The 52583-nt window shown below is 37.3% G+C and overlaps 3 protein-coding genes and 1 long non-coding RNA gene across 5 annotated transcripts; all 4 read right to left on the reverse strand.

The window, feature by feature from the left end:
- Nucleotides 1–6467: 6467 nt before the first annotated feature.
- LOC309613806 lies at nucleotides 6468–9265 on the reverse strand. Its single transcript, XR_014235898.1, has 2 exons — nucleotides 8137–9265; nucleotides 6468–7815 (listed from the first exon to the last, which is right to left on the reverse strand). It is a non-coding gene; the product is annotated as an uncharacterized lncRNA (long non-coding RNA).
- A 22322-nt stretch (nucleotides 9266–31587) lies between these two features.
- Nucleotides 31588–38938, reverse strand: MKKS (MKKS centrosomal shuttling protein; the record flags this gene model as incomplete). Of its 2 annotated transcripts, none has more annotated exons than XM_082359091.1 (4): nucleotides 31588–32102; nucleotides 33725–33835; nucleotides 34752–34810; nucleotides 37954–38938. In XM_082359091.1, the coding sequence occupies 4 exons, from the start codon at nucleotides 38936–38938 to the stop codon at nucleotides 31662–31664; spliced, it is 1596 nt and encodes a 531-aa protein (XP_082215217.1). In that variant the 3' UTR covers nucleotides 31588–31661. The 2 variants fall into 2 exon arrangements, with proteins under 2 accessions (XP_082215217.1, XP_082215216.1); XM_082359090.1 differs by having other exon boundaries at nucleotides 34752–34927.
- Nucleotides 38939–38952: 14 nt separating this feature from the next.
- Nucleotides 38953–39319, reverse strand: LOC309612898 (uncharacterized protein; the record flags this gene model as incomplete). Its single annotated transcript, XM_082359254.1, has 1 exon — nucleotides 38953–39319. The coding sequence occupies one exon, from the start codon at nucleotides 39317–39319 to the stop codon at nucleotides 39158–39160; it is 162 nt and encodes a 53-aa protein (XP_082215380.1). The 3' UTR covers nucleotides 38953–39157.
- A 4063-nt stretch (nucleotides 39320–43382) lies between these two features.
- Nucleotides 43383–43592, reverse strand: LOC309612896 (uncharacterized protein; the record flags this gene model as incomplete). The annotated part of the gene is made up of 1 exon (XM_082359253.1): nucleotides 43383–43592. The coding sequence occupies one exon, from the start codon at nucleotides 43590–43592 to the stop codon at nucleotides 43401–43403; it is 192 nt and encodes a 63-aa protein (XP_082215379.1). The 3' UTR covers nucleotides 43383–43400.
- Between the last annotated feature and the right edge of the window lie 8991 nt (nucleotides 43593–52583).

Raw genomic sequence — 52583 nt, forward strand, 5'->3', positions numbered from 1 at the left:
TGTTTTCTGTATTTAGTATGTTTAGAACTTGAACAATGAAGCCCAGATCATCTCTCAGGAAGCTCAATATACTTTTTGTTCCCTCTAGTCAATGTTTCATTTTGCTTTGTTTAATAAATAATTCATTTCTCATTTCTAACTTAATAAAACATAACTCTTCTTCCCAAACAATGGGAAGGCTGAATCAATCATTTTTATGGGCAGAGATTCTGTAAAGGGATACAGAGTATGAAATTGCTATGTGGGGAATTTTATAACATTCTGGGAATCTGAAAAAACAAAAACAAAAGCCAGTGCAAGGTGTATTGCCATAAATCATATAGTCTACTAATAATTTAAATGGAAGATTTTCATTGGAGTCTTATCTCTACAGCTTCTAATCATAAGTTGTTGGGTGGGACACTGGACCTTAGTTTCATCTTCAATAAAATGAGGATAATAATACTTATCCTGGGGCTTCCCTGGTGGTGCAGTGGTTAAGAATCCGCCTGCCAATGCAGGGGACATGGGTTTGAGCCCTGGTCCGGGAAGATCCCACATGCCGTGGGGCAACTAAGCACGTGCACCACAACTGATCCTGCACTCTAGAGCCTGCATGCCACAACTACTGAAGCCCACATGCCTAGAGCCTGTGCTCCACAACAAGAGAAGCCACCACAATGAGAAGACTGCGCACCACAACGAAGAGTAACCCCAGCTTGTCACAACTAGAGAAAGCCTGCGCGCAGCAATGAAGACACCACACAGCCAAAAATAAAATTTAAAAAATAATAATATTTATCCTTTGGGATATTGATAAAATTATGCCAAATGTGACATCACAATCTCCACTGAGTTACCATTATCATAACCAGAGTCCCGGAGAAGAAAGGGAGAAAGTGGCAGCGTACTTATTTTAAGAAATAATGGCTGAGAAATTCCCAAATCTGGGGAGAAATTTGGACATCCAAGTTCATGAAGCACAAAGTTCCCCTCTAAAATTTCAACTGAAAAGATCTTTTCCAAGACATATTATTATAAAACTGTCCAAAGTCAAAGACAAAGAGAGAATTTCAAAAGCAGCAAGAGAAAAAAAATCATCATATACGAGAGAACCATTGTAAGTCTATCAGCAGATTTCTCAGCAGGCAATTTACAGGCCAGGAAACAGTAGGGTGATATATTCAAAATGCTAAAAGAAAAAAACTGCTAACCAAGAACACTTTCCCTGGCAAAGTTGTCCTTCAGAAATGGAGAAGTGGTAAAGACTTTCCCAAACAAACAAAAGCTGAGGAAGTTCATCACTACTAGACCTGCCTTCAAGAAATGCTGAAAGGAACTTTTCAAGCTGAAATAAAGTGATGCTAATTTGTAACATGAAAACATATGAACATATAAAACACACGTATAAAGATACGTATATAGTCAAATCCAGAAAACTCTAATACTGTATTATGGTTGTATGCTATGGACTTAACTCTAGTATAAAGCCTAAAGGACAAAAGTATTAAGTGTAGCTACAAAATTTGTCAATGAATACACAATACAAAAAGAGGTAAATTGTGACATCCAAAACAAAATGTGTGTGTGGAAGGAGTGGTAAATAAAAGGGTAGAATTTTTGTATGCAATTGAAGTTAAGGTGTTATTAGAGTAAAATAGTCTGTTAAATCTATAAGATGCTTTTTATAAGTCTTATTGTGACCACAAAACAAAAACCTACAGTAGATACACAAAAGATAAAGAGAAGGGAATCAAAAAATACCGCTGTGGAAAATCATCAGTTCACAAAGGAAGACATCAAAGGAAGAAAGGAACAAGAAAACTACAAAAGAGCCAGAAAACAATTCAGAAAAATCACATTATAAGTCCTTACCTATTAATTATTTTAAATGTAAAAGGATTAAATTCTCCAATCAGAAGGCATAGAGTGGCTGAATGGATTAAAAAACCAATGCCCAAATATATGCTGCTTACAAGAGACTCTCTTCAGCTTTAAGGACACACATAAGTTTAAGGTGGAGGGATTGAAAGATATTTTCCAAGCAAATGGAAATCAAAAGGGAACAGAGGTAGCTGTACTCATATCAAACAAAATAGACTCAAAAACAGTAACAAGAAACAAAGAAGGTTGTTATATGATGATAAAAGGGTCATTTCATCAAGAGGATACAACAATTGTAAGTAGGCTGGGTTGGCCAAAAAGTTCGTTCAGGTTTTTCATAAGATGTTACAGAAAAACCCGAATGAACTTTTTGGCCAACCCAATATATGCACCCAACATCAGAGGACCTAAATATATTACACAAATAGTAACAGATCTGAAGGGAGAAATAGACAACAACCCATAATATTAGAGGACTTCAATAGCCCACTTTCAACAATGGATAGATTATTCAGACAGAAAATCAGTAAGGAAACATTGGACTTGAACTGTGCTTTAGACCATATGAACCTAACAGACATACACAGAACATTTCATCCAATAGCAGCAGAATACACATTCATCTCAAGTACACATGGGACATTCTCCAGGGCAGATCATGTCACAAAACAAGTCTTAGAAAATTTAAGAAGAGTGAAATCATACCAAGGATCTCTTCTGATCAAAATGGTGTAACACTAGAAATAATAACAGGAGAGCAACTGAAAAATTCACAAATATGTGGAAATTATACAACACACTCCTAAACAAACAATAGGTCAAAGAAGAAATCAAAGAGAAATAAAAAATATCTTGAAACAAATGAAAATGGAAACACAACATACCCAAACTTATGGGATGCAGTAAATGTAGTTCTAAGAGAGAAGTCTATGAATAATCACCTGGAAAATAATGAAATCTGACCCCTATCTTACACCACTCACTCCAGCTGCAAATGGATTAAAGACTTAAATTTAAAACCTGAAACTGTAAAACTATTAGAAGAAAACATATGGGAAAAACTTCTTGACATTGGTTTTGCAATGATATTTTAGATATGACACCAAAAGCACAAGCAATAAAAATAGAAATAAACAAGTGTGACTACATCAAACTAACAGCTGCTTTACAGCAAAAGAAAGAACCAACAACATAAAAAGGCAATCTAAGGAATATTTGCAAATTATCTATCTGATAAGGGGCTAATATTCAAAATATATAAGGAACTCATACAACTCGATAGCAAAAAACATAAATAAATAAGTTAAATAATACAATTAATCCAGTTCAGAGGACCTGAATAGACATGTTTCATACAGACAGACTCTAGACTGGTGGTTGCCAGGGGCTGGGGGATGGGGAAAATGGGGAGATGTTAGACAAAGAGTACAAACTTCTAGTTTTAAGGTGAATAAATACTGGGGATCTAATGCACAGCATAGTGACTATAGTTAACAATAGTGTGTTATATATTTGAAAGTTGCTAAGGGACTAAATCTTAAATATTCTTATCCCCCCCCACACAAGATAAGTATATTAACTTATGGAGGTGTTAACTAACCTTACTGTGGTAATCATTTCACAATATATACATTTATGAAATCATCACCTTGTACATCTTAAACTTATACAATGTATATGTCAATTAAATCTCCATAAAATAGGTACTGCTATTTTGACCTTAGATTACCTCAGTCTGTAATTAATTTAGAAAGAATAAGGAACAGTGGTCTTGAGGTCCTATGCATTGACTCAAGGTAAAAAGATTATTTGGGGAAAACACTAAGACAACTTCGTGATAACCTAACTGTATATTCATACTACAAAAATAATCCGGTTGGTTTATAGGTTCAAAATCCAGCCACTTTTTTGCTATAGTGCATAAAGCTCTATATTTTGCTCAGTGTTATTTCTTGCTACCTCTGAAATCTATTGCAACCTTTTAATTATCTTCAGTGTTGTTGGTTCTGCCTAATTATTCTCTAGAGGCAAACCAAAAAATGCAGACATGAAAATAAAGCTTGGTATCTCAGTGAAAACAGGTTGGTGGTGGGCAGTGAAAATTCCTGAGAAGTAAGTAGGTGGTATTTCTGCATAGCCTATATGCAGAATAAAAATTTCTACAGCCATAAACTTTTCTGTATTGACACCTTTGATTATAACAGTTCTAATAATAGCTTTGTAAAGTTTTACACAAAGAGCAATTAATAGATTTTTATATTTCAGTTTCTGCGGATGCCTTAGTCCAGATTTTAAGAGAGCCCCCCCACCAAAGTTTCTAATTTGAATTCATTAAATACATTCTACATTTTCTATGAAAAGTCCATCAAATAGTACATTCAATCACCAGGATTTAAAAATTCAAGTTAGGGCTTCCCTGGTGGCGCAGCAGTTAAGAATCTGCCTGCCAGTGCAGGGGACACGGGTTTGAGCCCTGGTCTGGGAAGGTCCCACATGCCGCAGAGCAACTAAGTCTGTGTGCCACAACTACTGAGCCTGTGCTCTAGAGCCCACGAGCCACAACTACTGAGCCCGTGTGCCACAACTACTGAAGACTGTGTGCCTAGAGTTTGTGCTCTGCAACAAGAGAAGCCACCACAATGAGAAGTCCGCACACCACAACGAAGAGTAGTCCCCACTCGCCACAACTAGAGAAAGCCTGCACACAGAAACGAAGACCCAATGCAGCCAAAAATAAATAAATAAATAAATAAAAGAACTAAAAACATGAAAAAAAAAAAAAAACCTCAAGCTTAAAAAAAAAAACCAAAACCAAAAACCAAAAAAACCTCAAGCCAAAAGCCATTTTGTTAATAAGGGTTAATAAGGTCTTTTTGTTTATTTATTCTTTATTCTCTAATCACTTAATACTGAACCCACAACACAGATGCAATGCAAAGAAGGATGCTCAGATTTTTTTTATTATTAATCTCAGGATTGCTTCTATAATGGCAAAAGTGGAAAATAGAGTAAGTAAAAGTTTCTGTCCCCTGCTATTTCTAGAATTCTATTTTGTAGAAAGCATGTGTTTTAGTAAAGTATGGGAAAGTGGTTGCTTTTTCTTCCTTGTGACAAATGAAATTGAATAAATACATACTTTTTTCCATAATACCTTTTGTGCTCAAAAGTTAAGCAGGCGTCTAGAGGGACAAAATGATACTGCTAAATAAAATGCAAATCTTGTAAGAGCATCTGTATTATATGTCTTACTTTAAAGCCGTCCAATGCTTGTCAGATCGATTCTGCAGCCTCATTCATACACACTTAGGCATTTAGAGAATGTCCACTTTAAACATTCTCACACTTTTCAAAAATTTTCAGCACCTTAGCAGAAACTCAGAGGCTGCTGAGTGTGCTAAGGATGGACTTAATACAGACTGATGCTGATGCCCACGTGATGTCCTGGGCCTCAGAGAATCTTTGAGAAGATAGTAGTTTATTAGAGCTACCAAACCAGGGGCAGGAAGGCAGTAAATTGGGGAAGAGATATTCTTGCAGGCTTTAAAAGAACAGTCATTTCTTACCCCTGATGTTACCATACTCAGATGTAATAAAGAAAGATTCATCTTTGCCAGTTTAACCACCAACCCTTAGTCATTAAAGATATGAAAGCATGAGCTCTGTCCAAGACAAAAACCGAAAACGTAAGGAAATTCATTTTATTTCAGTCCCCAAACCATAAAACTCCTAGAAGAAAATATAGGAGGTAAGATCCTTGACAGTGGTCTTGGTAATGATTTTTTTGGATTTGACGCCAAAAGCAAAGATAACAACAAAGCAGAAATAAAATGGGACTACATCAAACTAAAAAGCTTCTGCACAAGCAAAGGAAACCATCAACAAAATGAAAAGGCAACTTACAGAATGGAAGAAAATATTTGCAAATCATATTCTAATAAGGAGTTGACATCCAAAATATATAAAGGACTCATACAACTTAATAGCAAAACAAAACAAAACAAAAAAATCTGATAAAAAAATAGGCAGAGGATCTTTATATATATATATATATATATATATATATATATATATATATATATATATATACGTATATATACTTGAAAGTCACTGAGAGTAGATCTTAAATGTTTGCTACAAAAATGAAACTGTAAGTGATGTGATGTAGGTGTTAGTAACACATTGATGGTAATCATTTTACAATATAAAAGTGTACAAACATTGTAAATCAACTATACTTCAATAAAAATGTAAAATTAAAAAAGTGAAATTAAAATCAAACAAAATTAATCTATGGTCTTAGAAGTTTGGATGCTGGCACCTCTTGAGGTGGGGACCATAGGACAGGCTTCTGTAGTGCTTGCTGGTCATGTTCTATTTCTTGGTCTGCGCACTGACTACAAAGCATGTAAGCTTTGTGATAAGTCATCTATCTGCTCACTTATGATTTGTGCAATTTTCTGTATGTACACTATATATTGATAAAATTTACATTACAAAAAACCCTGAGACTGTCCGAAAAGTGACTTACACTTCTGAAGTGCTTGATTATTCTATTCAGTAAAGTATTTGAGAAAAAGAAATGATTTGCTTTTGAATTTTTAATCTATCTTTGATCTGACACATCTTAGCTTAGATCCATTCTTTAAAAGATGATGCCAAAAGAAAAATCTTCAGAAATGTGTTTAGAAAAAAAAGCAGCATATGTTTCTTAAAGGAGAGCTAGAGCTTCCCAATTTCTATCTTCTTTTCACTAACCTGTTATGTTCCTTGAGCAAAAGCCAGTTAAATAACCAGAGACCCAAGGGCCAAGAAAAACAGTCAAGGAGCAAAGAGGACCAGACAATTTGGGATGCAAATTCAAAAGACCTGAAAAGAGACCCTGAGATTTCTCAAAAGCTACAAGAACAATGGATCTGTCCTGAACCACCCACTGTTAACCACATTGATGTAGATGAATTTTAAAAGGAAGAAATAAAAGCTGTAAACTGCTTGGGGGGATGAATCATCATTGAAAATAATTAGCCCACATACAAGATGCCATTTCTAGGTGCTCACAAGGCTTTTTAATATTCCCCTCATTCCATCTCTCCCTAAAACCCATCTCCCAATCCAAATAAGTCTCTTTTTTATTGCAAGGTCTCCTGACTGGGGATCTGAACCTGGCCCCTGAGGAGCCAGACAATTTTCATTCCACATCCAGCTTGTTTGTGGGAAGAAATCTGTTAGATGAGCTTTTCCAGTGTATATCACTGTTGTTGTTCATTTGTTTCCCTTCAGCTTTCCCAATTAAGTTCACTCTTTTTAAGTTTTTTTATAGCAACTTGCAATCTACAATCTTTTATTCAGTGCCCAAATAGAGAAAGCTCTGAAAACTAAAAGTTTCTTTTAAATTTAATGACAAAACCAGAACGCACATAAAACTGTTTATAATGTCTATTTATCTCTCTTACTGTGAATTTTTATGTTTCATTGCATAGATTTAAATGTGTTTGTTACAGGATGCTGCTTTAGACCTCCCTGGAGATGTAATACAGTATGCCATATATGCTCCGCATTACCTTTCTACACTCCAAAAATTTTCAATTCCAAAGCATATCTGGGATTGTGGAGCTGTAAAGAAGAATTCCTCTCCAAGAGTAGAAATGAACTTGTTCAGTTACTAGAGGGATTTAGGTTAAATTTAAACAATAGTCTTATGGCCAGAAGAGTTGTTAAAAATGGATATTTTCTCCCAAAAGACTATATTAAGTTGGGAGACCAGAACCAATATTTAACTTGGAATTCAAACTTAAATGTTAATTCTGGACTGACTACAGGACTCTGACCCTTACATTTCAGATCTTTTTTCTACTGATAAGATAAGGAAGTGGATATGGGATGCAACTCAACACATTTGGAGGGAGTCACACGATTAGGAAGAAGGGAGAATAAAATATGATTATTATGGCAAACCTTTTTGTTTGTTTGTTTTTGTTTCGTTTTTTAATTTATTAATTTATTTTTGGCTGTGTTGGGTCTTCGTTTCTGTGTGAGGGCTTTCTGTAGTTGCGGCAAGCGGGGGCCACTCTTCATCGCGGTGCGCGGGCCTCTCACTATCGCGGCCTCTCGTTGCCGAGCACAGGCTCCAGATGCGCAGGCTCAGTAGTTGTGGCTCATGCGCCTAGTTGCTCCGCAGCATGTGGGATCTTCCCAGACCAAGGCTCGAACCCGTGTCCCCTGCATTGGCAGCCAGATTCTCAACCACTGCACCACCAGGGAAGCCCTATGGCAAACTTTTGATGTGCCCATTTTAATGTGTCTGAAGCAGGGGATAAAAACTCAGTTCTGCAAATGCATTTAGTAGATTTCCCAATTGAGAGGGTTTTTTAGAATGATGGTCTTGGTAGAGCCTACTTGCCTCCCACTTAAAAGGCTCCTTTGTGTGATAATAAAGAGATTATGAGACTTCCCAAACTGAGAAACCTCTGTGTTTCATTTGCTTGAACTTCCAAAACCGTGAACATCAAGCTTACCTGCACAGGCCATGTTGCATAGAGGAGGTACGGTAATTCAACCAAACTTTATTTTAAAAAAAATTTTTTTTTCAATCAAACTTTAGATGGCTGGTTCTCTACTTGGGGCAGCTTTTAGAAAAAGGTTAATGCCTGCATCTCACCCCCGGAGATTCAGATTTGCCTGGAGGGCTCCTTGGATATCAGAATTTTTAAAGCTACTGGGTGATTTGACTACAAGCCAGAACTGGGAATCCTGCTTAAAAGAAGCCTCTTAACAAATTGGAAGACCTTTATATACCATCTCCCAAGATATTTTTGGGGTATGCCTTTATAATGACTTTGATAAAGCTATTTTAAGGGACACTGTATAGGTTAGTTATCACTGTGTAACAAAACCAGGGCTAAGGACTAGACAGGAGGTAAGAGGGTTTTTGAGGTGGTTATGCTAATTAAGGATTGAAAAGGAACACTGTGGACAGAACAAAAGAATAGAACGAGATTGACATATGCTCACCATTGGTTGAAATAATCCCCACATTTCATTGATAAGGAAAGTCTTGAATCCAGTCCAGTTGTCAATCTGGGCACATGGACCACTCAAAGTCACTGGTTTTTCATCAGCATCAGCTGGTTAGAGACATGATGAAACACAACATTCAGTTTTGGTATATTTTATTTTATTTTTAAATTTTATTTTATTTATTTTTTGCTGCATTGGGTCTTTGTTGCTGCGCACAGGCTTTCTCTAGCTGCAGCGAGCAGGGGCTTCTCTTGTTGTGGAGCATGGGCCTAGGTGCGCGGGTTTCATTAGTTGTGGCACTTGGGCTCAGTAGTTGTGGCTCACGGGCTCTAGAGCACAGGCTCAGTAGTTGTGGTGCATGGGCTTAGTTGCTCCGCGGCATGTGGGATCTTCCCGGACCAGGGCTCGAACCCACGTCCCCTGCATTGGCAGGCGGATTCTTAACCAGGGAAGTCCTGTTTTGGTATATTTTAAAACTAAAACTCTAAAAGAGTGTGGCTCAGGCTTTAATGTGCACACAAATCACTTCAGCATCTTGTTGAGATGCAGATTCTAATTCCCTAGGTCTGAGAAGAGTTTGAGATACCGGCAGTGGCCAGGAGATTGGTTTTCAAGGCCAGAGTATTTCAAACTTCATTGTGCATTGGAATCACGTGGAGGGCTTGTTAAACGCAACCCCACCCTCAGATCCTGATTTTGTAAGTCTAGTGTGGACCTGAAATCCTGCACATTCCTCCCAGGTGATGCTGCTGATGCAGGGCCACACTTTAAGTTTTAAAAATCAATTAAATAAAACAAACATGTTATTCTTTTGAATTTGTTGTTAACATCTGAATATTTTCAAATTGAAGTAAGCATCTAGATATAATGTTGAATAAAAATCTCCTTGTGAGCTTTATGTGCTAAATTTCTATCACTCAGTTGAAATTTGTATTTATTATTGAAAGAATAAAATGCTATTATAATTAACCATTGTGGTGTTAATTTTATTTAAAATATTAATGATTAAAAACTTTCCAATAGTTAAATCATTAAAGAAAAAAATCAGCTTAATAGGAATATTAAGCAAGAATGCCTCTGCTAGATAACTTTAGGAAGAACACATTATCCTTCTTGAGCCAACAAATGTTTGTACAATTTTAAATAAGAATGGAAAGCAGAATAATAGAGACTATATATAAATCATATTTGTAGTCTTTGCATAATTATTAGGTTATTATCATTCATGGCATTAAACAAAATACCCTACAAAACCTATATTTATTTTTATTTTGCTATTTAATTCCATTTAGGCTTCGAGTTTTTAAAGAAAACAACCTGCCATAGAACTTCATTGTAAGTTGACAATATTTGGCTTCAGTCTATTATTTATTTTAACACTAGGCCATTTGGCATTCAGCCAAATTGAGGGTTTAGTACACTTCCAACATGAATCTTAGGAGCTGAATCAAGGGAGCTCCCAAGATCCTGGATCAGACACTGTCCAGAGAGCTTCTATTCCTGATGAACTGGATCATCTCACATCTCCCCACCCAGCTCCTCTTGCTGAGAACCTTGTGGAAAGTCAAAGCCAGTCCATTGATCTCCCTTCTTTCAAAGATTAGGTGAGGTTAGGGTTGGAAGATTATATTCAGGATGCCCAGTTAAATTTGAATTTCTGATAAATTATTTTTTAGTGGAAGGATGTCCAATGCAATGTTTGAGACATTCTTGTATTGTTTTTTGCTATGTCTCACATCATTAGGTAAGGTCCCAGCTGCAAGAAACTTGTCCTAAGAGAATGTCTCTGAAACTCATTATTTCTTCCCTTTTAACATCAAATGGGAGCCATCTAGAGGTGAATGATAGTTTCCTTAAATTTATGTGGTAGGGCATAAAAATTATCTGGGAAAGGCTCCATTTTCTAGTGGAAATGTTACTAGCCGTTAAAACATTACTTTAAATCTGAGGAAACCTTAGTTCCAATCCCAGTCCTACTATGGATGGGGTGTGAGATTCTGAGCTAATCATTTATCTTATTTCATAGCTCTATGATACAAATGCTTGTAAAATACACCAATAAAAAATGACATCAGGGGAGAAAAAATGCTGCCAATTAAACTACGATGCAATGTGAAAACACCACTGATTATAAGACACATCTTTGTTTCAGAAGTATTAAAATGTGGGGGAAAATGAGTATCTTAGAATTGATAAAATATGATATTTTGACTTGCCTCATTTATATAATAAGAATAATTATCATTTTTCCTACTGAATAAAGATCAGACCGAGAAATTAATAATCAGCTCTTGTTTCTCAATCTAGTTTTGAACTGCTCAGCAGGGAACTTTAGCTTCCAAGGTATTGATAGAATGTTTTCCAATGACTGCTCCTTTCAAAGTAGCATAAGAGGAGGTTTAAATTTGTTATAGTCTTTTTAGGACAAATACTGTATAAGTCCATTCATATAAATTATCTAAAGTAGTCAAAATCATAGAAACAGAAAGTACAACGGTGAGCTGGTGGAGGGAGGTGGGGTAATTACTATTTACTGGGTATAGAGTTTCAGTGTCACAAGATGAAAAAGTTTTAGAGATCTATTGCTCAGAAATGTGAATATCTTTAACACTACTTAACCACTTACAAATTGTTAAGACGGTAAATTTAATGTGTATGTTTTAGTACAATGAAAAAATTCTTATAGTCTTTTTAAAAAGGTTCTTTCCTGTGTAGGTCAAAACTAAGTCAGTTTTTGATCCCCTAGGTGAAGAATTATCTTTATGATTATAACGCATCAGAATCCAATGTCGTTTAAACAGAAAGTATCTGGATCCATGAGTCTGTATCACCTATGCACTCATCCATCCTTTGATCCATTCATCCATCCACTCATCTAATAATCCACCTGACATTTATTGAATTTCTGTCCTATGACAGGTACTGGGATAACCTATAAAGGAAACAGATATGGAAAATGTCCTTGTGTTCAAGGAAAGGCCCGAAAATGTACTGTAATGCCCTACTTATTAAGAGATACTCATACTTTTTGCATCTCAAATCTCTGGAAAATAGTTCATGTCTTCTTTCACATGGAATTCTCATCCTTTCTCCTTACTGCCTATTTAAATCCCACCCATTTCTTCAAAGGCATCTCAAATCCTCCTATTCTATGAAGTCTTTCCTGGCTATTACAAATCTCGGCTTTTCTCAGACTCCTAAGTTGATTAAAGTACTTGACTTGGCTGCTAATTGGGCATTGCATGAGTAAAATATATAGTGTGTTAGATAGTTATACGAGCTAAGAAGAAAAATCAAGTGGGAGGGGGGGATATGAATATCTGGGGAGGAGTTGGGCTGAAATATTAAATAAAATGGCCAGTGAAAGTCTTACACAAAAGCAGAATTCTGAGTAGTGACCTGAATGAAGTGAGGGGTGAGCCATGTGGGTATTTGGGAGAATGTCACTCCAAGCAAAGAGAATAATTAGTGCAACAGCCCTGAGGTGGGAGTGTGCCTAGTATGTTGGAGGAACAAGAAGGAGACCATTGTGGTTGCAATGAAGTCGACAAGGGGATGAGATTGGGAAATGAAGTCAGAGAGGACATGGAAACAGGTCATGAAGGGCCTGTAGGTTTGCTAAGAACTTTGGCTTTTACTGTGACTGGGATGGGGTGTCATTGGAGGACATGAGATGAGAAGTGACACGATTTAACTTATTTATTTTTTCTTAACTTATTTTTAAGAGAATCTCTTTACCCTCTGAGTTGAGAATAGAATGTGAAGGTGGGGGGGAAGGGTAGATGCAAGGAGACCAATTAGGAGGCTATTGTAATAATTTAATCAAGAAATAATTATGGTAGGACCCAGCGGTGGCAGCGAGGTAGAGAAAAGTAGTTGAATTTGGAATATAGTTAGAAAGAGCTGTTAGGATTTGCTGATGGATCAGATCTGGGATGTGAAAGAAAGAGAATAAAGGATCACACTTGGGCCACTAGAAGGGTGAAGCTGCCATTAACTGAGATTGGGAAGATTGTGGGAGGTGCAGGATTTGGGGACAATATTGTGAACTCAGTTTTGTACATGTTAAACTTGAGAAGAGGATTAGACTTGTAAATGAAGAGGTTGACTGGGAAATTGAATGTAGAAACCTGAGGTTCAGAGGAGACATCCAGTTTGGACTATATAGATGGTATTTAAAGTCATGCTACTGGATGAAAACAACTAAGGAGAGAATGTAAGTAGAAAAGAGAAAAGATCCAAGGGCTGAGCTCTGGAGATGTTGCTGTAATTATCTCCATCAGAGCAGAACACTCTGACCTATCAGACAGGAGTGCTGCCCAAGCCTTCATGATCCTAAAATCTTAAGACAGGATAGGAAATCCTCTGGAGTGGAAATTACAAAGGTTCACTGGGTATCTTTGGCATTAAGGAGAAAATGGAAAAGAGTGGACTTTGGAGATAAAAATAGAGAGCTCTGTGAGCATTCTGTGATACCTGTAAGCTATCTACAGCATGTGGAGTAGGCACCACATACATTAAATTCCCCTTTAAGATAAGTGAGAATAAGACAAATATAAAAAACAATTTGGTAACTGAAGAAGAATCAATGTCACAAAGTGTGACTGTCTGACACCAATTCTGTGACACCAACTGGGTGTCCAACAATTAAATTCTGATACTAACTACCCAGCATTAGTGCAGACCCCGCAGACTAGTCCTCTACAAGACTGACCCCGCTTCAGACACTAGCCACAATTGGGGTCCCTGGGACATCTGCACTTCTAAATAGTTGGTTACAAATTCAGGAGTCCCATGAACCTCTCAGGTTTTATAATTTGCTAGAATAATTTGCAGAACTCAGGAAAGTACTATACTTAATAATTACAGTTTTCTATTAAGAGTACAGATCTTACAAATGGAGAGAGGCATAGGGCAAGCTCGGTAGATAAGGCAGAACTTATTGCCGTCTCCTCATGGAATTCAGGCATGTCACCCTCCCAGCACATCAATGTATTCACTCACCAACTGGGAAGCTCCAGTGAACCTCTGTGCAATAGTTAATTTTATGTGTCAACTTGACTGGGCCACTAGCTGCCTAGAAATTTGGATAAACGTTATTTCTGGGTATGTGTGTGTGAGGTGTTTCTGAATGAGATTAACATTTGAATCAGTAGACTGAGTAAAGCAGATTATCCTGCACCAGTGGGGTGGGCCTCACCTAATCCACTGAAGGCCTGAAAAAGCCTGCATATGAAAGAATTCCTTTTCTCTGCCTGACTGTCTTTGAGCTGGAGCATTGGTCTTCTCCTTCCCTTGGACTAAGGTTTGGACTGGAACTATATTATTGACTCTCCCGGGTCCCCAGCTTGCCAACTGCAGATCTTGGACTTCTCAGCCTCCATAATAATGTGAGCCAATTCCTCATAGAAAAATCTATGTATATATAGAAATAGGAGATCTCTCTTTGTGTGTCTCTCTCTCTGTCTCTCTCCCTCTCTCACTCTCAGTTGACCCTTGAACAACATGGGTTTGAACTGCACAGTCCACTTATATGTGGATTTTTTCAATAAATACTACAATACTACATGATCTACAGTTGGTTGAATCTGCTGATGCAAAACGGCAGATATGGTGGATTGACTATACAGTTATACGCAGATTTTCTACCGCACAGTGGGTCAGCACCCTTAACTCCCACGTTGTTCAAGGGTCAACTGTATATCCTATTAGTTCTGGAGAACCCAGACTAATAGGCTCAGTGTCCAGAGTTTTTGTAGTTTCTTTACTTGAGCATGATTGATTAAATTACTGGCATGTGATTGAACTCAATCTCCAGCCCCTTCTCCTTCCAGGAGGTTAGGCTGGTGCAAAGTTCCAACATTCAAATCATATGGTTGGTCTTTCTGGCTACCAGCCTCCATCCTAAAGCTAACTAGGGTCTCACTAAAAGTCACCTCATTGGCATAACAAAGACATTCTTATTATAGAAAATTCTAAGGGTTTTTGAGGCTCTGTGTGAGGAACTGGGGACAAAGATGAGATATATTCTCCATTATACCACAGTGTGGACCACTGTATTTTCCAAAATGGTTGCAATACTATCTCCCATCTCACACGCTCTTCTTACTCTCCTCCCAATGGGACATGAAAACTATTTTCCCTCCCTGTGAGGGAAACACATGTGAGGGAGACATGTGAGTAAGGAAGAGTTCAAGAGGACTCTGCCCCTAGCTGCCATCTGCCTGCAACTGCACGAGAGACTCCTAACTGAGAACTATGTATCTGAGCCCAGTGAACCCCCAAACCACAAGAGATAATAATAACAATAACAAATGACTGTTGTTGTTTTACACCACAAGTATGTGGTGGCTGGTTTTGCAGCAATAGGTAATTGATACACAGAGATTTCCCATGAATGAAATTTTGCTGCGTGATATCAGCAATTCGCTATTTTTTTTATCTTGGGAATAAAACCTAGATAAATGTAAGCAACAAAATGAACATGTCAAAGGAGAATTGCAGGCCTGGACTCCATTCCTAATGGAGCTCTCTCATTAGCTCCCTGCAGGACCTTGGACAAGCCCTGACATGTCTTTGGCTTCTGGTTTTTCATCTGTTAAAGCATGGGGCTGATGTGGACAACTAGAGGGTACTGTCCAGCCAAGTTTCACTCAGAAAGCGTGTTGTCAATTCTTTTTTAAATGTTGTGCTTTGGACAATTACCTGTCACTAATGATTTCCCCTCTACCTTTCTGAGGCTGAGGATGATTTAAATCAAGCTCTGTAGTTTCTAAGCCTAAGCTTTCAAAGTTACGAAGCTAAATAAATTTCTGTACTTTTGGCTTTTTATGCTCCTCTACATGTAATTTGACCCCTACACACCTTACACAAAAATCAGTTCCAAATGGATTGTAGATCTAAGTATGAAGAGTAAATTAATAAAGCTCTAAAAAAACCATAGGACATCTTCATGACTTTGGGTAGGCAAATTAAAAAAAAAAAAAAAAGACAACAGAATACAAAATACCATAATGGAAAGGAGTGATTAAATTGGACTATATTAAAATCACAAGCTTCTGTTCATCAAAAGCCACCAAAAAGGGAATTAAAACACAACCCACAGAAAGAACATTTGCAATACATATATCCAACAAAAGACTTTTATCCAGAATATGTAAAGAACTCCTACAAATCAACAAGACAAAAACCAGCAATGTGATAGAAATAGGCAAAAGACTTGAACGGATATCTTACAAAAGAGAATATCTAAAGGGCCAATACACATTTGAAAAGGTGCTCAACTTTATTATTCATTAGTGAAATGCAAATTAAAACCACACACAAATTAAAATCCACCAGAATAGCTAATTAAAAGGCAGAAAATATCAAATGTTGGGTAGGATGTGGAATAACTGGAACTTTCACATGGTTAGTTGTGAGTCGCCCTGGCTTTATCTGCTAATGCTGACTATGAGCATACGTGTTTCAGCAGTTCCACTCCTAGTTATACACCCCAAAGAAATTCATACATATGTTCACCAAATGACATGTACAAGGATGTTCTTAGCAGCACTATTCATAATAGCCCAAACCTGGAAACAACTCAAATGTCCATCAACAGAAGAATGGATAATAAATAAATTGTGATCTATTTAGACAACACAATACAAAAATAGCAACAAAAATGAAATATCTATAAATTCACAAAACAACATGGATGAATCCCACAAACACAATGGTGGGTGAAAGAGGATAGGCATGAATACTGCTTATTGACAGTATGCTGTCCATTGAAGCAAATTTAGAGATAACCACTAAGGTATTTACCTATTACCCATGAAGGGAATCAGAACATGCCAACCCAAAATATGCCGCTATGGCATATTGATTATTTTGAGCTAAAGGCATTTGAGAAACAGGTGCAGGAAGGGCTCTCTGAATTCCCTTTCTACTTAAACACACTTCATAACATTTCCCACGAGAAAGGTTCCCTCCCTTTCTTCACTTTCCTTCCTTCATTTTCCTTCACTTTCTAAGGTTTCCTCCCTTTCCTTCACTTTCTAAGAAAGTGAACTTTCTTATCACCGGAGACAGATTTTTTTTTTTTTTTTAATTTATTTTATTTATTTATGGCTGTGTTGGGTCTTCGTTTCTGTGCGAGGGCTTCTTCTAGTTGCGGCAAGCGGGGGCCACTGTTCATCGCGGTGCGCGGGCCTCCCACCATCGTGGCCTCTCCCGTTGCGGAGCACAGGCTCCAGACGCACAGGCTCAGCAGTTGTGGCTCACGGGCCCAGCTGCTCCGCGGCATGCGGGATCCTCCCAGACCAGGGCACGAACCCGTGTCCCCCGCACCAGCAGGCAGACCCTCAACCACTGCACCACCAGGGAAGCCCTGGAGACAGATTTGATGCCAAAATGGATCTGTATAAGACAACCCTACTAAAATAACCCTTATCTCCCATTAGTTTCCCCCATATATTTCCTTGCTCTCCATCCTGGGATACTCAGGCAAATCACTTATCCTCTGTGCTTCAGTTTCCTTATCCATATTATTATTTGGGGGGAGTGGGGGTGTGGAACGCGGCCTGTGGGATCTCAGTTCCCTTACTGGTGATTGAACCCTGGGCCACGGCAGTGAAAGCCCGGAATTCTAACCATTAGGCCACCAGGGAACTCCCCCCCATATATTTCCTAGTCCCTTTCCCATAATTTACTGCCCCAGCCCAACCCCCTTTGTCTTGTTACTTCTCCAAAAATTTATCATTTCTTTGTTTTAAAAAAGTGTTTAAGCTCTTGGTCCTAACTGCTTCTTTGTGTCTTTATTTTTCTTCTGAAGATTCCTGTGTGCACATAAAATTATTAAATAAAATTTGTATGCTTTTCTCCTATTAAATAAGTATGATCCCGGAGGCTTCCCTGGTGGCACAGTGGTTAAGAATCCGCCTGCCAATGCAAGGGACACGGGTTCGTGCCCTGGCCTGGGAAGGTCCCACATGCCGCGGAGCAACAAAGCCCCTGCACCACAACTACTGAGCCTGAGTTCTAGAGCCCTCAAGCACAACTACTGAGCCCACGTGCCACAACTACTGAAGACTGCGTGCCTAGAGCCTGTGCTCCGCAACAAGAGAAGCCACAACAACGAGAAGCCCGCGCACCGCTATGAAGAGTAGTCCCTGCTCACTGCAACTAGAGAAAGCCGGCACACAGCAACAAAGACCCAACACAGCCAAAAATAAATAAATAATAAAATAAATAAATTTATTTTTTAAAAAAAGTATGATCCCGTTTATGTAAAGTACAAAAAACAGATGAAACTAATTTATGTGTTAGAAGTCAGGATAGTGGTTTCTCTTGGGAGGAGGTAGTGACTGAAAGGGACATAAAGGAGAAGTGTCCTGTTTCTTGATCTGGGTGCTGGTGACATATGGATGTTCAGCTTATGAATGTTCATCAGTTGTATATTTATGTGCATGTTTCTCTATGTATGTTGCAGTTCAATAAAGAATAAAACAAAACAACAAAAACACTCTCCAATCTTTTAGAAAATTGCACCTCAGAATGTAATTATAGTTATTCTATCTGATGGTTGTGTTCTTAAAAATAATAGAGTTAATTGGATTATTTATTTTAAGTGCTCAAGTGGAAGCAGCTCTCCTAAAGAAGGCTGAGGTGAATCCTTTGGTAACATGAATAATTATGGTTGGTGGCATTTCAGAGTTCAGATGTTCTCTGAGTGAGACTTTTCTAAAATCCCTTTTCATATTTAATTCTCCAATCAATAGGTGAAAAAATAAAATTAAATTTTGTTCACTTGGGAACCTAATCATATTAAGACCTTTTGAAGATTTCTCAATCATGACTCCACTTTTTAATGTTTATTTCCACCTGCATTGGGCCAGTATGGCCAGAAATATTCTTTTAAACTTCATAAATTATAAAAGCACTTAGAGGCAGAAGTTTAAATGTATGCTCTGTAAGTATTTTCACGTCAAATATATTATCATAAATGTGGGAGAATTAACATGGCATTCAGTAAATTAAAAGAAAAAAGGTTTGAAATTGTTAGGACTTATATAAACTGTTACTGCTCTTCTTGTGATAGCAAAAAGTATATATATATATATATGGTATATATTTATGGTATAAATATATATATTATGTATATACCATACATATATATATATATATATATATATATATATATGGTATATACACACACCATATCTTACTTATCCATTCATCTATTCATGGGCACTTAGGTGCCCAGTGGTGAGTGAGGCCAGGTCCTGCAGCTATTACCAGCCCACTGGTGGTCAGAGTTGTGCCCTGGGGTCTCTGGCTGCAGGGCCCTGGAGGTCCTGCAGTTGCTGTTGGCCTGCTGGTGGGCAGTGCTGGAACCCAGGTGGTCCTAGGGCTGGTGCTCTCCCACTGGTGGGTGAAGCTTGTCTTGAGGCTGGTGCCAGCCCACAGATAGTAAGAACTGAGTGCTAAAATCTCTGGCTGTGGGACCAAGGGGTCCCAGAGCTATTGTCAGACCTCTAATGGGTGGGTCTGGATTCTGGGCCCTCTGGTGGATGGGAGCTGGTCCCGGGGTGGCTGGTGGCTCAGGGAGCCCTACGGCAGCTATCCTGCTGGTGGGTGGGACTGTGTCCCCACCCAGCTAGCTGCTTGGCCTGAGGGGTTCCTAGTACTAATGCTCACAGGCTGGTGAGCGGGTCCAAGTCCCAGGGTTAATAAGATAGAAATAGCACTTGCCAGCACCAATGTCTTTGTGGTAGAATGAGCTCCCCAAAATGGCTTCCACCAGTGTCTGTGTCTCCAGGGTGAGTTCCAGTTGCCTCCTGTCTCTTCAAGATCAGTAGGTGGGTCTGACCCAGACTTCTTTCAGATTACTGCTTCTGCCATGGGTCTTGGAGTATGTGGGATTTTGTGTGTGCCCTTTAATAGTGGAGTCTCTATTTCCTACAGCCCTCTGGTGTTCCCAAAAGTATGGCCTGCTGGCCTTCAAAGCCAAATGTTCTGGGGCCTTGTCTTCCTGGCAAAGGATCCCTAGGCTGGGGAGCCTGATGGGGGGTTCAGACCCCTTGCTCCTTGGAGAGAACTTCTGTGACTGTAATTATTCTCCTGTTTGTGGGTCACCCACCGAGAGGTATGGGTCTTGACTATAAGATGTTTCCACCCCTCCTACCTGTCTTGTTGTGGCTTCTTCTTTATATCTTTGGCTGTAGAAGACCTTTTCTGCTGGTTTTCAGGTCATTCTTATTAGTAGTTGCTCTGTAAATAGTTGTAATTTTGGTGTGTCCATGGGAGGAGGTGAGCTCGGGGTCTTTCTACTCTGCCATCTTGACCACTCCCCCTAATAATTTGTCATTATCTATAGAGTGGGCATGTGAAAATCATCATAGTTTTATTCATTTTGATATTAAACGTCTATAAATATTACGCAGTTTTGCAGACATGTCTGACAATCCTAGGTCAATCAACTGTTTTGCAGATTAATAATGATATATATCCTCTTCATTGATTAGCCTGGTCGACTATATCCTGAATTCACAGCTGCACAATGGCTGTTTAATGTACCTTAGGTAGATTTATTTTTGTAGCAACTGGAAATACAAAAGAAAGACAAAGGCAGTGCTTTCCACTTCACTGTAAATAAAAGCAATATTTATTTTAAGAATAGTGCTCATTAAACTTTACATTATTCTATTTAGATGGCAAGCTGTTGTAAACAGGAAGCAAAATGCTATTTGCAACACATGCTACAGGGTCATCATTAACTGTGCAAGGCTATCATTTTTGTAGCCTTTTAGACATACATACACTTTAGTTTGGCTTGGCTGTCCCTATTGTTTTCTATGTTTGCTTGATATATTTTAGGATGTAGATCTCCAACAGGAAAACCAAAAAAGATCTTGTTTGGAATTGCCAGGTCCATGTTATTTCAATAGTTTTTTTGAAAATCAATTTAAACAGTAAAACAATCTTTTGAGATAGAATAATAATGATGATAAAGCCTATAAATTAAATTATTTTATATATTACTCATTTTCAATGTTAATTCAAGCATTTGGGGACACTGTTGAATGATATAACCTTCCCTGTTTCAATATCCCAAAAGATATGTTTCTCATTGACTAGGGAAGGGTATAAACTTGTAAAACTTGGAACATCACAAAAGAAAAGTTCTTTAACTTTAAAAAGTTCTAACTATCCCTCTTACTATTCAAACAGTAATGACAGTCCAAGCCAATGCAATGAGACAGGAAAAAGGAAAAAAAAAAGGGATAAAACTGTTATTGTTTGCTGATAATATAACTGTTTATCTCCAAAGACCAAGAGGGTCAACTAACTTTTTAGAACTAGTAAGGGAGTTCAGTAAGGAAATTGAATTAAAGTGTAACATACAAAAACCAATGCCCTTCCTGCAGGTTTGTTTTAACCAGTTGAGAAATGTGATGTACAGATTTCATTCCCTGTAATAAAAAATTTATAAAATATCTAGGAATAAACTCAACTGTAGAAAAATGAAAGACACATAATGAAACAAAAAACTATAAAAGTATGAAAGAACTAAATCAAAGTTAAGCTGGGAGATATACCATTTTTCAGGATAACCAACCTAAGTATTACACAGGCATCAATTACATGCAAATAATGAAATCACAATTAAAATCCCAAAGAATTGTCATGGGCCTTGTCAAGCTGATTCTAAAATTTATCTGAATCCCCAGAATCTAGAACAGTACCTGGCATATAGTGGTAGTGTGACAAATGTGTGGTGATTGAATAATCAGTGAATGAACAGCTTTTATAACTACCTATATGCAAATTACTCACATATTTAGATTTCTAGCCTAGATTCATCCTCTGAGCTTCAGACTTGTACATCTGCCTTTTTAATCTCTTCACTTGATTAGCAAGAAAGCAATTTAGCCTCATTATGTTCAAAACAAAACTACTGTCTCTTGCAAATCCTATCTTATACCAGTCATCAAGATGAGTAAACTAAAAGCAGGGAGTTATATTTAACCATCCAAGTTTCCGTTTGTGATTATCCAAATCATCACAATTCTGTTGAGTTTATCTGCTGAATATTTCTTGAATCCTTCTGTGTCTCTCACCTATACTGCCACCATCACCTGCCATAATTTCTTCCCTATTCTAGTGAATGACTTCCTAACTAATTTCCCCTCCTTGAACCCACTACTTCTCCCTCCCACCTCAACTTAAAGCAGTGTCAGAATTTGCATTGCTTTTAGGATTAATTCCAAACTCTTTGTAATGACTTACAAAGTTTGGCCTGGTCTGGCCTCCACCTATGTCTTCTGAGTCATCTTCCATGACATTTGTCCTCACTCTATAAGCTTTGGTCACGATGACCTTTCAATTCTTCAAATATGTTTTGTTCCCTCCTGCCACAGGGCCTTTGTATATGTTATTCTTTCCGCCTGGAATCATCTCATTCTTCCTTATCCAAATTAACTGTAATCTTCCTTAAAATCTCATTTCAATCATCTTGTCCTTATGTAAGAACCTCCTAATTCCCACTATACTCTCTTATATCTCCCTCCTTCATAGATCAGATTAAGTTTACTCTTATGTGAATGATTTTCAGGCTTTAGGCTTAATCAGAACAGAGACAATGTCTTTTCATATTTATTATGGTATCCCTAGCTATGGTGCTAGGTAATGAATAAATGGGTGGAAAAATGAAGCTAGATAGGAAAAACATGTGTGTGCACAATGACTTGATATGGTCAGACAATCAGTGGGTCTTCATTGAATGAATGAGGAGAAAATTAATTTGGTTTTAAGTAAGTAAGAATCTTGGGTCAAAAAACAAACTGCAAATGCTCTATATTTAATTTCATATTCTGAAGTTGTTCCCACAGCAGAGTCCCAATATTTACATCAATTCATTCATTAAGATTAAAATAAAACCAGAAAGGATTCAAATATGAGAAGAGAGATTCATCCATGCAGATAATCAGTATTTAATTTATAATAGAAAATTATGACGATATTTCTTGTAATGCTCAATAAAAAAAGGAAAAATTGTATTTAAACAAGAACTAGAAATCATCTGTGTTTTAAAGACCTTGGTTTCATGTGCCATAAAGATAAAAATTTCTGCTATACTTCATCATCAAGTGTAACCTAATATGATAAAATATTCATGTATAGGAAATTCATAAGTGAAATAAATAAGAATGGCTGATACTTTCCCTTGAGAAGTTGATAGAGATTTCTGTTTTAGTTTTAATAGTTCCTTTAATTTTCATGAGTAATCTAAGAATTTTCAAGTTGCTTATATAATTGTAAAATAGATTCAAACATACTTCACATATATTTATTCATTTCTTACAGTCAAAACATATATAAATAAAAGTAAAGAGATGCAGAATAGTAGTTTTGAAAATATCTTAAGCACCATTGATAACAAATGTTAGTAATTTGTTGACAAAAATTCAATCCATTTTTCTTAAACTCAGGGAATATTAAATTCTTTTGCAATAAAACCACCTAGTCAATATTCATAGATGTGTCTGAGGTACTGATAAAAATAATATGTAGCACATTTATCTATGTTTTTAGTGAACCAAGACTGTCAGAGAGATTTAATAAATATGCCCATTGTGTGTAGTCCCTGACATAACCTAAGAGAATTAAAAATTATACAAAGTTACTAAGTCTACAGTAGTACATGAAAATTAAGCAGATGATTGAATATCCTTGTGACCACTCCACCAAACTTTATAAATTTGTAGTTTTGCTTTATCACAATTAAATTAAAAAAAAATTTTTTTTCGAGCTTCTAAAATAATGTGGAATTATCAGCCTATTGAAATCTCTTGGAAGATTTTTCCTAGCTCCTGTTTATTGAGTGCTGCTTATATGCCAGGTTCTGTGCTTTTAATTAATTATTTAATTTACTCTTCACAACAACCACATGAGGTTAAAAAGCTCACAAAAAGTAAGAGTTTACTCAAGTATTTAAACAAAGGTCTCTCCTTCAAAACACCAGAATTCTCAAAAGCCTATGCCATGCCTCCTTCCATCTATATAGATTGCATAGATATATTTATTTCCTCAAATCCATGAAAGTCTATAAAGCACATCATCAACTTAATAGTAACTATTTTGTGTGTGGGGGGGAAAGACACCCAAATAAAGTATACTTTGATTTTAAGACACATTCCAATTTTAGAAAAGTTATATGTGAAAAAGAAAAACCCATAGATCAAAAAAGTATCTATGATTTATTAGCAGTGAACAGTATTCATGGTATTCCAAAAATATAGGAATAAAATATTGGGCATTTAGTAATGGAAAATCATTCTATTCAAACTAGCAACAGAACAGTGAAATACTTAAAAATCCATATAAATCCCATCCCCTGACCTCCAAGGAGAGCAAAAGAGCTGGAGGTCCAATTAGTTGCCAATGGCCAATGATTTAATCAATCATGCCTATGTAGCAAAGCCTCCATAAAAACCCAAATGGCCAGGATTCTAAGAGCTTCCTGGTTGGTGAACATGTGGCATCTGGGGAGAATAGCCCTCTCTGAGAGAGCATGAAACCCCTGTGTCCTGACCCCATGACTTGTCATATGTATCTCTTCCATCTGGCTGTTGCTGAGTTATATGCTTTTGTAATAAACTGGTGATCTAGTAAGCAACATGTTTCACTGAGTTCTGTGAGTCACACTAGCAAATTAATCAAACCCAGGGATGGGGTCGTTGGGACCTCCAATCTATAGGATCTATAGCCAGTTGGTCAAAAGTACAGGTGATATCCTGGGCTTGTGATAGGCGTCTGAAGTTATTTTATTTTAAAGTTTGATTACTAGTGAATTTGAGCATTTAAAATATATATTGTGACTTCTAGTTTCTCATCCAGTATGTAAGGAACTTAGGAGTCACCACTACATCCAAACAAGTAAAAAGCTGAACAAACTCCTCTTAGATCTGTGATAGGTCACTCTGATCACCAAATTTGTGTGAGCGTGAGCGTGTGTGTGTGTGTGTGTGTGTGTGTGTTGGGGGTGGGAGAAGTAGCTTTCCCCACACCAAGCAGTTCTCCAGATATCAGCAGGGTCCTACAATTCAACTCAATTCTTACACTTTCTACCTGGAGAGACAGCGTCAGATTCCACAGGTTCAAGGCTTAATCCTACAAGGTTGCTTCTTGTTCTAGCCATCGTTTTGCCTAAGGGGAGAAAACCCTGAGAAGCACTGGTGAAGTTCACAGTCCAGGAGCAGAGGCTCACCAAAAGACCAAGACCTAATCATAGGACTATAGAATGCCACCTTTCTCCCCAGAACTTACCACTGCATCACTAAAGACCTATTTATCACGGTCCCTTTTACACAGTACATCATGTCTACATTTCAACACCTGATGGGTAGTTTATCTGTGACACCTGGGGCAGGAGAGGAAACATGATGATGGTGCAGATAGAGAAGGGGAGTAACAGAGAATGTCAGGTGTAGGGTGATTTAAGGGGACAAAGGGGGACAAGGAGATAGTACCCTACAAAAAAGATGATTGTTAATTAAAGGACAACAATAAATGGAGAAACGATTTGAAATGTTTGGTGGTAAAACCTAGCATTGGTGCTTTCTGTCCAAGGGGGACAAACTTTACTCTCTGTGCAGCTGTAGCCCTGGGGAAGAAGGATTTACATCCTGGCAGCTTTTTACTGTCTGTAGTGAGTTGAATAGTGTGCCCCCCAAAGCATATGTCTAAGTCCTATGCCCCATCCTGTGAATATGATCTTATTTGGAAATAGGGTCTAGGCAGATGTAATTAAGGATGTTGAGATGAGATCATCCTGAATTTAGGGTGGGCCCTGAATCCAAAGACTGGTGTCCTTATGAGAGAAAGGAGAGGGAGATTTGAGAGACAGAGGTGGGAAGGCCCTGTGAAGATAGAGGCAGAGATGGGAATGATGTGTCTACAAGACAAGGAATGCCAAGGATTGCTGACAGCCACCGGAAACTGGGAGAGACAAGGAATGACTGTTCCCTAGAGCCTCTGTAGGCAGTATAGCCCTGCCAGCACCTTGATTTCAGACTTCTAGCTTCCAAAACTGTGAGAAAATAAATTTCTGTGAAGCCAACAAGTTTGCGGTATTTGTTATGGCAGCCCTAGGAAACTACTACACCATCCCATTTCATAGATGCTCAAAGAGTTAGATGATAGTAAAAAGTCAGAGGCTACTATTTAAAATTCACCATACTACATAGGTGTTTAGTGGCTGCTTGTAAGTGACAAATCAATAGAAATGTACAAAGCTGGGCCATTAAGAAATCACCATGTTTAGCTTGGGCAAGTGAAACTGTTTAGAAAATTGAGACCCTAAGAGAGGCTATGCATTTGCCTTAAAATTTTCTCTCTCTACTACATAGATAGCTTTAATAATCCATATGAGAAAACAAATAAAAAAATAAAAATGTGTAAGAGAAAGATAAACTTACTGATAGAAAGTAAGGCTTGGAAGGCCTGTTTTAACATTTGACTAAAAAAAGGAAGACATGGCCAATGATGTATGAAACAGTATCTTCCTTATTAATAATTTTGAAAATGCAGATTATAAAAAGGATTTTATTTTCAGCTATTAAATTGGCAAAGATAATAACTAGTGTTGACCAAAGTTCAGAAAAAATGAGAGCTTTCACACAGTATAGTTGAAGTTTATTGATGCCACATTTCTAGAAGACAATTAGACAATATGTATTAATAGCCTTTCCATTTCAAATACAGCTGGACCCAGGAATCTTAATTCTATTTATTCACTCTGAGAAAATAATCAGGGATTTGGGAAAAGGATATATGCAAGATGTTTGCTGCGTTGTCGCTTATATTAACACAAAAATTGAAAACAGTCTAAAGGTATATTAATAAAAGCTCATTGACTAAATTATGATACACAGGTATGGTATACCTCAAAGATATTGAGGGTTTGATTCCAGACCACCACAATAAAACAAGAACTGCAATAAAGTAAATTACACAGTTTTTTTTGGTTTCCCAGTGTGTATGAAAATTATGTTTACAGTACACTGTAGTCTATTAAGGGTGCAATAGCATTATGTCTAAAGAAACATTGCATATACCTTAATTTAAAAATACTTTATTGCTACAAAATGCCAGCCATTATCTGAGCCTTCAGTGAGTTGTAATCTTTTTGCAATAGTGACATCAAAGATCACTGATCACAGATCACCACAGCAAATATAATAATAATGAAAAAGCTAGAAATACTGCGAGAATTACCAAAATGTGACACATACAAAGTGAGCAGATGTGGTTGGAAAAGCGGGGCCAATAGAATTGCTCGATGCAGAGTTGCCACAAACTTTCAATTTATAAAAAAACATAATATCTGTGAAGTGCACTAAAGTGAAGGACAATCAAACAAGGTATGCCTGTAATCTCTACTACTGAAATTTCTTCAGGTATTAAAACTGATGTAGTAGAAGAATGTGTAATTATTATACATGATTATGATGTTCATGACATATTAAGTAAAAAGAACAGATTATAAAACAACATCCTCTATTATCACATTTTTGGAAAACTGTACACAGAGAACAAACCAAAAAGATGCACATAAAATGTAAACAGTGGTCATCTCTGGGTAGTAGGACTACGCTTGACTTTGTTTTTGTTTTGTGTGTGTATGTCAGATTCATATTTTCCAAATTTTCTACTGTTACAAAATTTTATGAAAGAAGAAAGGAAAATAATACTTAAAAAATATGTCTTGCTGGCCAGATGATCAACTCCTTGAAGTCAGGGATTGTGAACAAATCGTTTTTTTTAAATCTTCAACACCATTGACTTTTGTGTCTGGCAAACAGAAAGAAATCAATTGACATTTCTCCAAATGAAGTCACAATGCTTCAAACAAAAGCTACAGGGCTAAATAAAATAGAATGTTTATTATAAAGGTTTCCCCAATGTGAATTCTTAATAGGACATGGTCAAGTTGCTTCATTTTCCTTTTAAGTCACAATTTATTACAGATAATGGTATTCCACTGCTTTTAATACATCTAGTCTACTAATTCTCTCTCCAACAAACGGGTTGATCTACATATACAAATAGTTTTCAGAGATTGCATTCTTTTTTATATGAGTATTACTATATTCTTAATAAAGAAACATATAAATCTACTTGTAATCCAAAAATACAGGTTAACATTGGGTTTAGATGCATCTAAACTCAAGTTTTGTAGGTGAATGGCAAATATTTCCAAGGATTATGGGATACTATAGTTACTAAGTGGAAACACTTAACTAATGTAAAAAAATTATAAAGATATCAGATGTTCAAACTTGCCTTTTCCTTCAGATTAAGAGATAGATTTATTTATACAGCTGAAACAGGGACCTATAAGACATGTTTAGTCTCCTTGACTATTCCCCAAAGATCATCAGAAATGAATAACCTAATTGGATGTTTTGACAGGCCCTGCATTGATTATGAGAGTGATTTTTGTACATGATACTCTTAAATAGTAATCTATATAATTTATGTGACTATAAACAATATTGTTTTATTTTAAATTTATCCAAAAAACTGTTCAACAATGTAAGAATACAGAATATGATGGGTCTTATGAGGGTACTTAAAAGTCCTCTTCTATCACGTGAACGCCCCAAAAGTTTTGATTAGACAAACTGAGTTCAAGAATACCTATGATAATTTTAAAAACTACTACTAATAATTTAAATATCCTGTGGAAAATACTCCACTCTAACAGTTGATTTAAATGTCTAACATATAAAGATTCTCTAATATAAGTATAAATGGAAGAATTAAGGAATTGGGTATTTATAAGATTAAATGAGTATTTTGACTTAAAATGTCTTTTAATTTGTGTTAGTTCTCCAATTTTTTTTTCCATGCTGCCAAAATCCTAACCTCTTTTGATTAAAAAGATGCTAATCCTATGGTTCAAGAAACTTTACTAATAAATAATAATAATAATAAAACATGAGACGTGTCCTGTGAGTCCCATAAAAGTATTGAGCAGTGCTGACTTCATTCTTTTCTGCATGATTCTCCTTTTCCTTTTTTTGTAGCTATCAGGGCTTCCTGTTCTGTTGCCCGAGGAAACATAATGCAATATTCAGACTTCAATCTTATTTTGTCAGCAAACAATGCCCAAGGCTTAACTTAGTTGCTATTTTGTTGTTGTTGTTGTTTATTTCTGTCAAAATGAGCTCCTCTGGAATTATTTTCATCAAGAATTTTCATCTCGTATTTTACCATCTGAGTTTGAATGATGATTTTCTTGAACAATTGACAGTGTTTTTTGTTTTTTGTTTTTTTAATTTCCAGTGTTTTCTACTAAGGATTGTATGCAACTTCAGGAAACATGAATTTATAAAAATATTTCAACAATTTATGACATACTCAAAATGAGAGCACTGATGTTTAACCAAGGAATATAATTGAATTTTAAGGCAAAGTTAAAAATGACAGCTAAAAATGGCTGTCCTGAGAAGTGGAGACCCTTAACTTATAAGGTCAGTTTGAGAGGTTTGCTATAGCCTCCCTTCTTGGAGCAACTTGGAAATGCAGTAGAGGGCCAAGGAGACCCAGGATAATTCCCATATTTCTATGTGACACCCTTTCTTAAGTGAATATAAAAACCCCATTGTAAACATGTGTGATGAACCCTGCCTTTAGGTTTGGAGTGATGGTGAAAATGCAAAGGCATGGCATCAAGAATGCTTTTTTCCACTTGTGTGATCAAATTTTCAGTATGCAATTATAAATAAGCTTTACTCTTGCCTTTATTAGGTGTTAATTGCTGCATAACAAGTAACACCCAAAACTTGACTTAAAGTTTATCATCTCACAGATTTTGTGGGTAAGGAATCAATCTAGGAGTGGCTTATCTAGATCCTCTGCTTTAGGGCGTCTCATGAGGCTGCAATGATAGAGGCTAAACTTATCTTGAGGCCCATTAGGGAGGAACTGCTTCCAAATTCACTCTTGTGGTTGTTGGTAGGATTCAGTTCCTTGTGGGCTGTTGGCTGGAGCCTCCCTCAGTCCCTTGCCATGTGGGCCTCTCCTGAGGGTAGCTCCTAACCTGGCAGCTTGTTTCCATCACAGTGAGCGAGTGACAGATAAGGAGAGAAGCCTGTGTTTTGACAACCCAATATCGGAAGTGACAGCCCATCATTTCTGCTGTATTCTACTCATTAAGAGCTAGTCATTTGGTCCCAGCCACACCCGAAGTGTGTACGCCAAGAGGCAGGACCATCTTGGAGGCTTCCCAAGACATGCAAGATACATTCACACCCTTCCCAGATCCCCCAAATTCTCATGGCGTTACAACATCAGCTCAAAGTCCAGAATCTCATTACTGAAGTCAGGTCAGGGTGGGTGAGGCTCCCTGTGTGTGATTCTTTAGGTGCAGCTCCTGGAGCACAGTTCCTCTCCACTTGTAGACCCACAAAGACAAGTTATGTCCCAATATACAGTGATACATCAGGCACAGGATAACTGCCCTAAGACACTCCTGTTCACCAAGTGAGAACTGGAAAACTCAAAGGAGTCACTATATCCAGCCCACACTCAATGGAGGGGATTAGACAAGGGCCTGAAAACTAGGAGGCAGGGGTAACTGGGGGCCATCTCAGAGGCTGCCTACCACTCTGCCTGACTGACCCTAATGATAAAAGACATGAAATTTTAGAGAAATATTTTATGAAGCTTGTAGTGTAGCTGATTTTTCAATACATATTGCACTACTATGTTTGTACTGCAATTTTTTCTTTGGCTCAGGATAAAAATTCTTTTAGATTACAAGAATACTGGAGGAAATTGCTTTAACATTCAATCTCCCTCTATCACGGCTATAGATCTGATAATTGACTCTTAGGTTGTTTAATTTTCCCAAACTGTTCAAGATGTTTTCCTGAAGTTTAATATAACATGTTACAGCTCTATACTGATTCTCCTAGCTACCTTCTGTATTTCTTCTTCAATTTATCAATACATCTTGCATTTGCATAAAATTCGAATTATATTCCTTGATATGACATGTCTTTACTTTGAATATGAGAGCTGTGCCAGTTTCTTTTTGGCACTCTTGACTAAATTAGAGAAATAGTTTTTCTACTTCTTTTCTCTATGCTGCTTAGTTACCATATAAATCTATTTTTTTCCTTGATTACACATTTCATCAAAATAACAAAAATGAAGAACTGTGATACAAACTAGCAATTGCAGGTAGACCAGCTCCTACACCAATTACCCAACCAGTGAATGATATAGTCTCAGTTAAAGAACCCAGAAATTTTACTGAATGTGTAGTTTGAATACTTCTTTTGAATGAGCAGTAGGTACTAGATGCTTTGTGATACTTTGGAATCTAGTTTTAAACATAGGTAATTACTACGAACTAAAAAATACCTGTAATAAGTATATCCGAACAAGAACATAGGATTTAAAAAATTTTTCTGTTATGCTCTTAGAATGATGTCAAAATAACGAGAACAGAAATGTAGAACAATGTACAGTGGTATCTGTGGAAACTGCTAGATGATTACCATATCTTTAACAATGCTTCATATTTTTATTATTCTGTGGTATAATAATGTGGTATTCAAGAATCAATTATTTTTTCCTTAAATAAGTAAATCTATAAATTTATGAATCATCAATCCCAATATGCAGAACAGGTCTTTGAGAGAGAACACATACACTCAATATTTTTCTTTATTGACACGTCACTAGTTTTTCTTTTTGTAATACAAACATGCTATTCTCTTACATCAGTTTTTATCTTCAATGACATATGCAAGATCCAAAATCAAATTGGCAGTCTCCACAGCCACCTGTAGGCCACTAAGCTTTGCAGTAAAACAGTCCAACGTCAGGTTGCCGGCTGAGTCCGTGGCTTCACACGGAAGGCAGGTTTGAGGCACAAAAGGAGGACGAGCACTCCTTAAGAAGGACCAGCTAAGTTCTTCCTGGCTGCTGTACAGTCCACAGCCACATCTTGAAAGCAAATCTGGCCAGTTCACAACAGAGGGAGAATCAGCCTGAACTGACCAAAAGTGTCCATACTTCCCGTCAGTGAGAACTTCACCTCCGTCGTGTTCTAAAGAGCCAGCGAGGGATTCGAGTGCGCTGCAGAATGCTTCAGTGATCAGCTGGAGTTCTGTCTGGGTACATCCGTCATCTCTAAGAATGCCTTCTGGCTCGCTACGTGTCTAAAGAGTAACAAAACCATTGAAAGCAATTAATATGACAAAAATGTTTCTGAAAAATACTTGATCAAACCCTTATTCACACAGTACTAAGGGGTTTGGCACAAGGCTAAAGGGCATGGATGGGCCAGCTGGTCAGGCTAATCCCTTAACCTGGTTGCTGTAGTAAAAATGCTCGCTGCCAGTCATGTTATCAGAATGAACGACTCAGAATAAACCCCACCATCAACTTATTCTGAAGGACTGCCCAGTACTGCCTCCTTAATACATGAAGGACAAGGTATAATATGTGAATCACAGGCTTCTGTACATCCGGGAGGAACCTACGGAAGACTAATGTCCCAGATGAAGTACTTATTTATGCTTGGCAAATGTTTGAGATTTGTTTAAAATGCGAATACATGTATTATTATTAAGACAAAAACCATTTAAGCACGTGTCATTTTCACATTAATGTTTAAAAAATAACTGTTCTTCTCTTTAATGACATGGTTATACAACTTTGAACTGCTTCTTTTCCACCATTCTAAAAAGTTTATCCTAGAAATTTCATGACAGGAAAAGTAATATATTAGCAAACTCATACTTGAATGATAGTTAAAAACCCATATCCTAACTACTTAAAAACAGTGACCACTTTTTCCTTTTGCCCAGGAGGTTGGAACCAGATGAGATCATCTCTATGGCATATTCTTTCCCCACATTTTCAGTGCTATACTGTTTCTTTAAAATCCTACTCAAAACACCTTCCTTCTCCAAAAGACTTATTCTAGTTTCCTCAGTCCCATTTGCAGACCATGTTATTGTCCATTCAGCATCAATAGATTGGCAATGGTTTTGTTTTTCATAATGTAAATTCCAATAACTTTTCATGAATGGGCTTTATCCTCAAACAGATTTTAAATTATTTGGGGAAGCAGGGCAAGGCATGTCTATGAAAAATGTTTACACCCAATCCCAGGCATCCCTGGGAGCTCTGCACTCCTGACTAACCAAACAGCCGACTGCAAATACTTGGAAAACACATACATTCTTGTATCCATTTTCAAATAGAGTAGGTCAGTGTTAATGAAATAATTAATAAGAACTACAATGCACTAAATTTACTGTCAGGAAATGGAGTTTCATAGATTAATAAAACAATTCTATTTAATAGAATCAATATATCATAAAGGAATACCAGTTTAAAAATTATAATAGAGTCTAATAATTAGCACACTTTAATAAATGAAATCAAGTTTTTTCTTGAAGATCCAGAAGGTACTGAAGTATTCTATAGAATCTCAACACTTTCATCGTGAATATCAATTATTACTGTACCACAGCAGTTGAGCTCTCTAAGATGACAGCTCCCATTCACAGAATGCTCATTTCAACAGGCAGTAGACACAGTACTCAAAGAATGTGATCACCTGCTAAAAGGCTGGATTAATAATCACTGTGATAAAGATATTACCTTATATTTGCAAGTGTTATTTTCCTCAAGTGTTTTCAAATACAATATTTGATTTCAAGACTACTGAGAAATTAAGCATTGAAGGCTCCAGAGTATTATGATTTAGCTTATTATCTCATAAAATGAATGTTGCTGAGAATTCAGATAATTTAAGGACTATCTAACCTACCTTGTGTCTGATATATGCCGCCAAATGAGTTTCAGTACAGCCACCTCCTAATAAAACACATGGTTCCTTGATTGTTAACTGCAAAGCATGCAGTGCTGTTTGACACGTGAGCTAAAAAAGAAACGAATCACCAGTATCCGACATTGACATGAGAAACACAAAGAAATATAACCACGTTTTCAAGGCAACTTAGAGAGTGGTCTCAAGGAGCCTGATTTTAATTGCAGAAGAACAAAACTGGTGTCACTAAGGCTGTCATGTGATGAATACATTTTGGAATAATAAAGATGAAATAATAAAGAGATGAAAGAAAATACTTTAGCCAGATGTTTGTTTTCACGGTCTGGATTAATACCCTCTTTCATATACATTTAGCTCTTCAAATTGAGATTCACAAACACAATAACTGGATCAGCAAGGTATGCAAATATTTCTACCAAAAAAATATTTCAGTCTAAATAACTTAGCTGTATAAATGCTACAGAATGTATTTCAAGTTGCTATGGAAATGATCCAACCAAGCAGTAATAAAAACACACAGACCTTGAATATTCACCAAGGATAGATCCTTGAGCACGCATTCTTCAAGTCTGTGACCAATGCCGTAGGGCATCGCTTCCATTGTATAAAAGCTGCATGTGTTATTGCTGTTAAGAGGTGGATGATGGGTATAACTGGGGAATCTATTGCTAAGTGAATTATTCATACACATTAGCATCAACAAGTACACAATTCAAGTTAATTTCTTAAGAAAAGTCCCCATCAAGGACTTTCAGATTGCTTGTAAAATACTAGAAATAATGAGGCAACATGCCAAGTTTCTGCAGTATCACAGGCAATTCAATCAGCTTACTTACTTGTCATTTTAATTCTCACATTTTTGTTGTTTTTGCTTTCTATACAACCTAGGGAAGTTATGAAGAAAAAAAAAGCATAGCTCACCGATGTGAAAAAAAATTATAGCACTGAGTGATTATTTAATCCCTGCCTCAGCCCTTAGACGTGGAATTCAAAGTTTATTACTTACCTTCAGTTCATCCCAGGCTGTGTCATTTCTGTTGCAGAGAAGCAAGCTGCAGACAGTTGCTTCATTAGGAATAATATGAAAAAAATGTTTAAAGCCAAATTTTGCAGTGCACAAATCTTTCACACTTCCATAACTACTGGGAGAGATTGAGTCCAAGGAACCAATAGGCCTTGTTCCTATTTTTTAAAAAAAGTTTAGAAAACACAAAATGGATGAGTAAAGATGGAGCATACAATCATTTACAATTATAATATTTATTCCTAGCCAATATAAAAGTCCCACAAGCATATCATTTAAGATATGAAATATAGGATAAAGAAATAAGATGCATCTTCTTAAACCTATGAAATAAGTAGTATTCTGTCATTAAAATCATATGCAAATAAAGCAGAGGTGCTTTTGGTTTACAGACTTCTTTGAACATGTTAGAAGCTATTTTGTACTCTCCAGAAAAAGACGCACACAATTTTGCATACATTTTCAGGAAGTCCAGGAACCCTGGAAGCCCGTGCAGGGATCAGAGACCCCAAATTAACAACCCCACTAATCTGGAATGAGGATGAAGTGAGGAGACAGGCCATTTTTTAAAGGTGTTATGATCTTTACCTTAAAACACACAAATTAAGCTATGCAAATAGCTGTGTAGTTGAATTCTTTTGGGGCTCCATTTAGTGAACATATAGGAATTTTTTTCTTTTTTCTTTTTGCCTAACAACTGTTTGCATGTAAACAACTACCTAAATTATGCCAAAATAAAGTATGTGACATTCTTATTTCATTTTGTTATTCTTCGATTATATTTGCCCTCCTTCCTGTACAGGTAAAACAGTAAAATTTTACAAGACATAAATTAATAAAAATATGAATAAATGAGAAGTTAGGATGACTTGAAGGTTTCTAAAAATCTCTAAATGTAGTAGTTATGTAAGAAATGGCACAAACCTTCTATAAGGAGTAACAATACTAAAGTCTTAAGATTAAAACTGTAACTCTTAGCAATGTACCTTCTTGGGCCAGTTTCCTCTTTGAAACTAATGGGATTAAAATAATTATGTCTAAAAATACTTGCAGCTCAAAAATTTTGTAAAAACCTAGAAAACAATCATGAACAATTTCACTTCTTTGAATAGACTTTCTTCTTTACTTCTGAAGTCTCAAAGAATAAGGAATACTTGAGGGATATAAAATTTAAGGAAAAAACCCCAAAACTCTACATCTTGTATAATTTCAAGGGTGGAACCAACAGAATTTGTAAGGAGAGGATCCCCTTTCCTGCTGATTATCCTCTGATGTGGAGCAAGTCATTTAACTCTTCTGGGTGGGCTTTCCCACAGGAGAGTAAAATGGGGATAATCACGTCTATTTCACAAATAAATCAAACCAAATGTTAAAAATGTTCTGTAAGCTATGACAAGCTTCATACCCACCAGTCAACCAGGCACAATAACCCCATTACTTAACCTAGATCATCAGTAAAGAGGAATTTTGTTTGAAGGGGGAGAAAAGAGGTAATGTTAACCTAGATACACCAGAGAAGATGGATTAGGTCCCAAAGATACTTCACCTGTTATTAGTTTACCGGAACCATCGGCCTGGTATAGTTTTTCCCCCCCTTTTCCCTTGTGTCTCAAAAAGTTTCTGCTCCCGAGATCCAAGACTGCAGCCCTGGCTTTGCGTAATGTTACATACATAATTTGGGAAGCAGGGCAGGGCATGTCTATAAAAAACATTTGCACTCTCCCCAATCCCACTGGCAGCTCTGCAATCTCTTGATAACACTCCTTGATAACACTGCTTGATAACACTTGGTAACACTACAAAGAATCAACTGCAAATACTTGGAAAACACATAACTTTTCATATCCATTTTCAAACAAAATAGGTCAGTTCATGTTCTACCATGTTCTAGTTACAAGTGGGACAAATATCAATTGTGGGCTGGTGTGGAAACCCAGTGCCCACTTATAATATTGTTTCTATGGAAAAATGCTTCAGTTTAAAAACTGACTACATAATCTATAATACTCAATATTCCCAACTGGTAATCACCTGACTCATGAAAAGCCAGTACATATTTAAGGATATGGGTCTGACCCACAATATTACCAATGAGTTCCAAAGAACGATTTCTGTTATTTCTTAACAATTTCCACTCTAACGATCATTTGACAGTCTTACAGAGGCAGGGCAATAGCCCAGAGATCTTAGGGATTCAGTACTGGCACTCATCCTTCTCCTTTTCGATGATTTATAATAAGACTAAAAATAGTCAACTTTAACAGTTTTAACAAAATTTATTAGACTTAAACTTTTAAGTCTAATAACTTACGAATTGAAATTGATCCAAATGAAATGATTGTCTTTCTGATAGGTTGTCAATGCAGTTAAAGAGATAGTGAAAAGTGATTCAAATCAGGAACTTTTCAGCCTGTCATTTCTCTTTGGCTCTAGCAGGTGACTACCAACCTTCTATTTGCTTCTTTTTGCTGAGTTTGTGAAATACGGTGAATTTCCTGCCTGTTATAATTCTCTATGTTAATAAACATATTATTGTTAATTCAACAAACATTTTAGAACCCCTACTGTGGACCAGGCTTGTTGTAAGCACTGAAACTAAAAGATGATCCCAACTCTCAAGGAGCCTAGCTGGAAATATTTGGGATATTGGGATATTTAAAGCTAGCCTGCGGGCACACACACACACACACACACCACCACCCCCTAATTAGGAACCACCATTTAGGCAGAAGTACAGTTGTTTGTTGGAATTAGATAAAAGTGAATATTCTAGTTGCAAAACTACCTTCTGAATACAATGTGACTTAAGAGCTTTGTAAAACTCAAGTAGAAGAATTTTGTTTAAAGTATGAAAGACTTCATGTGATTATGAAAATGTTAGATTTCTCAATAATCTGTAAAATGTTTGGGGGTTAATAGTTTTAGATTATGACAGACTCTGCAGTACATTTTGGGGCTGGAAAATACCTAGAAAATAGTCATCATCACTCAATTTTTAATAAGTGAACAATGCAGGATCTTTTCCAGAAACAACCTTTGCTGCCAGAAATGATACACACACAGTGAGGTTGGCGGCTTCTCAGATTGTTCAAGATGTTAACAGTGACACACACCAAGAATGTCTTCACTCGAAAGAAGTGTGATTTATTAACCATAAGGGGCAAAAGCTGAGAGTGCTTTTTACCTGTCACTTTACTCAGGGGTTCCATCACAGCCACTCCAACTCTGTCTACAGCAATAACATGATGCGTTCTGAAAAACTGCTTCAAAGATGGGTGTATAACTTTTTGGCACAAGACGAGATCTACATGATCACTAACTAGCTGCCTTCCTAGGTTAAGCAACTGGTCCAGGACTGCATTTTCAAGAGAAACTCCGTAACTCACCACCACATTTCCTTCTCCAGTATCAGAAAGGTCTCCGGATAAAGACACACAAAAGAGTGCCACCTTGAAGGAATCTGATTTTTTGATAGGTAATATCTTCATCAATTGAACTTCTGATATTTCAATAAGTATTCCAGGTAACACAGTAGAATCTATAACTCTTTGACGTTTTAAAGGGACAATTATACTCTTTCCTAAAATGATGTGGTCTTGGGCATTTTCTGGAATTATAAGCAGAAAGGCTCTCAGAATCAAAGTACTGATATGGTCGATTTCCTTTGTGGTGAGCATACAGGCAGGTTTACTTGTTAATATACTGCGCACCAAACAGAGGAGGATCTGAGTGCTACTGAAGTTGACTGGGATTCGACAACCACAGGCCTCGGATTTTAGGTAACTGGTGCAGAGGCTCAAAAGCTGCTTATTTAACTTAATGACAGTGGTGGGTGTCAAACCTATTCTCTGAACATTTTCAACTAAGTTGCAGCAAAGAATGGCTGTGAATAAGCCGCCGTCACTGAAGCAGGACACGTGATTCTGCACAGAAGTTGTCAGTATCTTTAAAATGGGATGGGTGACTGGCAGGTTGGCGAGGAGGGCTGCCGACTGGGAGGTTGTGCACACAGAGCCCCCCAGGCCGTTGTGCAGCTGCTTCAGCCTGCCTGCCGGCCCATAGCACGATGTGACGATGCCTTTCAAGACAGAGAGGGTGGCCCTCACTCGTTCGCTTGTCAGTGGTTCACTTCTACAGAATGAGGGCTTTTTAGCTTCTAAACGAGACATCTTACTTCAGGTGGTAATTTGTGAAGACAGCTTTTATTTTGTTAACCAGAGTTTTCTATTTATTGTATTGTGGTGGGTTTCAACAGTTAACAAGATTATCCTTCAGGAAGGAAAGTCCGAATATACAGCGTTGTGGCTATAAAATTAAATACTTAGCTCCATGCTTACGATACTAATCGGCACGTAATGGTGTAATGACATATTAGTAATTCCAAATATTTATTTTAGTTCATTATTCAAACTCTTTTGTTTGCCTTCAGACTGAGACTTTACAGATTGTTTTGCAGCTCTCTGTATAAGATATGTTCCGAGATGGATGCGTGTGAAGGAAATCCCAGCTACAAGAAGCCAGTTCTTTCTGATCCAATTGCTATTTTTCATTTCTTCTTTCAAACTCAAGCTCAGACTCAAAGCTGCTTCTTTCTATAAGAAATAAAAATAAAACATTTTAGAGAAATAATTCCAAAACATTTAATAGATTATAGTTTAGTAATTACTTTTAATGCTCTGCTCCTTCTTTAGAAAAAGGAACTACCCACTGGCGCAAACCCCCAAAAATGAGAAATGTAAATCAACTTAGACTAAACATTCATTTCTTTATTCTTCAATGAATCCCTACAAGAAAAAGTACTGATATTTTAATAATTTTGGAATGCACAGTAACACAGCGAGAAAGCTTACAGTACAGTTATTCAAATATGATATGCTTCTAGAAGACAAATGCCATGTGAAACTCATAGAATTTGGTCTCTGAGTCCCAAATGTTTTTATTCTCTTACATCAAGATCTAGTGTTGTTTCTTCTCTAACTTTCGTTTGCTTGGAAATCTTAGGTGTGAATACAAGTGCATTTATATCAAATCCTGTTTATAAATAATTATGAAAATGAGATAACTGTTAGGATTCCTAATACAGACACTCTCTAATGTACAGTCTACATCTAGCTAGACAAATCTACACAACACATTTACCAAAGAATAAACAATGTTTTAATTTTAAATATTTGGCTAAAGTCAGAGCAGTTCTCTGTAGTTTTACCCGATCAATCAATGATTTTCAGTTTTGATGTCCTATATCTAACCATCCCCCAAATTTTGGCTAATGACAATAAATACAAAAGCCAGGGAGTGTGCTGGATGACAAGGAGATAAATAGGATCTGATTTGCAATGTGATCTCAAAGAGTGTAAATAATATAAAATGCTATCATTTACCAAGTGTGCTAGCGCTTGTACTAGTTTCCTTAATGAGGTTGGAAGAAGCGTGCCTGAGGCATAAAATTCTGATACTATAATAATATGTGGAAAGGATAAAAATCTCAGGTCATAGACCTTATCTGTTGAGGCTTGGTGCTTTGAAGGTAAAGGTTCAGCCAATTATTAGTTATTTTCAGGAATATGCTAACCACGCTAACCACTGGACAGTGTTTAGCACAAATAAAACTAATTGAACTACTCAGACTACAGTACTACCCAGAGCTGTCTATGGCACAATACGATACAGACCAAAAAGGTGATTTGAAGATGTGCAAAGAAGATGTGAAGAGAACAAGGGAATGCTATGCAAAGTGTTCTTTTGGTTACCACTCCTCCCAATTTAGTTAAAGGGCTGTAACCATGGCAACTGGGCCCAAATAAAGTGAAAGCAATGATGGCCAGCTTTCTCCCTGCAATGATAAAGCTATAGTCATCTCTTTTTATAGCACGAGGAGGAAAAAAAGTTTCTGTTCATCTTATGCAAGGAACAACAAAGGTACTTAAATATTATTTCAAAGGTTATTTTAGATTTGGCAAAATCTGTGAAATACATTTAAATGAAAGCTTAGTGACTTCCATACATAAATTTGCACGTTACAACACACACACACACACACAAACCACAAATCATAACAGAGACTGTGCTTAATAAAGTGATTTCTCTAGTTACTTTTCAATACATAATAGTGACATGCGACTTTTCAAAAGTAGAATGCCAAATTGGCACCTCTAACAGTCTTGTGGTAGTGAGACCAGTAACCACATCTTTTGGCTAATATCTCTATAAAATGAGAAAGGAAGAGTGTTGGTGACTCCCAAATCATTTTTACGATGTCAAAACTTGCTGACTTCTGGTCCTATGTCTAGATCTAGACAAAATAAGGTACAATTGAAAAAAAAAGAAACGTAACACAGGGCTGGCTTATAGCATAGGTTTGGAAGTGTCAGTTCAGCTATTTCTTTCTTCCTAACAATGTGACCCATTATTCCAAAAGTTACCATTACATGAATGGCCCTGACTATTCCTGGATGCACTGGCCTGGCAGATGGGCTTTTTGCAGTGATGGATAACAATTAAATAATACTAAAACCTACATGACTATATTCTAAATTCAGAGCTATAAAATATGATTTAAAGAAATATAAACACATAAAATTTTTTCCTAAAAGGAATCAGGGCTCTTTGGAGAAGTGGCTGATTCTAGGTCTGAGGCAAGAAATAAACTAGATGAGCTGGGGACTTTTTTCTGCCAAAAAGTAATAACGTTATTAAAGATCACTTGGATCATATCAAAGGGCACAGGAAAAAAAAAAAAACGACACAGGAGTCAACTTGGAGGGAATCTAAGATGGGAAAATTTAAGCATTAAAAAGAATACTGACAGTAATAGACTGAGATAATTCAAATATATTATAAAAACTGATAAAGGGAAATAAACCATATATCTTGCTTTTCCTGTATAAATGCATTTTGAGTGGTAACTGAATAGTTGAGGCAAAGTTGGTCCAGCTAATAAATGGAGAAGAAATGATAGCATTTCAGCAGCATAATTTTGCAACACCTAATGAAGTAATGGACTACACCATCATAGTGGTTGGCAAATTATAGCCCATGGACCATATCCAGCCCACTGCCTATTTTGTAAATAGTTTATTGGCTCACCCTCATGTATGGTGTATGAATGCTTTTGTGCTAGAACTGAAAGTTAAATAGTAAGAGTTACCATTAATTTTTTCAGTGTCATAATACACTTGTGGTTGTATGTGTTTATCCTCACTGTTAAAGATACATACCAAAACCTGAGACTTGCTTAAAAATATTCCAGCAATAAAAAAAAAAAAAAGGGAGGGGATAGATAAAAAGAGATTGGTAAAATGTTAATAGTTTGTTAAAGTTGAGGGATGGATACCATAGAGTTGAATATACTATTCTCTCTCTATTTGGGGTTTGTTTGCAACTTTCCATAATAAAAGTAAAAATTTTTAAAAATAACGGACAGATACAGCACATTCTTTTGACGTACTTCAACCACTAGGACATTATTACTCACCTGAAGGTCAAAATGGTATATTAAAATAGAAAATGTTCCACAATTGTAGGGTCACAGCTCTCTATCTGCGGCCAAATGAGTTTCATAATTCATTATTTCTTGGATTTTAGAAACACAGTATAGTGTATAACACCCAAAATCAAAATAATATGGTGTTTAACACCCGGAATCAATATAATCATAATATAGTATAACACTCATAATCAAATACAACAATATTTATGCAGTGAAACTAAATATTCATATTAAGTGGAATAAAGATTAATGCCTCATGTCAGTTAAGATCAACTAGCTAAGGAGTTATGACAAAACCTTTTAGATTTTAGAACTTTCTGGATTTGGGAATTATTGATAGGGGTCTATAGACCTGAATTATATTACTATATGCTCTTATTTCAGTGACTCTGAAAAGTAACAAATTACTTTGAAGCTAAAATATTAGTCATTCTTTGGTAGCCATGGGGGATTCGTTCCAGGACCCCCCCCTCGGATACCAAAATCTGCAGATGCTCAAGTCCCTTATATAAAATGGGGAGGTATTTGCATATAACATAGGCATATCCTCCCAGATACTTTAAATCGTCTCTAAAATACTTATAATACCTAATACAATGTAAATGCTATGTAAGTAGTTGCTTTTTGGAACTTTCTGGAATTATTTTAAAAAATATTTTTGGTCCGTGGTTCACTGAATCTGTGGATTTGGAACCTATGGGTACAGAGAGCTGACTGTAGATATTAAGGAATAAATACAATTAGTTTTATTTATCTTGGAAAAATCAGAGAACAATAATAAAGAAAAGAACCTTTTGCAAGTTACAGATTTGTAAGTGCGGCATGGATTTATGGCAGGGGAAAAACTGCTCCTTTGGACACAATTATGATCCTGGTGACACTGCTAGTGAAAAGGGCAGGACAAGTAATGGACTGACTGTCCTTTCAGGCAAGTGTCAAAGCTTTCTGTGGAACCAAATTTTCTAGAAGCAACTGTAGGATAATATTTTGCCAGTGGCTCATAATAAAAACAACAGGTTAACTCACCAACTTAGGCTTTTATTGCCAGAGCCCTATACTTTCTTAAAGATTGTTTCCCATTGTTGGAACATGCCATTTGGTTGACCACATTAAATCAAACTCACCTGAAGCGCTCAAGTCTGCTATTCCCCTGGGATGTGGTTCTTCTCAGGACTTGTGGGTGCCAGACTGTCTGGCTCAGGAAGGTCATCCTTATTAGGAATTTGGAAGACAGGGCTGCTTTTGATCCTGTGCCACCCCAAATGTATGAGCCCAACTAGAGGTATCATAACAACCAGAACTTTGTAGTCTCTCCAGAACTTCTGAAAGCTCATAGTGCTTCAGCATTAGTGCACCTAAGAAAAGGCCAACAGTTAAAAGAAACAAACAAACAAAAAATCCCTCAAATTACATCTATATACCACCACAAGCAGAATATTGCACTCTAATAAACGCTGCCTGTTAAAAGTTTTTAGTTACAATACATTGCAATGTTAATTAACAAAAAGAGACATTGTAGACTTAAAGGGATGGCAGGAAATCAGGCTTGGGAAACTTATAGAGCAATACTAAACGCTTAGCCAGCAACTGTAAAGGAGCAACATTACCTGCTGGGAAAGCCATTGGAATCTTTGGAAACACTCATGCATCCAAATCGTTTACTTCAGCGGTCCCCAACCTTCTTGGCACCAGGGACCGGTTTCATGGAGGACAATTTTTCCACGGACGGGGGTGGGGTGGGGGGTAGATGGTTCAGGAGGTAGTGCGAGCGACGGGGAGCGGGCAGATGAAGCTTCGCTCCCTCGCCTGCTATTCACCTCCTGCTGGGCGGCCCAGCTCCTAACAGGCCCGGAACCAGTACTGGTCCACGGCCCAGGGGTTGGGGATCCTTGGTTTTCTTTATATAATTAATTATACTTTCTCTGAACCACAATGAAGTTAGATTTTTAAAAAAATATATTTAGTCACAATTTTAACAGAAGAATCGAATGGCAATCCTTAAATATGCAGTAAGAATTCAGATTCTGCATTCTGACAGGATGTGAGTGATGATGTCTCAACTGAGACTGAGTCGTGCATGGATTCCAGTCGTAGCAAAAGACTTTTGGTTTGGACTCTATGAATTAATGCCACTTCCACACTTATGTGCTGAACCACTGCATTTTAGAGTGTTTACCCTTATCGCTAATAACTATACCCTGCAGGGGTTACTGTCAATCCAGTTTACATGAAGAAATTGGGGCCAGTAACTTGCCTGGAGTTTCAAAGCTCAGTAGTATTGAGAACAGTCTTTTTTGCTCTATCTTTGATTTGGAAAGCATGGAGTGTAGCCCAGGAAGTCTGTTTCTGATGATCCGCTGCGTTTGGGAACTTGAGTCCGTACAACTGGACTCCTTATACTTTTTCACTTAAGGGCACTCACTAGGCTTTAGTGATTAGCTTATAGACTTGTGATGCTATGAATGGACCTGCTCTCCGAGTTCCTTTCTGGGCACAGGACAATAAGGATTGCTCCTTCATCTATGGGATATACTAAGAATTAGGTTCAATTGCATGTATATGAGTTTCAGTATCATAAAATTTCTTACAGTAATTTTGTGTGAATGCCTTTAGAAAAATGCCTGAACAGAATTTTCACTTATTCCTTCCCTTTTAAATTAACATTAATATTCAGGACTAATGAGCTAAATACCTAAATTGTCTCTGTGTTCTGTATATACATATTAGAAAAACAGAAGGCTTAGAGTTATGCCTATGTACATATATTACTCCCAGCATTAGAAACCATTTCTCTTTGAGGTCCAAATTCACATTTAATAAGAACTTTGTTGCTAAGCTTAAACAAATTACTAGATGGAAAAAAAACGGCCTACTTTGTAACTCCAAGTATTTTATGCCTTTTTCTTTTCTAAAGTGCTTTGGCATCCTATACACTTCTTGCAGCCTTTAGAGACCATACCTTTTATTGACATGCTCATGTTCTATCTTCGGAAAAAGTCAATCACAAATAAGTGTATCATGATTACATTTCCTTGTGAAGCCCACTGTGCAAAAGCCTTTGGGACATTTGAGATTTGAGGAAACAATAAAACCACTGGGGGAGGCACCGGGTGACTCTGAGTAAGTAATGAGGGAAGAACTACAGTAAGGGTTACTCCCTAGATGGAAGGAGGGACTGAGGGTAAACCAAAGTCAACTGGCTTGTGTTGACTGATAGGTGGCATTTTTGTCCACAAAATACCTTGAATTAAAGGTTTAGAAGATATTGTCCTTCACATCCAGTCTCAATACCTAAGGTGACTTTAACACCTCCAACTCTGTCCCTCTCAACATGAGCTTATCAAGTCACAGTACTTTTCACAGATGGCATCTCTGCTCTTCACTGTTTACTTCTCACGATCACTAACATAGCATCACTCATTATTTGTTACTTTTTCCTGAGTTGCAAACTTTTAGGAAAACAGCTTACAGAAAAGAGTCACTTGGATAAAAGGATATAATAATAAAGTTGACATAAATAACTCAATAATTAAAATTTAGAACAGATTAAAGTACAAGCTATAACAGCAATGTCTGGAAAGTGTGGTACTATTCTCTCCATGTAGGTCACAGGATGAAATGTGATGTACTGAGAACCTTCCTCAGATTAGGATCAAGTTAGCTCCCTGTACTCAATACATCTTCGGGTCATCCCTGGGTTAAGGACAAAGGAGGGCGCTCCATTTTATTTATGTTGTGTTTAACAGACTATTATTCTTTTCCACTAGAATAACTTAAGGATCTATGCATCTTTTTGTAGATTTAGGTTTAGTTAAACCTGGGAATTAGTATCTATTTTGGCTGAAAACTCATATTTGCCAAATTACCACTGAGGCCCAGTAACAGCACTTCCTGGTTAGTAACTGATGTGGGCTGATTTAATGATTAATTGCTGTAATATCTGCTCAACACCTACATGCCCTCATTTCCTCAAACTCTCCATATCTCACACATTGATTTGGCTAACGGGGGTGAGAGAGCAGGTAACTATTTTCTGATGATTATCCTGTTGTCCTTTGAGAGGCTTGGAAAATGATTAGGATCAGGATGACAGGCCTTTTTACTTTACAAAGTACTTTTACAGTCTTCACATTTAAATCCACATAAAAACACTGAGTATCACACCATCTACATGATAGTCCATCTCCACCAAGCAAAATGGACTATTTTTAAATGGCACAGTAACCTTCACCTGCTTCATTTCACTTAATAGTTTTCCAGCATTTTACATGTATTCTGTTGCTTAAATAACCCATATTCTAGGGTCAGATAAGTTAAACTTCACTAAATAAGGCTCATTGTTAGTTGTAAGAAGAAGACAACAAAGTAGTCAGTGAAATGATGCATTACTTATTTTTTTCATATCTTCTTGTGGAGCTTTTAAATACAATCCATATATTTTGGGGATAAAATTTTGATTTAACCCATTTTTTTTCTTCTGAAGTCTTTTTGTGGGTTTTTTTTCCAAAATGAAAATCAGCATTACTGCCCTTTTCTAAAATATATAATATTGTCTTACTTTTTTAAGTTAGAAAATACAGATATAAGAAAAAGAAAGCTAAAATATCTGTAATCATTTTGGTTTTAACAAAAATGTGATTAGAATATACATGCTGTTTTGTAATCTTTTCTTCACGCAAGAATACAAATCTTCATTATGATTTTCAGTGGCTGAATAGCTTTTGATTTATGGCAATACCCTAATTTGACAGATCGCTGATTGATAGAAATTTGAGATTTTTTTCAGTGCTTTATTGCTAAACATGCTAAGAATAATAAGTATTCTAGTAAATTCTCCAGAGCCTGTGCTCAGAGCTGCTACATGCTGCTTCTCAGGATGATACAAAGTCTTACTAGAATTCCTAACAATTAACTAATTTTTCAAATGAACTTACACAAAGGTTTTTAAAACCTTGACTTTTACAAAGGTTCACAGTGCTGAGCAGCAGGGAGAAAGGGAGCTCCAACTTGGGAGATGGAAAACGAAGTTAGATACAGCTTATCTTAAAATGGTCCTGACCCCAAAACATTTGGCAACAAGTTATTCCAAGTGGTATGGAACTATTTTATGGACTCGAGAGATTCCTGAGTCTGAAACAGAAATTTCTCAAGAATATGCTCAACATGATCAGATTTGTTGGGCATTAAGAGGATGGTTTCTAAAATAAGTTAGTGCTTGTTGTTCATTCACTGAGCCTTTCAAGTTTGCTTGGAGTAAGGCAGCAACAGAAATAACAGCAGGAAGACTTCTTCCCTCTCCTTACCCTCCTTTAGTCTACCTGCCACTGCCCTTATCTTTCCTGAATCTTATTTAAACACACTCCTAAAAAAAACAAATAAACCAAACCAGAAGGTATGGAACTCTTTTGATGGAGGAAACCGAGAAAGGAAATGAGATTAGTAAATTTTACATTAAGTAAAACAGAAAGTAAATGTTTATGGTTTTATCCACTGAAATGCCTTTTGTTTAGAAAATGTTTAGAGGCCATCAACACAGATTATGCTTCCTTATACTCTTCTTTCAAAAATGTATACTTTGCATTATTCAAAAGGTTTCATATTTTTTCTCGTTTTGTTTTCATGGTAATTTTATGAGACCACTTTATACATGAGGAAATTCTAAATGATTGATTCCAAAATTACTGTCAGTTAATTGTGGCACTCATCTTAGATTTTGGAGTCCTAAAAGTCGTGGTTGGTATTCTTAACAGCAATTTTCAAAAGTCAAGAATTAGTATCCCAGCTTTGGCAATAAGAGTCAATCAGAATTTCCAGTGCATGATGATGGACGAGAACATTCTGGGTGCATGGTGCACACTTGTGAGGGTCACTGAAGGCAAGTATCCTGGTGCATTACACCTGGCATGTTTTTCTTCTCATGTCAGGTACACTGGAGGTTAACAGGTCTGGTGCCACTTGGTCCAAAATGAAAGGGTAAAAAAGCCTATATCCTCCAAAAACACACCCATGATCTACTAATGGTTGAGATTAGTGGGGCTAATTTTAGTTCAGTTTTTTTAGCTTAGTTCTTAGTACGGAATGAATAGCGAGAAATTAATGAACAGAATGGAGAAAAGCTTGCTGTATCTCTGCCTCATTAAAATATCGTCATCTTTTTGAGTGCATATAAAGGCCAAGAAAGGAAAACACTGAGAGATACGCTTCAGACCACAAATACTCTTAAATTTAAGGCACTAATGCGTCTAGAACAGCAACTTTCCCTCCCCTCAATTTGTATTACAGAGATTACTAGCTCTTCAATTTCTACCATTAAGGCCTCTGACAGGCTTACTGCAATTTGTTACATTCCAAGCCAAAGGAAGGTTTCTTGGTGCTGGAACTGGTCAGTAAGGTGAAGGGCAAAGAAGGGCAAAAAAGCAGTTAAGCTCCCTAGAAAATCCTAAACAACCTGGCTCTGGCTATCAGATTACTCTTTCTATGGAGCATCGGGTCAATTAAAACCACCACGTTTTGCCACTGATTAGGCCTACAACAACCTGGATGCAGGAAATACTCTGTGGAAGGTTCTCATTTTGCCTACTGGGCTTGCTGGACGCCATCTGCTGGTCTTTTGGACACAGTGTAAGGTAAATTCTTTATGTCTTCATTGTTGCTCTGCTTAAAGTATTTGGGGAAAAACTGTAATGTTTAACAATTTAAAAAAAAACTACTGAATGTAACTTAAACATGGAGAACGCTAAACAGAACGTTGAACAATTAATTAACCCAGCTCTCGTGACTGCAATATTTGATGAAGTTTATTGGAATTGTATAATGCCTTTTCTTTTAGCATGGCAATGTTGGTTTTAAGGATTTGTGAATTCTTCATTCCTGAGTTCCAATTACTAACCCTGAAAATAGTTCTTTTTATCCTCAATTGTTAATACAGCAGTTCACATTTTGGCAGTTTTTGTGTACACATTAGAAAGGACTGCATGTTGTCTTCAGGCCTATTCAACTGACTGGCGTGCTAAAGAGAACAAGAGCTTCCTTTTTTCTTTTTCTTTTCTAACTACATCACCTAAAATAACAGCTTTGCTGAGCTTTTCCAGTCTTGTAAAAACACAGGTACCAAAAACGTTACTGTCAATTCTTGATGAACTGAATGGACTACACCTGAGTTCTAAAGTTTCCATTCTGCAAAACCGTACCCCTACCTTGACCTACAGGCAGTAGCTGGGCTGCTGACAGCACAGCCTCACCAGGAGCGGGTCAGGAGTAGGCACAGAGTACGGTGAAGGTCAAGTTACGTGTAGGCATTTTATGATCTCGGTTATCCCCCACTGTTACTGTGAATTCAATGTATTTATAAATAAATAATATACTGAAAGCATCACAAGTTTTATAGGGGAGCTTTACTAACTGTCAACAGCCTAAGATGTGAAAAGTGAGTGACTGATTAGCGACTAATGAGGAAGAGACAGCCAGCTTACTGGCAGGCTGTGGTTTATCAGAAAGGTTTGGAGAGTTGTTATAAAGTTTACAGAGTTGTCTGAGAATCTTTCCATCCCCTTTCACTGTCTTTACATCTGGCTGCCATTTGATGCCCAGATTGGTGGAGGAAGGGGACTGGGTACTATGCAGACAGCAGACTGTTCCAGATTAAGTGTGCAGCTGATGGGGCCCTTAGTACTGCAGCAATGACTTTATGTTCCCAGCTCTGAATCCCGCTCTCAATCCCGAAAGGGCTGGTTTCTGTCTTCATCATTTCTGAGATTTCTATTTTACTCTCCACCTTCGTTTCTGCAGGTAACCTACTGGCCAGAGGAAACTGTGGCTACTGGCTATGAGCCCCTCCACTTCCTGCTCCTACATGTCCACCTCAGCTCCCATCTTCACCTCCTTCCTCAGTGTCTCAGAGGAAGGCCTGGTACTTCTGTCATCTGTGCTCCAGCCAGTCCCACCTGCTGCCGTGTCTTCGCGGTTCCACCTCCATTAACCCCCCTCTTCTACCTTCCACCTCCCACTTGGAATTGGTCTTCCTCCTACACAAAACCTGACCAGTTTTCTCCATTGAAAAGAACCAAAAACAAATTGCCCAATGTAGCTGCCCTTTACCAGCCTTCCTTCCAGTACTACAAACTCTGATTCCTTTCAAATAACGCACGTTTCTAGAGCCACTGCCCACTTCCATCTTCAAACCCAAGTAATTTCCTTTTGCCCCACTCTCCATGGAAACTACCCTGACTATAAAGATCGCCAATCTCTCCCTTTCCGTGATCTCTCTGCACCACTTCTGATGAGTTCTTAAAACGCTTTAAGTACCTGAGACTAGTCTGATCCTTCTCAGTCTCCTTTAATGACCCCTTGGTTTCCATCCACCTACTCCCTCTTCTCAAAGCTCTGTCCTGGGCCGTCTTCCCCCCGTGTTCATCTCCTGGGTGGCCTCATTCACATCCAAAGCTTCTGTTTTAACACATCCACCAATGACTCCCACATCTACATCTCCTGCTTAAACCCACTTATCCCACTGTTATTCCCCACAAGTGTCTAAACTCATTTCATATAAAGACGAATCCTCTTTCTTTCCCAAACTGCTGTTCCTCCTCTGCTTCCTGTTTTGGTTTTTAAAAAAAGGCATTATCAAAAAAAAAAATAATAATAAATAAATAAATAAAAATAAAAAAGGCATTATCTACCATGCCATTCAGTTAGAAAATCTGGATATAGTGGACTCTGCCCTGTTCCTTATACTCCCCATAAAGTCAGTCACTCAATCCTCCATTTGACATGACATTTCTTTTATGTAATTTCTCCCCAAAGCTACAGTCCAGACCCTCCTTACCTCACGATCTCCTCGCTTCTAGTCCACTGGTTCTCAAAGTGTGGTCCCCTCACCACAGGCAGTAGCATCATCTGGGAATTTATCAGAAATGCAAAATGTTGGGCTGCTCCTGACCTACTGAATCAGAACTCTAGGTTGGGATCCAACAATCTGTGTTTTAACAAATTCTTTAGGTAATTCTGAAGCTTAAGTCTGAGAACCACTGTTCGAGTCTATTGCCCACTAATCCATTCTCTACCCTCTTAACACAGCCATCTTGGGGAAAACAACAACAAATACAACAAATACATTCATGTTTCTGCTTTGCTTAGAAGCCTTCAGTGACATTTTTGACTAGAAGGTGAAACCTACATTTCTTAGTACAGCACAAAAAGCCCACCAGGATCTAGTTCCAGAAGGGAAAGCACAGCAAATTATTTTAGTAAGGATGTATTGTTGTGTAGTGATTAAGGGGATGAGTTGGGGAATCCTACTGCCTGGGCTTTCCATAGCTGCCTTACCACTTTGCAACTGGCTGTGACCTTAGATGAGTCACTTAACCTCACAATGCCTCAGTCCCATCACCCATAAAATGAGAATAATATCGACATCCATCACAAGGCTGTTGTGCAGTTATCACAATACCTGGCACTCAGACTGGACTCTGTGACTGTTAGCTATTATTTTGATTATTTCAAAAGGTAAAAAAAACATTACTGGTGTCAACCTTGAGTGTAGAAAGAGAGGTCTGGAATGACTAAGGCAAGTGGGTCCATAAACTATAGGCAGTTTCAGTTAGTCTAGATGTGAATACAAACCCCAGATTCTCAAGAAAGAGGTTCTGAGGTCTTTGGGGCTATTTTGATTAGAGTAGGGTAGATATGTAATCAGATTCCAGGATGTTATAGAAAAGATAACAGTCAGGCTCCTAAAGTGAGGGCCAGGAGAGCTAATCATGAAGGGAACCGGAAAACTAAAGGACAGAGCAAAATAGCAAAGACAGGGTTATAGTTTCATATTTATTTCTCTGATAACACTTAATGAAGTTAAAGTTGCCAGTGATTAAACATGAGAGTCCCAGTGTGATGAAGCTTTGAGTAACGATGGAAATCAAATTCTAACCTCCCGCACAAGTTACGATCTTAGGCAAATTACTTCTTTCCTGCCTCAATTTCATTGTCTGTAACATGGGGCTATATAATGAGGATTCCTAAGTATATATCTATGTATTTATTGCTTAAGTCCAGTGTCTAATACGTGAGAAGGATTCAATGCATAGTAGTGATTATTATTACTGTACGTACAATATCTTCAATACAAATCATATATAAAAACAGGCACTTCTGGAAATTCCTGCTTGACTAAAGCTCCTGGTAGTGCTGAGACAGATGTCAGTCCCAGGACTGACTGGATGAAGAGAGTTGAAGTTATGCCCTCCTTCCAGGGCAATGGGTATCCAATGACTGGTCACTGCAGTGGTACAAAGGCCTGGCGGTTCATCAAACTTGGGCCAACTATGAAG

The sequence above is a fragment of the Balaenoptera borealis genome (genome assembly GCF_965194805.1).
Source record: "Balaenoptera borealis genome assembly, chromosome: 16".
In the NCBI taxonomy this organism is placed as follows: Eukaryota; Metazoa; Chordata; class Mammalia; order Artiodactyla; family Balaenopteridae; genus Balaenoptera; species Balaenoptera borealis.